The sequence below is a fragment of the Vidua chalybeata genome, chromosome 4 (genome assembly GCF_026979565.1).
Source record: "Vidua chalybeata isolate OUT-0048 chromosome 4, bVidCha1 merged haplotype, whole genome shotgun sequence".
NCBI lineage: Eukaryota > Metazoa > Chordata > Aves > Passeriformes > Viduidae > Vidua > Vidua chalybeata.
Genome location: NC_071533.1, coordinates 15,259,137 through 15,331,225, shown reverse-complemented (window position 1 = coordinate 15,331,225; position 72,089 = coordinate 15,259,137). Strand labels below are relative to the sequence as shown.

The following is a 72,089-nucleotide window of genomic DNA, read 5'->3' as shown; positions in this document are numbered from 1 at the left end:
TTCCCAAAAGTTACTGTTACCACTGGGAACACATTTTTGTGTACAAGGCCATCCTACCACCTTCTCAGTTATCAGCAAAGGAAATAGGGTCAAGTATTTCCATCCTCTGTTCAAAATATCTTTCAGAGAGTATTTTGATTCTGATCCTGCAGAGACTGAACAACTTGATTAATTCTGACCATTACATGTGAGCTGAGAAGTTAATTTGAGGCCTGCTTATTTGGCATGAAAGAAGAAATGTAACAATACATGTAAATGTTTAATTTCCATGTGGACTAATCCAATTAGGTCATATTGGCATCTTTTCATTCATTAAAAAGAGGAGCCCAGCTCAGTTACCTGAGTGCTCAATCAGAATCTTTGTCCTGAAATGAGGATCAGGGGCTTTTGTTTTTTATTATTTCATTTCATTTTGTTTTTCATTCTCTAAGTCATACACGCTATAACAGCTGTAAGAAATTGGGTTTGAATCCTACCATGGCTTGGAGTATTTTTTCTCCATCTCTTCTCTTATGCAGCACTAAATCTTTTGGCCAATGTTCCTCAGAAGATGAGAGGAGAGAGGAATGGGGCAAAAGTTCACATTCAATAAGGTGAAGTACTTGCATGTCCTGTATGGCATGTTCTTCTTCTGTCTTTACTTACCTGGTTATAATAATGGCAAAATTGTTGAGCTCTTCAGATAAAAAACTGTTTCAAGCTCTTGGGAAGCACTGTTTTTATCACTATTAATTGCTTACAGTGGGACTAAGCTTTGGTAAAGGTAAGTCTTCACATCATCACAGATTAATTACGACAAAGTGGAAAGGAAAGAAAAGTAGAATGAAAATTGTTCTTATTATTCTTAATCCTGTATTATCTAAGGAGGAAATATTTTTTTTTCATTTTTTGTTAGCTATCATGTTTACAAATGTAGGTGGACTATCCTGTGTCCAAGCTCTGAGTCAGAAGAAATAGGAAAACACTGCTGTAAAGAACCAGAAAAACAGCATAGTTTTTGTGAGAAATCACAGCCATCTTAACTTTCACTGGAATCATGAAATCTCTCTGTAATTAAGTGACAAGCTTGTAGTGTTCCCATACCCATTTCTGTAGGAATTCCTTACATTAGTGTGCAGAGGCACAGCTTAAGCTGGCCAATAGTAAGAGACCATCCTTGGTTTATTTTTCCTTGGGGACTTCTACACTACACAAGCTTTCTATTTGACCTTTGCATTTTCTTCTGAGGACAAGGGGTTGAAGTCTGCAGGATAACCAGAAGTACCAAACATGGCTCTGGAGAAAACCTACACGGCTTTTGAGCACCAGGAGTAGTAAACATCTGGGGGTCATTTGAAATTGTAGCTGCTCACTCACTATGGAAGACATGAAAGAAGCAGTTAATGTTTCTTTTCTGGGTTGGGAATTGATCTTTATCACCACTTTCCCTAACCTGCATTAATAACAATCACCAGGGACAGGAGAAGCATGCAGACTTTAAAAGGCAGCAGTAGTTGCCCTAGGTCACAGAAGTAAAGGAGAAATTTGGATCTGAGTTTTTCTTGTTTTCTATCCAGAAGTATGAACCTCTTTTTTTGGAAGTAATTTTTGTGTGAAATTTGACTGCAGCTTCTGAGTATAAAGTATATAAAAATAGTATATAAAGATAAATATAAAAAGTATATAAAAATATATATATTAAAATAAATATAAATTGAATATATATAATATATAACTATATATAATTATATAATATATAATTAAAATATAATATATTATATATTATATATATATTATATATAATTAAAAAATAAATCAAGTTAACAAGAAGAAGAAAATAAAAATCCCTCCTGTAAGGCCTCAGAAAGTGATTTCTACCCTATACTTAAAAGAACTGTAATTTTTTTCTGTGTTTCTTGCCAGGCCTTTCAATTTTTAATTTAAGGTAGAAGTATATGAGAAGGTAGTTCTTGTTTCCTATAACATTTGTTTTAATATTTTCTATAACCTTTGTTGAATTATTGCCTTTACCATGAACCAAGTTGTTTGAGGAGCTGTTCCATCTGCTACCCAGAATATTCCACTCCCATCAGTAGAATGAAGCCTTTCTAGCCTTTTCTTTTAATGCAGAGCCACAAGGCTGAAGGGAATGGGAATTTTTTTAGGGGTGTATATGAAAATTAAGGTTCATGTTGTGAAATTATTACTGAGAGAAGTGTGAGGTGTTGGTTTTGCTGATGCAGTGGAATAATGCATCATTAAATTTTACAAGTTCCTCTAGCTGGAACAGGAACTAAAACATTGCCATCTCAACAACCTAGCACTCCTGACAGTTCTCTATGCAAGTTGGAGATGTTGGCTTAGAATAATTTTACTTTTCTTAACTTTGGGAAGGTAGGAATGCACAGATATAAAAAGCAACACAAGATATTCATGATGAGGGAGATTTTTCGAAACTTTTCTTGACTATTTTAATATGAACTTTTTCTGCACAACTATAGCAAGGCAGATTTCCAAAGCAGCATACTTGAGTCTTGCTGCTGTTAGATATTAATGGTTGAATCCCCTGTGATGCTTTGAAAGGGTACACTTGTATGGATAATAAAATAGTTACTTTCCTTGTTCACAGATTGGGTTTTTTTTTTTTTTGAGGAACAGAACTACAAAAGCATTGCTTCCCATAAGACAGAAATAAGGCACACATATCATCTTTCCTTCCTTCCAAACAGGCTATTCCTTTGTTGCACCTGGAAAGAACGCAAGAATCCCAGTTGATAAAAATTTTGTTTCATTGAAGTCAGAGGGAAACATGAAATCATCAAAGGAGCAGACCACATAGAAACCCTACAATACAAATTAAGGAAAGGTTCTTATCTGTCACAGCCTAATTGGCTGGGGACTACTGTTTTCCATGTCAGATGTCTCCCTGCTGCTCAGAGAATCTTCAGTGAAGTAAAATCTGTGCCAGAAATAATTTATCCTTGTATGTGTTTATGTGTCCGTAGATCACGGGGTGGCCTGCTTCCTATCCACTGCAAGCATCACCCTGATTTAAAGAGGGCACTTGTGCATCTCTGCTGAAGGACAAAGTACTTGCAGAATTAGATCCTTACTCCTCTTTACTGGGTCACATGTGGATGAGGGTTCTCTTAAGTGCTCCATTATTGTGGAAGGCAGTTTAATGACTACACACTGTAAAAGTTCAAGCAATTATATGTAATGCACAATGAACAATATGATTTCCACATGTTCACATGAAATGCTTGTCAGATTTCAGTTGGAAAACAAAACAAGCCCCTCAAGGTTGCAGTCTGCTCTTTAGAAGAGCCACATGTTGTAACCTCAGAACCTCAAAATATCAGCTGTTTTCTGTGCATGATGAGAGCAGTGGAATCTCTGCCATGTTCTGTCCTTAGTTTCCTGGAATCTGGCTGAAGAAATGATCAGATGTGTGCTTCTGCCAAGTGCAGCTGGTGTTTGATACACATTCAGACCAGTGAATTGATCTGTGCTTTTTTTTCCCTCATAGCATATCTCATTATGACATAATTTTTGTACGGGGTGCAACAAAGATAAATATGTAAATAAGGAATGTTATTTTCTAAAATTCATCTGTGGTTGTTGCTCTTTTATTACTTTTAGGCAATGTGAATCTACCTATAGACACCAAATGAGGTCAAGGACCATTGTACTGTCCATACTAGTATCCTTTTGTGAAGCATTTAAAATCAAAATACTCTGGACACATAAAGGAAGCAGATTTATCTCTTCCTAGAAAGAAGAGCAGAAGTGACCAGTCACTGTTGCCAGGATCATTCTGTCTTTTTCAGAAGAACTTCTCAAGGAGCCCAGGTACTCTCATTTGGGTCCTTCAGCACAGATTCCATATCCCACACAAATTTCCTATCCTATTTTATTTGTGTCTGTTTCTGCCATTCTTATCCACTGCTGGTTGCCTTCTTTATTATACAGTGTGCTATTTTTTTTTTTTAATAATCAGACTGTGGGTGTAAGTTACCATAGTAAACTGAGCCTGAGCCATTCAGGAAGTGCTTCCCTGTCTCTTCTGGCTCATCTTTTCCTTGCATCCAGGCAATAGGACACAGGAAGCAGGTAGGGCTAAGGCAAGGATAGCAGCTGCCTCAACTGTCAAGCACTGGTCTGTTTGTATTCATGCATTATACACCAGTTCAGTAAAGGAAAAGTTCCAAGTATCATTAAATATTAAAAGGGCAATGGGAAAGCCTGGTTGAACCACTCAGATGTCTCCAGCTGTATGTCTCAGAATTACTCCTTTGCAGGTGAACCTGTTAGTATGAGAAATATATCCTCAGGCCCTCCAGTTTTGAATTTTCTCAAAATGTGTTAACTGTTGAGGATTGCATTATTTCTTGAAAAGCTTATATGAAAGATCTGGATTTGGATTTTTTCTGCACCTACAGAAATGTCATAATCTGTTCTGAAGCAAATCAGCTTCCTGGGAGCTTTACAGCTATTCAGGTTAGTTTTATGTAAGTTCTGTGGAATATTGCCATCAGATAAATAGACCAACAATACTGAAACAAGGCATTTGAATATTTCACTTGAAAACATTTCATATATTGAAATAAAATTGCATGCATGTAATTTTATTTAATAGAACATTATTGTGATTATAGGTAAAGGTTTCCAATAGTGTAAAGCAAAGGCTTGAAAGTGTTTTTATTTAACGGTCATCAAATAAAAAAAAAAACAACAAAACAAAACATAAAAAAACCCAAAAAACAAAAAACAAAAAAACAAAACAAAAAAAAAAAAAAAAAACCAAAAAAAAAAAAAAAAAAACCAAAAAAAAAAAGCCAAAACCAAAACACCAAAAAACCCCCACCATTGTTTGTTTGTTTAGTTATTTTATTTATTTATAAATAGAATGGTTGTTTATTTATGTGTGGTTGGTATAAATTGCTTTTGTTATTTTATTAACAGGGGTGGGAAGAGGCAAAGTACTGGGAGATTAATTTAAATCCAGCTCAGGAGAATTAGACACAGGAGAGCAACTTCAAGGTGTCTGGCACATATTAGCATTTTATTTGATTTTAACAAAAATTTTGCACATGTATTCATAAAACACATTTGTTAGGTTTCCTTTTAAGTTTCAAGGTTTGTTCTTTTTATTAAAACCTTTGATAAGTCAAAATTAGTGCTGTCAGTTTCCTTTGCTAAGGACCTCTTATAAATATTCTCTTTTTAAACCCAAGTATAGGCCGGTTTAAAAAGGGGCTTGAGGCTCTTCTAAGCAGCATTAAGATGACACACAGATGACCCAAGTGACACTTCAAATTCTGTATCCACATTTGTAGAACTGCAATAAGCCTCAAAAGAATTATTTTTAAAGTACTGCAAAATTTCTTTATAGAATTTCTTTATTCATTGCCAAAACATGACATATTTATATGGAGGTAGTCCTTGTACATCCATCTCAGTGTTATATGTGAGATTAAAAAAAAAAAAATGCAGTGATTACCGGAATGTAACCTAAAGTGATATTTAGTATCACTCAGCGTTTTCTGGTCAATCTTCCTCCATTTGGACAGAGAGGAAGGACAATCCCTTCTTTTAAGTATGATTTTGGAGTTTATAAGCTGGTTGTGTGCTTTCTGTATTTAATGGTGGCCAACAGGGTGGTAGAAGGATTTGTTAGTGATCTTGGCATGAACCTCAGGGATCTGTGCATCAGGGACATCTCTGTGTAAAGCATTTGTGTTCTCAGACAGCTTGAAGGCTTTTTCATGCTAGAGTTATGTTACTGGAGATCTTCTAGCCACTTATGTCAGTTCATCATAATCTATAGAGAAGTCTTAAGCTTTTATTTCTGAATTATTTTCCTTAATAAGAAAAAATCTTGGGCGGTAGCAGCATAGGAACAAGCTCTGAGGTTTTCTCCCTGGTGATGGACACAGGGCTGTATTTTTCATCCCATGCTCCTGAGCCCCAGTGAATGTTCATTTGTGTCCCACAAAGGCCCCCAGACTCAGAGCAAAGCAGGGACTAAAGGCATCAAAGGCCTTTTTATCAGAATAAGGACAATGCTATAAACTAACCTTGTGTTAACCTACCAAAGAACAGAGGACAAGAATCCTGAATGCCAAAATAGAGAGAGATGTATGAAAGGGAAATCTTTTACAAAAGTAGGCAGGCTGAATAAAATTATTTATCTTTAAGCCACACACAAGTCATGGTAATTAAATTAGGTCAGGCTGGCTATAAAGCTACAAAAAGCAGGCTGTAACTAATTTAGAAAGAGACAGAGAAGACTTGAAAATAAAACAGATTGACAGCGTCCTATTATTTTTTATCTAATCAAGACAACAAAATGTAAGAAAGAGAAAAAGAAAAAAAAAGGAAAATGAAAAGAAATCTCATGTTGATTTATTAAGATTTTCTCTCAAACCATTAGGCTAGGCAAAAGCACGTAGTCGCATCTTTGATATGTGAAGGTTTGCACATTGTTCTTAATGCTAACTGAGGGTTACATGCATATTTTACCCTTGAGAAAAACAAAATAATTGAAGACCTTAAAGTTCAGAAAGTGATGGAAACCCCAACAAAGAATAACATAATAAGATCTTTATCAGTACAGTATCATTGCACTAATTCTTTCTGGGCATCCATATTATCTGCTGCTATGTGAAGAGAAATCCTAAATATCTGTGAAGAGACACAAATAGACTTCTATTTAAAACCATTTCTACATAAATCCCTCCTGCCAGTTGGTATAAACATCCTTTTTTGAAAATGGTTACAAGTATTTGCTTTGAATTTGAAAGTGACAAGTTGTATAGGGTGTGGGAAATAACATTTTTGAACGTTAAGAAGGGAAGGATCAGGATTTTATTTGTAGTGTAGATCTAGTCTCATTAAACAAGGTTTAAAATAATATTTTGGTTGGTTTCTAAAATGGTTTTCATTCTCCAAGTGATTAGAAAAATTAGCATTCTAAGGCTGTCTGGAGGGTGAAGGGGAGTGTGTGAACAAAAAGCGGGAAGGGCACAGACAAAGACCCCAGCTTGGTTTGTGTTGGTGTTTAATAGCAAACAACCCTTTCCCACCCTGCTTCTCTTTTATGCCTGTTTTAGTTCTAAGTCACTTCCAAAGAATTTCCAGCAGCAGATGATGCTCAGCCACTACATTCATCTGAAATAAGAGACGAACTTTGCCCCATGAAGAAAATATTTGAGGTTTCCACACAATTAAGGGTTGCAAATTCTCTGTGAAAATAGAAATTCCTTCCCATTTCTCCAATAGGTCCCCAAGGGTGAAGTTTTGACCCTGGTGAAGTCAAGAGGACCTTCACTCTCTTTCATTAAGACAAGAGCCATCTCTCATCACATCTTGCACTTGCAACAGTGAAATGTGGAAAGGAAAGGAGAAACTGTTTCCTTGGTTATTGCTGTGAGGTAACACCTTGTCCTGACCATGAGAGAGCCTTTGAGAGACAATCAGAAAAGATACACAAAAATGCAGGAAGTCAGAAACAGGGAGCAGGCAGGCAAACAGCAACACTGAGAATTTCTCCTCTGCTGCAGGAAAATGTAGTAGACAGATCATAAGTAGAGTGGGGTTGTCATTTTCAGAGCTGAACTGGCAGGTTTGTTTTTGTTTGAGAGAAGATGGAACTCTTCTCTTTGACTTGAAGAACACTCAAAGCTCCTCATCAATTGAAAGTCAGAATTGAACAAAAAGTTACACAACTAATTAATAGAACTTGAGAGCATTGGCCCAGAATTAGGCCCAAACACAAGCTCCCTTACTTGAGATCTTACTTAAATAACCTTTTTGTGTGCTTAATGTTCAAGGGAACATGGTCCAGCTTGGAATATATCTGAGAAGGGCTGAAGAACAGGTGCCAGGTACACTGCTAAAAATCAATAGCCAGAGCATAATATTGAATCAGACTTTGAAAGATAAACCACACAACCAGGTCTGAACTCCCAAGATTTCAGCACAGCAATTTATTGCTCTGTGCATGGTTAGATGCAGCCAGTATGAACCAAGGGACTGCATTAAACCTGCTGAGTTTTGACAGATTTGCTTTTACTTAATTTTTATTGTATATAGGTAAAAGGAGAGGTGCCAGCCTATTATAGATACAGGATCTATGGGATTTGGACTATAGTATCTTATGTTCTACTGTGTTTCTTTAAAAACATCACTCCTATTTAACAAGAAGCTTTTGTTTCAAATTTTTTTTTCTAGTTGAGGTTAAAGAAAAATTGAAGGTGGCACAGAGCAGTGGAAAAGCAACAGTCTTTAGAAGCCCTCTTCAAAAGTAGAGTTTGTGAAATAGTTTCCAAACATCTGCAGGAACAGTGCTACATCAACCTTCCAGCGGACTGGAAGAAAAGACTGTCCTTTAATTTAAACCATACCCCCTGGGATTTCTTAATGCAGTTAATTCTTCTTCTTTTTTTTTTTTTTTTAATATTTTGCCAGTGAGAAACTGCCTAGTGGTCTTCACCTCTGAGTCCTTTCCATTAACTCTTAGTCCTGGCACGTTGCTGTACATTTTAATTGCACGTAGATCTCCTCAAACAAAGGAAAATTATTAGACTGTCAGATCAGATTTCATATATTTCTTTTGGCATTGCACTTACTAGACCTGGTACACAGTGAGTTTTGAAAGCCTCTGATCTTTTATAACCATTTCCACCCTTAAACATACATTTAAAAGTTCCTCATCTGCAGTTGCTGGGAATATGACTATGAAAGCTGAGGTAATTTGGATATTTTCTTTCTGTAAAGACATAGAGAGTGATCCATTGCAACCATAAATAATTTCCAATGTTTCATTATTCTTTCTACTTCTGATTGTTTTATTAAGACTCTGAATTTATTTCTTTCACTTTTGGTTTTTTTTTTTTTCCCTCTTTCCTGGTAGGGATATATGTTGCTTTAGAATTTAAAATCAAGGTGCTTAGATGTGCCTGTGGGAATGAACACTGACAGCACGTTCAGAGTGGTGAGCTCTGCTGGGTCTGATGGTACCATAAAACAGACACATCAAGGACACAAAGTCCTTTCTCTCCTGCCAAGCTGCTGTGTCAGTCTGGAAGCCTAATGAGGTGCATTAGCACCTCAGATATTAGCCAGCCTGTGGGCTGGGAGAAGTAGGATTTTTCTTCACTCTTGTGTTCTTTCTCAGTTCAGAGAAATCAACCAAACTGAAGATGTGCTGACCTTTTGAGACTGAACTAGAAGATCCCTTGACAGAAAATCCTGTAAGTGTATTTATACAGGGAGTCCCTTGGCCAATTCAAAGGGCCAGACTGAGGATTACTAGACCTGAAAGCATGAGCCATGTCAACTACAATCTAAATTAAGTGAAAATGCTGACTGTGCCAGAGAACAAGAACAGACAGCAATTCCATGTTACTTGTGGCATTGTAATTCAGCAGTTGCTTCAGAGACCAATCACACACAGCTTCCTTGGGAAAGAGGAATAAGTTTGCTGGAACAACTGGTGGAGATGACAGGTTATTCAGATGTCTCTTCTGAATGCCAACAAAACAAAAGCATACTATCTTTAATGCTTGAATTATAAACGACTTGCATCCACTTCCAAATACCCTCCACCTTTCCTTCACCATATGAACACTTTAAACGGAGAGCTACTTTGTAAATCTCTCAAAAACTTGATTGCACTTTTCTTATCTGTTCAATTCACAGCCAAGTCACAGTAGAATATCTGTGTACCTTTTTAACAATTACACCAGACTGTTTGATTTCTGCTGCCACTGTTTCCAAACCCATTCCTTAGTAGCCTTTCCATCCTGACTAGGAGATGAGTAACTTTCTTAGAAGGATTATTTTTATTCTTTCTATTTTTCAGTTCCTTTCCATTTTTCTTGGCTATCTACTTGACTGCACAGCCTACTGCTCTGTTCCCTCTGCTTTCCAGAGCTCAGATGCAAGTCCTTCCTTGTCTGCATAACAAGAGCTGGTTTCCTACCCCAGTGTTTCTTTCAACTGATCCTGTTATCAGCTCATAGCTTCATATTTTTCAATTTCAGGTAGAATATTCAGGTGACATACTGTATTTCAGTGCAGCTACTTTCATTAGTGTTCAGAACTTCGTACACAATCCTGAAATGGTGAGTAGCGTTTCATTCATTTATTGTCTTCGTCATGATGAGCTTTCCTACCTCTGTTCACTGTTTGGTTTATTTTAAATCGGATGGCTGTTTCTTCTCTCCACACTGAAATACCACTGGTGTATTGATGTTAAGTCCTGTAAGTTCAAGATCTTCTCCAGCCCAATGGTATACCAAAAGTATGGCTGCATTCAGTTGGGACATTATATATTGGGAATAAATCAGGGAATAAATCCTCATGGGTTCTCTTGGGAAGAGACTCTGATAGTCTCTTTCTTATTTTAGAAAAATTCTAAATTTAGCTCAGTTGTTTTTCCTCCTACACTGGAAAGTTATGTGTAATGTCTCTGAGAAAAGGACATTAAAACATTTTTCCTTAATAAGGTTTGTGGATAATACTGCATATGCTGGTTTAAACAACAAGCATAAAGAGGACATTGCCTAGAGAAACTCTGCAACTCATTAGCTAGTTTTATCTTTCCTTCAAAGAAGGAAAAGCAGAAGTCTTACTGATATACCCATCCAATGCTTTCTGAAAAAAAACCAGCTCTGCAGCCAGACCATTCCTTCCCTCACAACAAAGCCAAACAAAGAGAAGTCATGCATTAATTTTTTTCAAAGAAGAAAGCCTGTCATTTAAGTAAGAAATTATTTAGATCTGGAAAATTGAATACTTTTTGCTTTTGGAAGCAACAAATCAGAGCACCAAAGAAAGGACAGTGCACAGAAATATGGCAAGTTTATCAGTGAGTGTAGTGTGGATGAAAGTAGTCATTAATTAATGAAAAGCAAGGGTTTCAGGGGAGGATTCAGGTGTTTAACAGAACCCCAGCTTTGATTGAAGTGGTGTAGGCAAAAAAATCTGTGGGGTTTGCTCAGAGTGGTTCACCTGGTGATGAAGCACATCAGGGAAGCTGCTGCACAGCACCAAGGTCAGGATGGAGATTATTGTACCCTTTCACCTTATCCCCAGGTCAGCCCCTCCTTGATCCATTAGCTGTCATTTGGTTTTCTCGCACTCTCAGAAGCCCTTGAGATTATCTGAAAAGGGCCTGTTGTGCTTCAAATCCATCAGCATGGCTGGAGCTTTGATCTCCTGACATTGAGCAAAGCAGGGCAGCCCAAAAACAGAGGCATTGCTGTGGGATGGCATGGGCAGCCCTGGGATCTGAGACTCCACCTCTTACTGTCAGGATTTCTGTCATGGTATTGGCTGGTAAAGGCAGAACATAACCCCCAGAGAAATAAGATTCTCACCAAATAATCAGTGAGCTGAATTCTATTTCCTTTTTTAACATCTTTAGGAAGTGCTCCACCACAGTTTAGGAAAAGGAGAAGGGAAAGAGTTACCTGGAAGAAAAGCTGAAAACAAGGCACAAGGGGACAAGTGGCCAACACACGTTGCACTTGAGCTTTTTTCAGCTGGAGCACGGGCCTCAGGAGTTTGGCATAGATTCCAGCGTGCTGGCAGTGTCTTGCTTGACTTTGGGATGCTCATATAGAATTCTCTTAAGTGGACAATGAAAGGAAAAAAAGCTTCTGTTTAAGTAAAATACTGCTTTGCCTTGCTTTCATGTTTTAAGACATTTTATCACTAGAGGTGGTCTTTAATATGGTCCTTAAGCCATAACTCTTGGGATCACCTCATTCCTTATACCTCTTCCACTGAGCAGGAATGTTGGAGCAGAGCACAGCTCAGCACTACATGCTCCATTAAAGGAACTTATATAGCATCCTATCAGCCTAGAGGTCCAGCGGGAACCTTTGGCAGACACAAAAATACTTTAGAAAACTGGGAATGCTGATGACCTGACAGTGATTTATATTATTGCATTAGAAAAATAAATAGTATGGCAGGACCTGTCAGGATGGATAAAGCAAGGATTTGCCAGTAACTGTGCTGTGCAGCTTTCCAAACCACTAACCTGCTGGTTAGCCCAGGCCTCTGTTTCATCCAAACCCTCATAAAAATTTATTGCAGATGGGTACTATGAACCTTCAGGAAAATCCTTTGCTGTTTCAACAGCATCTCTGCTTTATGATGTTCTTGCAGTAACTTCTTCCCCCCCTCCCCCAGCAGAAGAGGTTTTCTCCTGTCCAACATGGTTCAATCCTCTCTTACAAATGGCAAAGAAAAGAATTTATCAGTCTATCTGGGGTAGCCAAGGAATGAAGTACCAGAAGGCTGTGCATGAACAACAGAGACTTAAATCACACTTGGAATTGCAGGCACTGCTTCAGGTGCTGTGTGAAGAACCCTGTTCCCAGCCCAGGTATTATTTTGCTCTGAGGGCTGATGGTAGCTAACTGTCCCATAGATCAGAACAAGACAGTTTTGTGTGATTTGGCTTCTTCTCTGCTGTGTATTCATCAATAGATCAGAAAGCACACCTGGGCAGCAGCGTGATTCAGAGCTGAAGGCTGGAGCAGTGGGGCAGTGCAGTGGCACACTGGGGACCAGGACTGGTCACATGCCACATCCTTTTGTACCCCTCACAGAGCAGAAAGGCTCAGCTCCCAGCTCCAGCTGGACTTGCCATGCCAATAAATCTCTTGCAGAGACAAGCCCAGCATAGGTCTGGCACTGGGAGCCGTGCTCTTGTTCCCCATTAATGTGTTCACAGGCAGCCAGGGAGCTGAGGTCACCACCATCCAGGGGCAGCCTGCCCGCCCCACTCCTGAGCAGGAGCTGAGCAGAGGGAGCGGTGCCAGTCCCCCAAGAGCTGCAGGGAAGGAACAGAGAGAGCTGGTGAGTGCCTGCGCTGGGCTGCGCCCGGTGCCATGGCCTGGCTTGACACGAAGGCAGCCCTGGCTGGGAACAAACGCCAGCCCGGGCTCCGAGGGAAATCAGCCGTGCCCTACGCCCAGGTGATAGCTTAGAGACACGTGGTCCCAAAACCCCATATCCCTTTGAGCCTGACACAGGTACCTGCCGATGTTAACACTTAAAGATGACCAGTCAAATCTCACTGACCTTAAAAGGCCTGCACAGACTCAGGGTGTGCACCTGAGCAGTTCATGTGCAGAACCATGCTCATGCCTAGCCAGATATTTATCATCTGTCATCACAGAGCTAGGAGGTAGAGATTGACAGGGTAATTTAGTCTGGGATAACATGGAAAATAAACATGGAAAAAATATGACAAGCAAGCACAAGTGTTTCGAAAACTGATTGGCATCCCATAATGAATAGCATGAGAATATTTTTTTTTTACTAAAAAATATTGAAAAGTATAAAATCTCCTTGTTTAAAACCAAACTATAAGACAAGGGCAAGAGTTAACCAAGTATCTTACTCAGTTATATGTGTCCTGAATCAAGATTCAATATATAGAGACATATTAGTATGACTTTAATATTATAACAGTTTTAATTCATGAAGAGATTACAGACACAAGTAGATAATCTCTTATAAGAGAATGCTTTTTGCTGTGTTACTAAGGTACAAATGAAGTAAGTTTTATGTGGCCTGTGAAGGGTGTTTTGTGCCTTGCTGGTGACAGTAAGTTAAAGCCTAAGATAACCACTTCAGACTGGCTGCATACTTCAGTATTTTCCCCCTTCACAGTTGTTAAAACTTTACAGTGCCTCAAAACATATCCAGATGGACAGAAACTGTGACTGCCACTTATGAAACCAGTATAATCTAGCACAATACACAAAGTAGGGTAAGTGGGAAGGAAAACAAGTTCTGTATAGAGGACCTCCTTGGAACACTGTATCAGCCATCAGACACACCAATTCTGTTTAGACAGGCCTGTTATGCACACCCAAATGTTCTGCAAAACAAAGCTCCCCCATCCTTGCACCACTGCAGCTCCAAAACACTTCTGCCCAAGGGTGGTCTTCACCCTGCTTGAGCAGTGTTTGTGCCTACATCTTTATTCACAGACTGAAGCACTGGTTTCCAGAGTTTTTTGGCAAAGCTGAGACACATAAACCATGTTCTTCTTCTCAAGGAAAATCATACCTTGACAGTTTTGTTTGGGTTTCACTTTTTCAAATATGCAATAGAAAAATATGAACAAATGGCACGCACTGGTGACACACACTTATCACTGTGCTGCCACCAGTAGATTGCCCTGCATAATGCTGCTTGTGTGACACCAGGATAGATAACATCACTGTAGCAGAGAACCTGGTCAAGAGAAAACTATTGTTATTAGAAGTTGTTTACTTGTGGGATAATGTCTGCTAAACACAATGTAAAGCAATATATAGTGACTTTCTGGATTTTTGTGCTGTACATTTTTTTTTGCATACAGTATGCATGAATCCCAACAGGGTGGTTAGATAATGAAGCCATGATGTAAGAAAAAAACCCCAAATCCTGACAGATTTATATGTCTTTGTTCCTCACTCCCACTGGCATGTTACCTAATGTAACTGAAGTTAATTACAGTGCTGATTCACATACACTTATGCACGTGTTGGCAGAGACAGATCTCAGTGCAGTGGGCATTCTCAATCACTTCTTTATTTTACACATTTCACAAATTTCCAAACAATAAAAAAAATGCTTGGGAAATTTGAATTTGTGATATTTCATCCCCTCTCCTGCCTTCGTCCCTTTTGTTTCAGTTCATGATAGTCAAATTCCCTGTTTGACTGGTGCAGCTGCTCAGTTACACGTCTGCTGCTCATGGTGAGAGTGTGCTTTGAAAATGCATCGTGCTTCCTACCACGTGGGAGTAATGATGTGTTTTAGTTTGCTGTTTTGCAGAAAACATTGTTTGCCATATGTCTCAACAGAGCCTGCTCTTTTTTTTTTTCTTTTTCCCCAAGAAATTGGCCAAGGGAGCTATGATTATTTAATTTCTCTTTTGGTCTTTTTGCATCACGACTAGAGATTGGCATGTGAATTATTTAATTAAGCTGTGAATTTTCCTGGATATTGCTAAGTTACACAAATACTGTGTCATTTAGCTATTTATGACTAAAAAAGTCAAATACAAAAAAGTACAAAAAAGCTAATTAAAAGCTAAATAATCTTGGAGTCTTTTGACCAGCTGTAATATATCCATACAACACCATTCTATTGAAGAAGGAAGCTATTGTTAAGGCTTTTGTCACAGAAAAAAAAAAAAAAGAAAGAAAAAAATGTTGTGATATTTTTCTTTGGTTTTCTTCATGTCACAAAGAAAGCTGCAGCCTCTGGCATTTCAGCTGGGCTCCATTCTGTGCCTGGGGTGATGGAGCCACTCGCAGTTGCTCACATGGAAATGTGCTGAACAAGAAACGCACTATTAACAAAAGCATGCCAGGGCTTCAGTGGGCAAAGCACAAGAGCAGAATATTAACCACAGATCCAGCCTAGGTAGAAATTCCTTTTGCTTGGTCATGGCACATAACAAGGTTTCATGCCTCTCTTTTTGGCATGTGTGGTGCCACAGACTCCCCAGGAACCTTATTTCATTCAGATGTCTGTTTCTTAATGAGCTGATCTTCAGAGGAGCAGCTATTTACTGATTCATTGCTGGCTTACACCTTCAGCACGTGATTTTCTCTCACCACAGTCCAGGAAACTCACTCCACCTCAAACCACAAGCAATGGCCAGAATGCTCATTGTGGGATTTTGATGCCGTTGAGCAGGACGGGAACAGAGAACTCTAGATTAGAAGGCAAAGAGAATGAACTCTCCTTTATTTCAAATGTACTCCTCTATATATAGAGAACATTGTGTGGATTAATTTCATTGGTCTTAGAGTAAAAACATCTCACGGCATTGGTCTGCAGTGAATGACACACACTGGCAGAATATATCTATAAAGAATGTGAATAACAGATTAGAGAATTATTTACATTCTTTCCCAACTGCTGGTTAGAAAACCTTTCTCCTTCTCTCTGACTGAGCTGAGAATATCCACAGGATTTTCTCAGTGTGCTGCAGAAATGATGTAAAAATGGAGTAATCCCTTCAAATGGCTTCAGCAGTAATGAGGGACTTGGGTACCTGAGAAAAAATACAGTGTCATTAAACAATACTGTTTTAAACATCCGTACATGCAAAAAGTGATAGAAGTGATTTAAATGCCTGTCTCTTGTTTACGCCTTGGACTGTATGTACTTCACACCTCTTCATTTTTCAGGCTTACATCTTTGACTAGGAGGAGACCACCATGTATGGGCTAAATGGTAAAATGCCTTTCTTTCCCCATTCCTTCTGTCCAAACTCTTGGAGTCATAGAAATGTTCAAACACTCCCTAAGTGAATTATGGCTGTATGAGAAAGAGACTTCGTGACTTGGCTCCTCCCTGTAGTTTGTGTCCTAATTTTTCAAGTCTTGATTTAAGTTTGACTGTTTTTTTATCCAGAAATGCCCCATTTAAGGTCAGCTACCTCCTAAATTTACCATGTTGCCAAAATAACCCAAAGATGGCTTTGTTAGATAGATATCAGCAATTAAGTGATCAATTTTAAAATACTTGGTTTTCCTTGTTATTTTTCAGTAAATTTTCTTCTTGAATCAAAAAGTAGCAAGAGATGAAGAACAGTTGGAAGTATTGAGCTAACCAAGCATGCTCAATGAGGAGACCTTACTATTTGTAACACCATTAAAAGGTAACATAAGAAAAGCTTTGCTTGACACAGAATATAGGCACAGACCAGTGAAAACAACAAATTTGCATATGCAAGTACTGTTCTCTAACAAGATTTTGAATAAGTAAAGGATGAAGCTAAAGTGTCAGTTTTCCGGATGAAGGAGAAGAATTCAGGATTAATGAAAAGATTGGTTAATTTTGTCTTCATCATCAGACGATAAAGATAAAAAATCAGGACAGAGAAGAGAGGTTTTAAGGAACCACAGCTACTCCTGTCCTCTCTCTTTCCCAGCCTTTTCTCTTCCTTTCAGGCCCATTTGGACAAACATCAGTCAGTCTCCTTTAGTCTATTTTGGTGATGTTCTGTGGGCTTCCAGCTTATTTCTGCATAACCTGAAATGTCTGTATTTGCATCTCTAGCTGCCAAAATTGTCCTGTAATTATATCCCAGGAATTTACCTTTGTTTTTTTGAGGGGGCAGTACTGCATTGCTACACCAAAGGTCTTGTCAACGTTCCTTACAGATGTCTAATCTCACAGGATACTGTAACCCATTGGGCTTATTACAGAGAGCTACAATTTGTTACACAAGACTTGAGAACAGATGCCAGTTATTTAAGGTGCTTACGGCTGAAATAACTTGATGCTCTTCCTTTTGGTTCTTTTTTTTTTCTTGGTAATGTCTGTCTCACTTTTAATCCTCCTGTGACTTTGAGAAAAGTATTTTCATACTTGTGAGGCCTCTAGAAATTTTCAGAGCATTCAGATTATGTTCTGATAAAACTCTGACTTCGTGAGTACATATGTATGCAAAACCTTATTGAGATTTATTATCTCATTTTAAAATTGTCAGTAATATCTTCTGCATTTGTTCAGTCCAAAGCGATTTCAAAAAATCATATCAAAGCAGCTGTGGGTGAGAAACGTTCATTCCTTATCAGTCATCCAAACTTGCCAAGTCAGTTTTATGAAAGCAGTGAAATGAATGCAGAAACGAAACCCAGCTTGATAAGACTAAGCCAAAAGCATAACAGAAAAAAGAGCAGTGTTGCTACTTTAGCTTTCCTCATCTGTAACTGAAATGGAAGGGAATGGGATGGATCGAAGGCATGTCAGCAGGGCAGGCAGACCCACAGCATTGAAAATAGACAAAACTTTCTTCCAAACTGGAATGCCGGGAATTGTCAGCCAGTCCTCATCCATGTAGAATGAGTATAAATGTGATTGTGAGGGGCCCGGTGCTAATCCTGGCACAAACGCTGTTCCCCATCAGCCTGGCATCAGCTCAGAGCCTTCTGGCTGTGCTGGGGCTGCTCTGTGTTGCTGTCCCGTGGAGCTGGAGCAGCTTCAGCCCTGTCAGAGCACACTGATCGTCACGGAGAACGTGTGCATCTGGACTTGGGTTCAGGCAGCTCTACAGCTCCTTGCTGGCAGCCTCAGGAATATTTCAGTAGGATCAACTCCTTTACCTACAGGGCCATAAAAAGAGAAGGGTTAACAAGGGGCTGTGAAGTGTCAGGGCAGAGGTGATGAGGTGCCTCTATGGGACCACTGCAGAGTGCCTGACACCAGAGGTCTTGAGGCACCGTCTGCAGCATGTTCAGCGCTCTGTGCTCAGCCAAGGCTCCCAATCCCCGGCTGGAGGCACGTGGAAATTCACCGCTGCCACACCTGAGACTGTCAAGCATTTTGGCCATTACCCTCAGTCATATTTACCCTATTCATGGTAACTCACACTTAGGAAGGACAAGTTCTGCCACCAGTCTTCCAGTCTGTGCTGTAACAACCCACAGTGCCCAAGAAGTGTCTCACCAGTAGGAGAGCATGGACAAATTCCTCACAGCCACCTTTTGTAACAGGTGGATGTACTGGCCTCCCTTCTTGCCAAAGGGTTCTTAGGAACCTGGCTTCCAGAACCCTTGGAATTTGTCTTGCCCAAACCATGCAGCACCAAAATCCTGGGGAGCAGAACCAGTGCCGATTCATGTTTAATCATCACCCCAGCCCCACTCCAGGGTCTGGTCACAGCTCCTGTTTGGCACCTCTTCAGGGAGAAAGATCTGGCAGCACCAGCCACTTGCTCCCCATGAGGAAATGGCAGGAGGAGATGGGCCAACACCATTCTGTCTGTGCTTCACTTTTTAGGATTACTCAGAAAATGTTTCTACATTAAAGAGTATTTCAATATTTCTGAAGGTCAAATGGAAAATACTGAGTTTCTTGTGTTCAAATCAGTAATGTGAAAAAATAAATATATTCAGAAGAATTATTAAATACTTCAGAAGTATAGACATATAAGCTGCATTTTCTGTGTAGATTTTTAAGTAAAAAAAAAAAATCTGTTAAAGCAAAACCTGCTAGATCGTCCCTCCTGCTTTAGCAGTTAGAGGAATATTTATATAAAAATAATGAATTGCAATTCAGGCACTGGGTTTGAGGGGCTCAGAACACGACTCAGTGCTGGGTTTGGGGCCTCAACTGAGACCTAATCAGGCAGTTTTGGGCTTTCACAGGTCCAAACCACTGCTATGTTTCAGTGGCTCAGAACCAGACTCACTTGATCCATTTTTGGGGTCACAAAGACAGACCAAGGGCTGCATTTAGGGGTCTCAAAATTCAGGTTCAGCACTTAAAATCAGAGACTAAATCCTGCATTTTGGACACTGAAATCAGAGTCATATGGCTGGATTTGGAGCTCAGGAACAGTGACTAAGCCCTGTGCTTTTTCAGGGCTTAAGTCAGAGACCAAATGTCTATTTGAAGGCCTCAAAAACAGAGACAAAGTCCTGTGTTTTGAGACCTTGAAACCACTCAACCTGGCTTGAGGATCACTCAGCCTGATTTGGGCTCACACAAGAGAGACCAAGTCCTGCATTTTGGGGGCGTGCCTTGGGCCGAGCTCACCCGGCCCCGTGGAGAGCTCAGAAGCAGCAACTCGGAGCTGCCTCTGGGGCTCGGCTCGGGATGGTTTCAGGGCTCAGAGCCGAGCCCGAACCCCGCGTTTGGGGCCACGGGCAGAACCCAGCCCCGCACATCGGCTCAGCACGGGACCCCGGGGGCTGCCCCAGCTCCGGCAAAGCCCCGGCTCCTCGCGGCCGGAGCGGGAGCGGCAGCGCTCGGGGCCCCGAGCCCCGCGCCGGCCACAGCCAGAGCAGGACACCGGCAGGACCCGGGCACCAATCTCCGGCTCCCGGCCCGGCCCCGCCGAGAGCGCCCCCCTCGGGCCAGATCCCGCACAGCGCAGAGCGAGGGTCCCAGCGGGGAAGGGACGGGGCAAGGACGGGGCGGGAACGGCTCAGGTGCGCGGGGCGGGGCCGGGCAGGTGCGCGGGGCACCAGGGCGGCTGCGCGGGGCGGGCCTGAGGCGATTTAAACCCCGGAACTGGCGCCCAGCGCCGTTTGCTCCTTCAGTGGACGGTGGGGCCGGCAGCGGCCGGGCCGGGCTCCCCGGCGGCGCCCAGGTGAGGTTTCCCCCTCTTATCCCTCTTTTCTCCCCCTCCTAGCTCTCACGCCGCTCCCTCTCCGCTCCTGAACACCCCTTCCGTCCTGTCCTTGCCCCCCTACACTCCCTGACCCCCCACTCTGCCCCTTTTTCCTCCCCCTCCTACGCCTTACCCGGCTCCCCTCCCCTCCCTTCAACTGCTCCCTTCCGTCCTCCCTGCACACCCCGACCCTCCTCCACTCTATCCCTCCTTCTTCCTCCTCCTCACCCCGCTCGCTACCCCCCTTCCATCCTCTCCCTGCCTCAACCTATGCACCCCTCCCAGACCCCCCCCCCCATTCCCCCTCTGCCTTTCCTACCTGCATCTCCCTCCCCCGCTTCCCTACCAACACCGACCCCGCTTCTGTTCCTCTTTCTCATTCTCCTTCCACCTTCTCTGCCCCTCCTGACCCGGCTTCTGACCTCTCCTCTCTCTGCCCTCCGCCTCCCTGTACTCTCTGTGTCCCTCTGTCCTCTGTTCCCCTCCCTGTTTTCCCGCAGCCGCGGGGTTCGGGGTGCCGCATAATAAAGCCCCGAGGGCCGGAGCCGGCGGCCCTGGCCTGGTTCCAAAGGGTCGGGATCCGCTCTGCGGTCCCCCCTTGCAGATGCCAACACTGCCCTACACTGTCGGGCTTCCGGCTGTCCATTCATCACATTGGGATCAAGGCGGGCCCCTCCTCAGGAGGGGTCCTGGGCTGGGGTGGGTTAGCGAGGGGTGGGGGAGTGGGGGGTTTAGGATGGGCCCCCTCATTAGGAGAGCGTCCGGGGGGGTTGGGGGTTGGGAGGGAGGGCGCCCTCCGGAGGAGGGGGTTGGGGCGGGCCCCATCCGGAGGAGGGGCTGGGGAGGCCCGCACCCCTTAGCCCCTCCCTCCCCGGACCCTCCCCTCCGGATGGGGTCTGCTCCGGCCCCCTCCTCGGGACCCCTGCCCCGGACGGGGCCGCCCCGGGGGAGGGGTAACAGAAGGGGTCACGTCACACTGAACCGTAATTACACATCTGTGTCGAACAACAGCAGTCTCCCTCCTTCCTTACACCCCCCCGCCGGGGCGCCCCTGTCGGGGCCGGGGAGACCCCGTCCGGAGAGGAGGGTCCGGGAGGGAGGGGCTAAGGGAGGCGAACCCCCAGCCCCTCCCACCCTGGACCCCCTCCTCCGGAGGGGGCCTTCCCTCCCACCCCGCCCTCCCACCTCCTGAACCCCTCCGGACGCCTTCCTAATGAGGAGGTCCATCCTAAACCCCCCACTCCCCCACCCCTCGCTAACCCACCCCAGCCCAGGACACCTCCTGGGAGGGGCCCGCCTTGATCCCAATGTAATGAATGGACAGCCGGAAGCCCGACAGTGTAGGGCAGTGTTGGCATCTGCAAGGGGGGACCGCAGAGCGGATCCCGACCCTTTGGAACCAGGCCAGGGCCGCCGGCTCCGGCCCTCGGGGCTTTATTATGCGGCACCCCGAACCCCGCGGCTGCGGGAAAACAGGGAGGGGAACAGAGGACAGAGGGACACAGAGAGTACAGGGAGGCGGAGGGCAGAGAGAGGAGAGGTCAGGAAGCCGGGTCAGGAGGGGCAGAGAAGGTGGAAGGAGAATGAGAAAGAGGAACAGAAGCGGGGTCGGTGTTGGTAGGGAAGCAGGGGAGGGAGGTGCAGGTAGGAAAGGCAGAGGGGGAATGGGGGGCAGTCGGGCTGGGTGCTCGGGGGAAGGAGAGGGGAGGAAGGAAAACTGGGAGGGGTCAGACTACATAGAACAGGGAGAGGTGGGAAGGGGGGAAAGACCAAGTGCAGGGAGGAAGAGGAGAGAAACGGGGGAAGAGAGAAATGGGGGCTTTGCGGGCGGCAGGGAGGAAAGAGAGGTAAGGCGGAGAAAGGAAGGGAGGAAAAAAGGGAAGAGAGAAGCAGGGGTGGGAAGCCGAGGCTCCCGCGCCTCACCTGGGCGCCGCCGGGGAGCCCGGCCCGGCCACTGCCGGCCCTACTGTGCACTGAAGGAGCAAACGGGGCCGGGCGCCAGTTCTGGGGTTTAAATCGCCTCAGGCCCGCCCCGCGCAGCCGCCCTGGTGCCCCGTGCACCTGCCCGGCTCCGCCCCGCGCACCTGAGCCGTCCCCGCCCGCCCCTGAGGCGGAGCCGCTCCCGGCTGCAGCCCTAGGCCTGGCCAGATGGGACTGGGTCCAAGTGCCAAGGGCAGAGGACTTTGTCCTTGAGCCCTCCCCACCTTCACCACCACCAAAAAAATAACCCCACAGGACTTAAGGCTCCGATTCTGAGACCAGAAAAATGCCCAATTTATTAGTCTCACTTCATAGGGTCGTGGAATTGACTGTGGACATTGACACAGATGGTGACAGGGAATGGATCTCTCACACATTTGATTCTGTTGTGAGAACTGCTTCAGACTAGCAAAAAAAAAACACACGTGGGAAAATGAGGGAAGCAGGGGGAGGGGGAAGCAGAGGTGGGTCTCTGAGCATTTTCCAGATTCCGTGGAACGGGTTGAGTGGCAGCTGAGAGGCATGTGGAGGGATCAGAGGTTCAGGACAAGTCTGTTCTGGAAGCGGCATCCATGAACACTGACACACAGCTTGAGATCCCTAAAAGGCCCAGAAGCCACGTGGTTGCCTTGGATGCTGTGCCTCCAAAGAACGCTGGTCCGAAGCAGCCTCCATCAAGACGCCAGTGCTTCCACTGTGATCAGAGAGGACATTTTGTCATTCAGTGTCCACTTTTGGGCAGGGCACCCCCAGGGACAGTGGGAGGGGGGAGAGGGGGGGAGGGAGACACCATTCCCCCAAAAAAATGAAAAAACAATGCGCATCTGCCTCACATGAAGATAAAAATAAGGCAGGCCACAGCACCTTAAGGGGAGCTGTGATTTATCAAGTAATTGTGCAGGTGGTAGTTCAAGACATCAGGGTGCCTGTCAGTGTAGCAGATGACCCCACCAATCAGGGGGTTGCATCAAACCACAAATGATGCAAAAAGAAAAAGGACCCTACAATCTCTTTAAAAAATACTTTTCCCCAAAGCCCCAGAAAAACCTTCCAGCCACCCCAGTCTGTGTGTGTCCCAAGTCCCCATGTTTGTAATAAAGTTGTCCCAGTTCCCCTATCCCCAAGCACCCAGGGAAGAACCACCATCATCGCAGCAGGCCCTCTCCATCTGCAAAGGGCAGCCGTTGCAGCAGCTGAAACACCAAGAGCAGAAGCTGAGCGGAGAAGCAGTCAGATGAGCAGCGAAGAATATCAAGCACCTGTTTTTCTTTTTTATATTTTGAAAAAGAGGGAATTGTTGCATCCTGGAATTGGGTTTTAGGGGTTCTTATGTGTGTTAGCTAGCCAAGTCCTGCGTACCCCCATGCTTCTCCCGTGTCGTTGTCGTCCCCCCCCCCCCCCCCCCCCCCCCCCCCCCCGCGGTTTCTGGCCCCATGCTGCCTGCCGTTGGGCTATACCCTCTGCCGCTCCTGTAACCACTCCCCCGTCCGGCCCCAGGAACCCCCGTGTCTGCTGCCCCATCCCCACGATCCCACTCAGCCCGAGGCTCGGTGTCCGCCCCTGCAGTTCCCTGGTTGGTCACTGTCCTATGTCATCATTGTGTCACCTGCACGGATTGGGGGGGGGGGCGGCGTCTGCCCTCCCTATCACATCCCCTATATCATCCCGCTCCCTTCCGGGTCCTGGCGCCATTTCCCCCGTGTGGAGTGGGAAGCGCGGGTCGTTACCCCCCCCACCACAGCTCTCAGTGACAATAAAGTCTTCCTGCCTTCCTTGTGGGTGATGTGGACATTCCTTCGCTCTTTACCTCGGACCCGTAGCATGGGCGACCGAACCCGGCAGACCCCGACCCGCGTGCCAGTGCCAGCAGCACACGGGAGAGAAGCGGCAGACCCGGAAGTCCGGGGGGAGGCGGCGCCAGAGGGTGTCGGAGCTGCCCTGGACCCGGAAGAAAGAGAGAACGCCGCAGGAGAAGAAGGTAGGAAGCCTCCCCTGAGACGAAGCCATAAAATGTAGCCTATCTGCAATACCCTGTTATCCCAGCAATGTGATATCCTTTTATCCCCACGTCAGGTTTGTTGTGCCACCTCCCGCTCACTGAGCGATGCCGCTCGTGGCTCCAGGTGCTCCCACAGCGCAGGGAACACCCACGGATCTGCTCGGCCCGACGGAACTAAAGGGCTGCTGGGTGCCTAGGCCGGAGCAGGCAGCAGCAGGTGATAATCCGGGCGCTCCTCCCCAGGTCCTGAGCTCAGAGTGAGGGAGCTCCCACCTGCCGCTGCCAGGAAGGAGCAGCTCCCCAAGGATGACCACGCTCCCATGCCATGGCAGCCGCCCTGCCTCTCTCAGGGACAGCGTGTGCTTTGCAAGAGGAACTGGAGCCCCAGCAGTTGGGGCTTGGCAGCAGCCGGTGAGCACCTGGCACTGAGCAGGAGCAGAGGGACGTGCCCGAACCCAGGACTCACTTCCCGCACAGGGACTCGGTGACACGGGGTCTCTGCTCAGGCTCTGCCAGGAGGAGGAGACAGATGGGAGTGCCTGGCTGGAGCCTGGCACTGGCAGCCAATAGGGCTGGTCCTGAGGGGAGAACTTGCTATGTGTTCCTTGAGCAGGATTAAGGGATGGCCAGAAGCTTTTAATATTAATTTTATAGACTATCACACATCAGCTGATACCAAAGTGCATTATGCAAAACAGCCACAATGTCTGCAGGCTTCAAAACCAAGATAAAAAACGCTGCTTTCCTTTCCTTCTTTTATGCAATTACACGTAGCTAAGATTAAGAATACCTGATGCCATTCTCTTTTTAAAACTCTGGCCAATGCCATGCCATTGACTAGGTTTCAAAAGCAGAAAGATGACAGTCATCAATTAAACCCGATGCCAGATCTTTGCATATTTAGGTTCCCGTTACAGAAATCCCTGGATGGATCCATGTGCACCTCTGCTCCTATTACCTTGGATTTTTTCTCACTCTAATCTCATTAGGATGCCCTAAATCCAACCTGTTCTGCTTCTCAGACCAAAGCCTGCTGCCATCTCTGCTCCTGACATTTGCATGGCACACGTTATCATCACACAGATAATGGCAAAACAAATTTAATCTTGTTCTTTTTGCAATAAATAGCACAGGTTTTGGGGAGCTGGAGCTGTGAAACGGGGTGATACTGTGTCAGCTACTCATGAGTAGCTCTCAACATGATGAATACTGACTCAGAGGTTACCTGTGGCTCCAAACTCATGAGTTTTCAGAATTCATAGTCACTAAATGGCTGTCTTGTTTAAGAACATTTATTTTGTCAGCACTTCTGTTTTTGTGAGCCAACATTATAGCTAGTGAGCATCAAAAACACAGACCTCATGTTTGATGTGCTTTCTGAGATATTCATTCGATGGGAGTCTGACTGCTCTTGTTAAGGGAAAGCCCCAGTATAGCAGGGGAATGAGGGGAAAAACAGCCTTTGTCCATGTAAAGATCAGTTGATGATTAAGTATTTTTTTCAATTTCTAGAGCTTTCTCCATCCATAAATGACTAGTAACCCTCACATGGAATATGATATTCTGCACAATCGCTTCTGGGTCACTCTGAGGAATTCCAGAAGCTGGAAAAGCCACAGAGTTTCCCCAGTGTCCATACTGATCCTGACCAGTTGTTTCAGCCTTGAACACTTCCCTGAGTCCATAAGGAAAACCAGCTGAGCGCCTGCCCCGAGCCTTGTGAAGTCAGTGGAAGGCTCTGGTTGTGCCTGCTTGGGATCAGGAGCCTGCTCCTGCCTAGCTGTGGAGCTCCAGCTGACTCCTGTGGCACTGAGGAACAGCTCCTCTGGCAGTCCGGGTGTGGTTCCCAAACCTCCACCAGACCTGCAACATTCCCCCTTCATTCTACATCCAGTGTTGATGAATGGGCTGTGTTCAGAGCAACGCAGATTGTAAAGTGAGGGATGTTCCAGCCTGGCTGCTGGGCATGTCAGGCAGATTACCTCCATCTCTAAGGAATTACCTACATCCCAACCATTACAGTGAGCAGGAATAATGACCTGGAGGATCTGAGGACAGAAACACCGTTCGGACACCATTTCACTGGGTGCCGGCATTGTAACGATCCCATCTCATGAGAACAAACAGTTCTGATTTAAGGGGAGATTTTTGGTGTGACAGGAAGAACTGCCTGAATCCCAGCATCCCTGGCCACCCTCGCCTCACCCACTGTGGCCCCTCCAGAGCAAGGGCTGTGGACACTTCCCAAGCCCCATTAGCTCATCTAACCTGAGGTGCTGCTCCTGGCAGCTCAAACATTGCTCTGCTTTGGCCCAAGACCTTTCAAATATTCCAGGATGAGGACAGAGAAGCCCAGGGATACACAAAGGCCTCCTGGAAGGCAAAGCAGTTATTTCACGCGCCTTCAGGAGAAGGCAAACGCGATGATCGTGGCTCTCGGTTTTGAGGCTGGGATCGAGATCCATTTTCAGTAATTTTAAACAATTATTTCACCTCACTGCCTCATTCTTTCTACAGCTGGGGCTCCAATTAGAGGAGAAAGGAGGCACTTTACTGGAGCCTGTTTCCTGCCAAACTCTGAGGCTTGTTCAGGTCCTGAGAGAAAGCACAGCCAGGGAGAGCTGCCCCTGCTCTGCTGGGACTGCACCCTGCACTCAGGAGGGAGAGGTATCCTTGTGAAAATCGGTCTCATTATTTTTATGCCTCATAGTTCCCACTGAAATTATTTTGACCAGAACTGAAACTTCTGAGCATCACTGAGCAGCAAAGGAGACATTCAGCAATCCCCATAACCTGGCAGAAATTATTGCTGGTGATGGCCTGAGCCCTGGGCTGAGTCACAATGATAACAGCAGTAACAGCCACCTTGATATTCCCTAGAAATACAAGAAACTGCCTCTTCCCTTTGTTGGGTGAATGTCTGCTGTGCATCTCCCAGTTACACCCTCAGCACTCACCTGGCTTCTACAGATATTAATTCCTTATACCTTCCTCAAAAGGCATCTCCACCAGTTCCATCCTCTGACTGTTGGGCAATGCCCCCCTCCTTATTCCAAGGGTGAGAGCGAGGAACTTTGCAATTGCCCTTCACTGAGCTCCTCTCACATCATCTCCTTCTCCTTTCATTTCCTTACCAGCAAGGAAAAAGATTAAAGGGGGGGGGGGGGAAGAAAGTGTGTTACGATCTAGGCAAGGCCAGAAAGTGGCCTGAAGAGACAGATTTTGGATTAACTCTGGCCGTATAGAACCAAAGTCAATTAGGATTTCTTCCAAAAAAGAAATTCAGTGAGGAGATACTGAAGTTACTTAAATAGACTGATGAGGGTCTGCTCTTTGTGCTCAAGATTTTACTTTTGGCACTTCTGTAAGCAACACGAAACAGACTGTGGGCAACTGTGACAGACTGCACAGAGGAGGACTTGGAGGAGGAATTCATCTCCCCATCCAAATCAACTGAATTGACTTGGACAAGGACAGGAATTCCCTTTGGACTGTCAGTCCTGCCCAGTCACTGGCAGGGTGACTTGCACTGCCACCATTGGCACATCTGATGCCCAGTGGGCACGGCTGAGGGACTATTGGGCCTCTCTGAGCTCGCTCTTTTGAAGGGAAACTTTGTGGAATTGCTGAGAGGATGCCCTTCTCTATTTTCCATGTGTCTCATTTCCCAGAGAAGCCCCTGCTGTTCCCACAGGGCCCCTGCTTGTTGCTCTGAGCCAGCAGAGCAGAGGCCTCACTCCCCCCAGCAGTTCCCGTTCCCCTGCTAGGATGTTGCATCCCACAGGCTGAGCGGGGAGTGGCATGGCGGGAATGACCTGCTCAGTGTCCCTGCAGCTCCAGCACAGCTCTGCTGCCAGGGGAGCAGAGCCCGGTCCCAGGTGGCTCTGACACTGCTGGAATTCCTTGGCACGGGACTGTGTGGGTGTCACCTCAGCACCAGAGGGACTCTACAAACCGCAGCCAGTACTTCCAGAGCCTCTGCGCTGAGGGCTTTGGCAGCAGCGGGGCTCGGCTCTGGCTGGAACTCCTTGGAACGCTCTTGTACAGGAAGTCATTTCAATGCATGGTTTGTTTGCTTTAGCCTTATCTATCAAGTGGCCCAGTTAAGTTTTTCTGTGTTATCAGTTTTAGATTGAACCTCCATAGAATTAGAATATTTTTTTTGCAGGATGATGTGTCATATCACTCCTGAGCTGGGCTCAACTTTGAACAGCCTCAAGTGCATGGCGCTGCCAAGAGCCAAGGCAATAATTTCTTTGGAGGCAGCCCAAAGCCCATTTAGTATTTCACCATTGGACTCAGTGATCATAAGGGTATTTTTCCAACCTAAATGATTCTATGATTCCATATTCCCAAACATCCATATTAATTTTACTATGCCAAACACTCCAGCTAAACCTGCAGTGCCACTGTGGACATACATGGCATAAACTGAGTTGGTTCAGGGGTTTTCAAAATATTTAAAAATTCCTTTGTCTATTTTCCAGCTCCAGAAACAAATATTAGAACAACACAAAGTACCTCTTTTGGAGCTCTTTTGACAGTGAGGTCCTGCAAAACCTGTTCTGTTCTTAAAAACCTGTTCTCTCCACCTGTGCAGACTTAGTTATGCAATCAGGTTCATTGACAGAGTAATCCTAAGTGATGGGGAAAACTTGGCATCTGCCTTGATCCCCCAATATTTCTCAGCTATGACATCGATCACTTTTAGTCTGTTTCAGCAGAAGCTCAGGCTGAGCTTTTGACAGCCTCAGAAGTGCTTATGGTGAATCTCCCCAGTCACTTTCCAAGAGCATCCTCTCAGGCTCAGTTGGTAAAGAGCAGATTAACCTATCACGGATATTCTCATTTGTCAGATGTCGCTGCCAAAGAGCAGCTCTGACCTTTAAGGCAGGAATGTGTCAGGTGTTGTCAAAATGAATCAGAAACTCAAAACAGATGTGACACAGCGTTTCCAAGACTGGAGAGAGAGTTCACTCCTCATGTCCCCCAGAAGACCCTGTTCTCTAGAAATATCAGTGGCAAACACCAAGAAATCCCTGCTTTACTCCAATATATTTGGTGAACTTTACTGTGCTTGCAAGGAGAGGTGACAATAAAACAATGAGTGGTGCAGACAAAGCTCTCTCCCCTGGCAAAGGGACCTGACCTTGTGCAGCTCTGGCACCTCAGCCCTGGAAGATTCCAGCCTTGGCACTGAGGATTGCTGTGTGCCTCGGGGAGTTTGTAAGGTGAGTTACAGGAACTGACATGGAAAAACTCTGCTTGCTCAGCTATCACCGAGTTCCACACACTCTCAAGTTCCTGAGGACAGAATTTGTTTCTGGAACTGAAATGGCCCCTTTTAAAACACCCCCACTCACTGAGCCCAGCAGTGCCCTGCTGAACAATAATCCTGCCCAGAGTGGTGAATATTCCCGCAGGCCCAAGACACAGCACGTGGCCATTGCATCTCCAGCCTTCAATAGCCCCTGGGGAGCAGGGGAGAATTCCTGTTTCTGTCTAGGAAATGTTCTCTCCTGGAAAGGGAAAAGCAGCATTTCCTTGCCCATCACCGACCATGGCAGCCCCGCCCCTCTGCCTCCAGCACTGACAACGGCGCTGCTGTGGCTCGGGAGGGAGCAGAGGAGAGGAGAGGATGAAAGGTGCTGCTCCAATGTGGAGCCCACAGCTCCTGCACTGCCTCTGGCCCTTCTCAGAAGAAGTGATGGGATCTGAATTCAGTGCCTGATGCAGCCCTGCCTGACTTCCCGGCACTGGAGCTCACTGAGCGAACGGAGGGGAAATCGCTGCAGTGGCTGCCAGGTTGATACCAGCAGGAAGGAAAGAACTGAATGGAACTGAATAATTACACATTTAACCAGCAGCTGGAGGGCAATAACTGCTTTAGGCCAGCACTGAATTCTGTCCGGGGCCGTTAATTACCTGAGTTAAGCTGCTGATCTGAGTGGGAGGGAGGGGTTTGCAAACCACAGCACGGAAAGGATCCCTCCCACCAGCAGCCTGTTCAGTGCCCTTATAAGGACTTTGCACAGAAAATCCATTACAGAACAAGGCTGGAGGCAGCAGGGAATCATCCAGCTTTTATCCAGGGAGTCTCCTCTATTTCCTATGCTGTGGAGCACAAGGCAGCATTGTTTTATGTTAAAAGACAAAAAGGAGCAACCTAAGGACAGGTGGTTGCAGGAACACAAGGAAACTCACACTTCTAAAGGCAAACTTACCTTGTTTTCACTCTCCAGGATAAAAGGGCAAATCTGTGTTTGCTTCATTCCCCTCGGAAGTGCCAACCCTGGCTCTGCTGAACAGGCTCCAGCCAGTATCGACTCTGCTCTGAGAATAACATGGCTGAACATCAGATGAGTGCCACAAACCCCAAAACAAGGCATGCCAATGAAGCTGGAAGAGCAAAGCTGAACCCAAACGAGGTTCAATTCCCACCATGAAATCACCAGGGTCTGTGAGCTCAGAGGCTCAGAGCTCTCAGTTATCTGACAGAAGAGGTCACACAAAGCCCCAGAGCTGAAGGAGCCATGGAGCTACCTCAGCTCCAGGTGGACGCACTGCAGGCTGTTCATGCTGGGGCACTTTGGTGCCAGAGAGGAGTTTGGGAAGGGCTCCAACACTTCCTGCCATTACCAACGCCACAGCAAGAGCATCCCTGCTTTTCCTGGAACACACATAATCCCTTTCCCAGAGCTCCATGGGAACTTACTGTGGATCACTCCCAGTGCAAGGCACTCAGGAAGGCTCTGCAGCTCCAGCCTGTCCTCACTGCCGTGCCCTGGTTTGCTCCTGGAATTCCCAGCCCAGAAATGTCTCTGTGCCACTCCACTGCCATCCCACTGCCAGGGCAGGCTTGGGAGGGTATCCCTGCCTGGGATTTTCACTGCCTCTCATATTCCAGGTTTCCTGGTCCTTCCTTTCTCACACTTCTGTGTGCTGACCAGTTCCTCAGTATTTACCAAAAAAAAAAAAAAAAACAAAACAAAAAAAAAAAAAAAAAACCAAAAAAAAAAAAAAAAAAAAAAAAAAAAAACAAAAACCAAAAAAAAAAAAACAAAAACAAAAAAAACCACCAAAAAACAAAAAAACACCCAAAGAAACCCCAGTCCCTTTCCCTGTTGCTAGATGCAGCTTGACACCATTCAGTGACCCTGTCAGCCCAGCTCAGTCTCTGCAAACACATCCCTCAGTAACGCTGCAGAAAAATCACAGCCAGCAGAGGCAGCTTTGAACTCTGCAGCTGCCGTAATCCACAGCCATCATGATGTGAGATGAATGAATGGAGCTGGATTGATGATGATGCCAGAGAGTGGCACCAACAGTTATCAAAAGGAATCAGAAATGAGGTTGAGGAAAATACTGGGTATATTGTGTTCCTTGTAGTTTTGTGATACAGAGATTATTAATTGTTCATTTACTGTTATGTTGATGAGTGCCTCCAAACTGCACATGAACTTTACACCACGATTTCCATGGTGCAGCTTTGGTATCTGTTTCACGCCTCTCCATCCTACAATCCTCTTCAAGCACAAAACTCTTTCTTCCAAACTGGAATGCCGGGAATTGTCAGCCAGTCCTCATCCATGTAGAATGAGTATAAATGTGATTGTGAGGGGCCCGGTGCTAATCCTGGCACAAACGCTGTTCCCCATCAGCCTGGCATCAGCTCAGAGCCTTCTGACTGTGCTGGGGCTGCTCTGTGTTGCTGTCCCGTGGAGTTGGAGCAGCTTCAGCCCTGTCAGAGCACACTGATCGTCACGGAGAACGTGTGCATCTGGACTTGGGTTCAGGCAGCTCTACAGCTCCTTGCTGGCAGCCTCAGGAATATTTCAGTAGGATCAACTCCTTTACCTACAGGGCCATAAAAAGAGAAGGGTTAACAAGGGGCTGTGAAGTGTCAGGGCAGAGGTGATGAGGTGCCTCTATGGGACCACTGCAGAGTGCCTGACACCAGAGGTCTTGAGGCACCGTCTGCAGCATGTTCAGCGCTCTGTGCTCAGCCAAGGCTCCCAATCCCCGGCTGGAGGCACGTGGAAATTCACCGCTGCCACACCTGAGACTGTCAAGCATTTTGGCCGTTACCCTCAGTCATATTTACCCTATTCATGGTAACTCATACTTAGGAAGGACAAGTTCTGCCACCAGTTTCGATTCCAGTCTGTGCTGAGAGAGGGGCTTTGCAGTGTGCAGAAATTAATTCTGTGTTTTCAAGAGAAAAGATCTGTGTTTCCCAATTTGATTTGTAAAAATCTGTTGATTTTATTTTATTAATCCTAATTTTAATACAAGGTAAAACTATAAAAGGCAATACATAATAGATTCAGATGGAAATATCAAAAAAGATTAACAGCCTGTGAATGAATCAGCATTTTGGCCTGGCAATACAGGTACTGAGGGTGCCAGCTTGAGGTAAAAAGTGTCCTTGGAGACACAGAGTCCCCCAGGCAGTGCCCAAGGCATGTTGTGTGTGCAGGAGTTTTCTTACTCACGTGGCTGGAGTTTTGCTCTCCTGGTCAGGACTGGAGTCTCCATCGCTGCTCCAAGGCCGGTACGTGAAACCAAACAGGAATTATTCGTGACTCCAACACTGAGGCAACAAAAGCATAATGGAGAAGTGTTGTTCCTTGTCCTTGAAGCAACTGTAAACACAGCTTCAAACCAGGCATTTGTATGATGGTGTTGGAAGCTGTGTAAAAGATAATGCAACAGTTAATTTTCTGTGTAGTTGGGCTTTTCCTCACCATCAGTTGCTACTAAATAAGCCCCTAATATTTTTCAAGGGCATAACTTGCAACAAGACGACAGCAATAACCATTACATATTGTTTTCAATAAGATGCCATTTTCCTCTCTGGCAGGTAGTGATGGGCTTTTAATGGGTAACATTTGTTTCATAAAACTCCCAGATGCTGCCTTGACAATTGCAAAGGAAGAAAAGATAAGAAAACAAACCCAAAGCAAGGGCAGAAAATAAAAAGAGCAAATGAAGGATTCAGTTTCCATTGCAATGATCTATTTTGTGTCCCAGGCTGATGTAGAGTTTTGCTGGATCAGACATCTCTGGTGAACCAGTGCTGCAGAGCTCCACTGCGATCCTGGCTTTCCCACCTGGTGCAGCCCCCCAGCCAATCTGAGACATGATGGGAAATATTGGAAGGGAGTTACCATGCAAGTGGAGCTACTCAAGTAAAACCAAAAATTAGAGGGGATAAGCTTTCCAGACTATAAAGAATCCCAACAAATATAGAAAAAATACAGATGACAAATGAATGGCACCAACCTCATTCCAGGAGATGAAGTGCACTGTGAAGTAGCAGCAGTTTAACCTGAGGAATGGGAAAGCCAACATCTGTGAAGAGCCAGGACAGTAGCCATGGCCATTGCTTTTCCATGTCTATTTTTTGAGCCCTACAGTATATCTGGTGAGTGGCAAAAGACACTTTTTTCCCCCTAAACAGACCCAAACCACAAGAGTTTGAAGAGTCTGTCAGCACTGCCTCATGACTGGTGCCAGGGAGCTAAAGACAGGCCTGCCTCGGTCTGAGTGGCTGGACAAAATCCAGGGGCTCCACATACTCTGTGTTACAAAGGAAAACTGGAATTGCCACCGCACATCTTTGAAGTAATCCTGCTTACCTGCAGAAGTTCTGTTCCCCAGGTTCATGGGGAGGCAAGCCACAGGACATGGATTTGTTTGCACACCCTAGGTCAGGTTCAGCCAGCCCTGCTCCCCTCGGCTTCCCACACTTAGTCCAAACAGACTGGAGAGGGAGCATTTCCTCACTTGCTGCTTCTCTGCTCCTGTTTCTTCTTTTATGCAGAAACAAAAATTTCCAGAGAAGAGCTAAAAGGGTCATGACTAGCATGTGTCCACACCTTTATTTTGGATGGTAAAATCTCTCACACTGTGTGAGGTGTCCGAGTGTTACACAAAGCAATTTTATGAATTTCCCCCATCTAATCCCACTGTTTTTACTCTGAATGACTGTCTATGCAATCCAGTATTTACTCATCACAGCAGGTCCAAGAAATACTGCACCAAGAAATATTATTTCCTAAATTTGGGTACTCTGCAAAAATTCACAAATTCAATTTAATAATGTGGTAACAGCACATCATAATTTTAAATTAAAAACTGTATCCTCTCATTACATCTGCAAGTCTTTAATACGGATGTCATCCAGAAACAAGGCAATGCAAGCTGATCTCCACAGAGAGACACTGCACCCTGACCTTGGTGCACAGGGATTTTTTTCACTTGTCACATAAATATTTTACTGGCACAAAAAGTAACTGGAGTGGAAAGGGAGCAGTTCCCAACTGACAGAGTAGCCATACTTCCTTGGATCAGCCCATAACTTGGGATAAAAAGAATTGTAAAAGCGAAAGGAAACTTCTTTTTCTTAAAGCAGAAATGCCCAGTAATACCTGTGTTCTACCTCATGTAAGTCTGAAGAATTTTTAAGGCATCACGTGCTGAGGATGGGACAGGGGAGCATCAGCCAGAGTCACTGGTGTCCTCTGAGGGCTTGCTGCCGGATCAGCCTGTAAGATTCCCAATAGTTTAATTGCAGGCAGGATTTAATACTCTGCAGATCACAGCTACCTGAGCAATACAACAAATTTTACAGGAGAAGAACAGGTTCTGTGTAAGGACAATGGACATTTCCACACAGGCACAGTCCCTGCACTGCCACAGCCGGGCCACACTGCCTCTTCAGACACTGATTTCCTGAGGCTTTGCCTGATGGTGTTTTAATTCTTAACACTGAGAGCCTCCATCACTCACTCACCCTGGGAGATCATGCCACAGTTTAGTAGACATTACTATGGCAGTTTTGCCCCTGACATTCATCCAAAAAAATTCTAGTTTTCCTAATTTAATTCCATTCTCTATGGATCTTTTTTTCCTCCACGGGTATTAAGGAGTTCCTTTCTTGTTCCTGATAAAGTCAAGGTAGTAGCAACTAGAAATCAGTCTTACTCCTTAGCTGGGGAGATGTAACCTTGAGCAAGTACAGGTAGGTAATTATGGACTGTACTTAGGGGTCCGCTAAAACTTTCTGCCTGATTTCCTGTCCCTGCAGGGATGATAATTGGTGTTCCACAAGAAAGTATCCCAGCCGCTCTGGCAGCGAGCAAGGCAGCACTGAGAGGCTCTAAAAGCAGCTCTGTGCAGCCCCCCAGGCTGGGAGAGGAGAGGGAAGTGTGTCCCAGTTCTGCAGAACACCAAAGACCAAACAGAGCTGTGAAATTCACTGCCAAAGGGACCACAGTCAGATGAGCTTCTCCCCAGGCTGTGGTGCCCCACTGCAGAAACAGGGCAACGTGACTCTTGGAAGTTAAATTCATAAAGAGAGGAAGGAATGGGTTATGTTCTGATTGCACATTGGCTTGAATCGGGAGCTGCTCTAATAATCTGTGGAACGGGATGAGTCTGAGGGCCAGCTGAAGTGAAAGTCAGCTCAGGCTGAGGCCATGTGTGTCCCAGGTTTGCTTTTACTTTCTACATTATTTTTCCTTAATATAAGTATCAACCACAACAGGTACTAACTGAAGACTCCGGGAGCCTTTCCCAGCTGCTTTGGGCTTCAACCCCCAAAGCTTGCCTCTCATAATTCAGTTTCACCTTCAGGCACTTTAAAGTTAATAGACTCATTTGAGCAAAGGGCTTATTGGAAATCCATGTTGGAAAATAGTGAGCGTAAGTGTGCTGGTGCCAAGCTATAAACACATTTATACAGTGTAGTAAATCAGTGCTGCTGCCTCTCTTTGGAAGGGCCAGGCCAATTAAGCCGAATGTACAGGATATGAGAATGGAACCTGTTCAGCTGTAGGCAGGTAGCAAAGACCGCAGCCACACCACCCTGTTGGGCCTCATTTTGACATTGCCCTGCCTGGCCAAATTTGATACCATTTGCTTCTGGCTTGTCATTCACTGACTGCTGAAAAAGAACAGGGATTTGGAAAGGCATTAGCAGCACTGTGCGGGTGTGGCACGAGGACAGGCAAATGGAAGAGGCAGGAAAGCTGATGCCTGTGGACATCTACTGGTACAAGGTCTACGAATGTGCTTGGGCTCTGAAATGCAGAATGGTGCTGGAGTCACTCTCAGAATTTCTGCATAGGTAGACGCTGTATGATTTGACCAATGACTTCTTACAAACAAGAAAATGTTCTTTGTTATCAGAGCATTTCACTCAACTACTTTAATTACCCCCCTGCCTCTTAAATGTTATCTAAAATACAAAATGAGGCACAATAATAGGATGGGATGTTACAGAGAGCTGGTTGGCTTTTAGTGCATTAAGTTCCTGGATATTATTAATATTTTCTGTTTGTGTAAAACCTGTCATTGATTATTTAATGTAAAGTTACCATTGCCTGAATAGGTGCTCAGATCATAGAAGCTGTAGCTGGAAGCTGGCAGAGCTGTCTTGTAAAACCTCTAAAATGCATTAGAATGCACACAAAAAAAGTAATTTTTTAAATGAGAGAGAAGAGGAAGAAAAAGAGCCCTTTGTCACATTTAAAAGGGGAGAATTCAGACTTTGAGAGAATTTAAAAGGGGGATTTCATATATTCTTTTAAAGGTTTTGTTTTCCTTTTAAGATTCAAAAAAGTCAAGCTCTTGCTGCTGCCCCAGTCCCTCATGCAAGATGGTCTTGTGCTACTCTGCCAATTCCTAAAGTAGGAGGAAGAGATTTCCAAATGAAGCGCCAAAAGCAACTACCAGGTCACCAGCAGTGCCTGCCCAGGTCCTAACCCATGGTGCTAATTATCCATCCGCCTTGTCAGCTGCCTGAACAGATTCTCCATCCTATGGCTGGGCATGGGAACAGGCTGCCTCTACTCTTCTCACACATCTTACTGTGGGTAGGTTTGTTTAGAATGATTTTTGAACTTAGTTCTAGCTATTCTGTTTGCACCTTCACTCCTCTCATTACTTGTTTCACTTACTCATTTACTCATTACTGGAACAAAAATTGTTTGAGACAAGCACTAAAGAAGTGAATGTTTGTGAACAGAAACCAAACTCATTCCCTTCAGAAAATGGCAACCCATACACCATGATAAAACAGAGTTATTCACCTTTAAATCCTGGCTTTTGAAAGCAAGAAGAAACTCACATAAGCACAAAGCCCATAATACAAAACCCCAAATCCACAAATATCTCCTGTGAGCAGGGCAATGCACTCACCATGGTGGGGAGCAGACCATAGCCCTGGAGCAGCATTCATGAGCAGCTTGGTACTTGGCAGTCCTTTGCACAGGAAATGCTGTCACCTGAACAAATAAAGGAGATACCCTGGCAGGTAGCAAAGAAGCCACAGAAGCCCCTCTTTCTGACTTGTATCAGTATAATCTGGTGGAAAAGGGAACCACAAGGAGGTGGAAGAGCAGTGGCCTCTGACTGCAACTTCCCTCTTCCGGCACCCTGGTCACAGGCTGCTGCTGCCTACCTTAAATCCTTTAATTCTTTCACCAAGGAAATGGGATATTTTCCACCTTCACAGCTTCTTCACGGTATGAAACCCTAAAGTACATCCCAGCTCCCATCCTCTCTACACCAAAGCCATCATTACCTGCAGAGCAAACAACAGCACAGAGTGAAGGGTAAAAATCTCTGTTGAGACCTGGCTGCCTATGGGGCTACTCCCCTCAGCATGGCACTGGCTGTGCAATGCATTTTCTTTCACACACAGTACTCTTGGTTTCTTAATATCTTGACTTGTTCTTCCACTACATTTGTCCCATTTGCTTCCACAGCTACATCCCTAACCAGCCTAATTTGTCCTCTTTATCATCTTGAAGAAATTTTGAAAGGCAACTCAGAAATTTTTCTATCTGAGTTTTCCAAGTGTGTTTCACTATTTCAGTGTCTGTTGTATTGAGCTTGGAGCATCCTCATATCTACAAGGTATGGGAGATTTCATTCAGTGCAGATCCTTTATAAAGTCTAAAGGCTCCACTCAAACACCAGACTGGGGTGGCTCCACATTTGCTTTTTCACACTCACATTAAACAGATTTTAAACAGTTGACTTATTTGTGGCACACGATGTTGCATGATCTGGAAATTAAATATCAGGATTGTATTTCACCCCCAAGTCCCAAGGGGTTAATAAAGGAGTCTGTTTGCTGATTGTTTTCCTGAGATATAAACTTATAAAAGTACATTAGTTCCTCATCAATTTGCAGTTTATCTCTACATTTTTCCCTGATGACCTTCCCAATAGCATCCTGGGGAGGAGTGAAAGGGCTACAGGGATTCCAGAACAAATCCTTTGCAGAACAATTTACAATATGTGCATTTGTTTACTTCTGCCATAATCGCTACATCTGCTTTCCTGACAGTAATTAATTAAGTCTCATTTAATTAATTGTGTTCTCTGAGGAAGGTGCTGTTGACATTTTGCAGCTGGTACTTGAACGGGGAGCTGTGTAAGGCAGAGTTCCTGACAGCATCCCTGGTTTGAAGTCCTGCAGCTCCCCACACCCTGCCAGTGCCCGTGGCCTGCGCTGGGCTGTGCAGCTGGAAGGAACCCCCTGGATCTGAGCCTTCAGCCCTCTTGGAACTGCCAAAAAAACCTCAAGTGGAGAAGTAACAGTTCAAAATCTGACTTGAGTATAAATAAACCCCAAACACAGAAACACAGATGTAGATAGCATACCTTGAGTTTCCTCCCAGTGAGGCCTCCTCCTCTATTTATTTACTTATACAGATTTATCTCAACTTCCTTGGGTCACACTCAGATGTGATGGGACAGGACTTGCCCTGGAGCAAGTTAATAACAGCCCCACAGGTCTGCTCTGCACATCATTCCTGTGTGTGACTGCACATCTTGTTTTACACAGATGGGCAATCATGCCTAAAAATCCTCCTATAATTCATCCCAGAGTTGCTGAACTGTTTGTACAGGCAATTTTCCATCTATTCCTAGCACTCCACATGCCACAGAGGTGTTTTCTCTTGTTCCCAAAATATTATTCTCCATTAATTGAATTTTGGTACAACAGCTATACCTTTGAGAGCTGGAGATTCTTAATCTCCTAACAGGCTCTTTGAGGTCAGGGGAAGAAGAAAGTGTAATATTTTCCACAGTGCTATGTAACCTACTAATGTCTTGTCAAAATGGCATGTGTTTACCATCCCTCACTGATACGCTGGATTTTGGCAAGGAAACCTTTGCCAACAACCACTTTACGAGCAAAACCTGCATATTTCTCCCTGAGAGCTATTTTTTAAGAACACTTCCTTTAAGGAAAATTCTTCTCACAAAATTTTGTGGCTGACTGAGGTGTACTGCTCCCAGCATGGCTGCACCGATTTCAGCAGCATCACACCAGAAATAAACGGGATTGTTTTTGGTGGCACAATGTCACATGCATTGACCATATCCCTGGCAACAGCGAGCCTGCCCTGTGGCTGTTTGAGAAGAAAGAAATGGAGTGAATCAGAATAAGCCACAGTCCTGCAAAAAGCGGGGGGGGGGGGGGGGGAGGGGGCGGAAAGAAAAGAAAGGAAGAAAGGAACAGAAAGGAACAGCCACAGAGTGGGGTCTGGGAAGATTAGGTGCTGGTTTGAAAACACTGAGGAAATGGACTGAAACCCAAAAGATTACTTGTCTACTTTTCTAGCTGCAGCATTAATCATTCTCTGCTAATTACCTTCCCGTTTGTGCCATGGGTGCCATTAGCAGTGTCCCAGCAGTGCCCAGGGGTGCGCAGTGCATGTGCTGAGGGACGTGCCATGGCATCAGCCACATTTCAGGAAGGAGTTTCAATGTCTGAGTTTATTTTGTTTTGCTTGCAAACATCTGAGATCTCTGATTTGGCAAAAAGAAAAAAAAAAAACAAAAAAAGCACTGCATGTCATTCTCTTTAGGGCTCCACATAAAAATCCTATCAGTGCTTTATAGATAGCAGTATGGTGGTTTTCCTAGCTTCAAATGCTTTCCTCTTCCTGCTACTCATCCAGATGGAAACATTCTGCAAACAAAAGCAGTACAGTGAAGGCATGTGTGAGTTTGGTCCCAGACACTTCAGATTGCACGTATTTGTCTTATTCTTTGCTGTTGGCAAATCTATAATTGAAGGCCATAACTACAGGTTTACCAGAAATGCAGAAAAGCCCTCTCTTTCTGTCTCTTTCAGTTTGTTTTTCCTGCAAAGCAAGTTGTCAGCAAACACCAGTCAACACTCGATTGCTGTAAGACAAGTGATTACAAAAAGTAAGAAATATTTGATTTTTCTGGATGTTTTCTGTCTCAGTCTGTACCCAGGGTGCTGCTTCCACTTGAAATTGTTTTTCATAGCTGTTATCTGAAGCCCACAGCTTATAACAAAAAGAGCTGATTATGTAAAACCAAAATGCGGTGGGGCCATCAAAGCCCAATCACCTGAGTGCAAAGCCCAGACTGGGCCTGGAGCCTCTGCACTTGCATTTCACAAGGACTTTTGTTCATTTCCAGATCAGAAGGGGGATACAAGGTAAAGAGCACTGGCATCCTTAAATTTTTAATCACTAGGGCATCTTAATCTGATGTTTTGTTAGGTGATTTTGCAGTATTCCTCCCTCCATGTTACAATAAACAGTCTAAAAACATATGAAACTGCTCGCTCTTGCAGGATAAGGTTTGAATTTTAATTTTTAACTCATCACTAACAGGAACTATCTTTTCAGAAAAGCTGCTGTTACTGTTAAATTAGGAAGTCAAAAGTCAGTTTTGTGTAGAGGAGTTTGGTTTTTAGTGGAGCTTATTACTAGAATGAAGGCATGGCTTTGATAAATTTGGAACACAGCCAAACTACAAATCAGAGTTTTTAACTTCCAAAGTTAGCATGCAGTCAGCTTCCTTTATTTTTCTCTCTTTTTTTTTTTTTTTCCAGAGCTTTGGCAACTTCTACTCTAGCTGTGCAAGTTAAGAGTAGTGTTATCTGCAGTATTTGTGCCAGAATTTGAAAAAAAATCATCACTTTAGACTCTTGCATCAGAGAAGCCCTGTCATGTGAAAGGGAGCTGGAGTGATCTTTCCCCTTCAGTAAAGCAAATTACATGAAAAAAAGCTGAGAAATGATGCTCAAAGCCAACATCACACCCTGGGAGAAGATCAAGACTTTGGAAGGTTTCTATGTCTTGGAAGGCTGGGTTCATAGGAGGGGTGGTAAACTCACTTTTAATATAGAGAAAAAGACTGATTGAGTTTAGGTAAGTACATTTTCTTTAGGCTCTCTTCAGGAGCTTGGATGCCTCTCTCATGAAAGCTCCAGATGCTCCTACCTCCTGCTTGCCTCTGGAAATTTCAGTTCTAAATTACGAACATGGTAGTGAACATCAGTGAAAGAAAAACAAATAAGGAATAAAGGGCTTGATTGGGAACCAGGCAGAAGCTCAGGCAAAGCATCTCCCTGGTTACATCCCACTGCTGCCTGACAAAGGCCCCTGTCTGGGGTGAGCTACAGAGGAGGGGCAGCAGAGAGGAAATCCTCTCTTCCTGCCTCAGCACCGTGTTCTACCTCTGCAGACATCTCTGGTATTCCTTGGCAGCACCTCACACTGAGCTGACCTCCAGTTTGTACTGACATGCTGTAAACACCAGCCCATGTCCCAAAGCTGGGCAGGAGAGAGCTTTTCTTTACTCTCTGACCAACCCTTGTCTTTATAGGTAGCTCCAGGGGCACTTAAATTTATATTCCTACTATGCTTGCACAAAATATTTATGCAGGAATAGAGGGAATTGACAAAATATCCCCCAAACAATCCAACCAACCTCAAGCTATACAAAATGATTCTCCTCTCCCTCACTGGCAGTTTGGAGGAGTCCTGACAGTGTCACACAGGTGGCACCTGAGCAGGTCCTGCACTGCCATTCCCAGTTTCCACAGATCAGGCTTTGATTCACATCCAGTATGGCTAAGTCAGGCTCCCGTTGAGCAGAAAATAAACAAGACTTTGCTTCTTGCAAACAGCTCCTTGCTGTTAGAAACTGTTTGTGACATGCCTGGCCCTAGAGGAGTGCCAGGCCCAATTAATATTTTTTTTTTAACAAAGCATTTGGCTCACCTCTGATGAACAGCAGAGGTCAGAGGGCAGGGACCTATGCTGAAAGCTAATTGCTGAAATTATTTGTCTGGCTTGTGTTAGGTGCTGCGATCCTGCTATACAAGTCAGAAGGGCAGAGTGCCCTAAGTGCAGTAGTCTAACTGTTTCTAACACAAGAGAGGAACAATTCACTGATCATCTCATTAGAGGCTTATCTATTTACATCTGGGCAGCTTCTCCTCTTTGATCCTGTAAGAAAAAGGGATGGAACTTTAGGACACATTCACTTGCTTTTGTAAAGGCTTGGATCCAAGCAAAACATGCTTATAATCTGGGAAATAACAATGAGGGGTTGTAAACTTAATCAATACCCTCTGACCAGTTCTAGATACCAAACCAGAGAATTCCAATGTTAAAGAATACAAGAGTGCTGACTACTGCTTTTTATTTGACTCCCATTACAAACCTCATCTGTATGCTACCAAACAAAACAATATCCTTCTCCCTGTGGACACATGAATGAGCTATATTGACATTGTTTGGTTTTACTTTTTGCCCTTCACAGTATACAAAAAACTGCAAGCACTGTAGCCTGAAAATTCCTTGAGTAGAGAAATCTCTGCTCCCATCTATTGGTGAGCAAGAGAAGAATGCCCATAAAACCAGTAAATCTATTTGTTTTTTTCACCCAGGTTCCCTGGATGGACAGATAATCCAGGGGTAGGGGCTCTCTGGTACCATCTGCTTGTTCATAAATGTAGTGGCTTTTCTTTTATTTCACTCCTCATTCTTCCAGTGGCACTTTTGGGGAGATGTCATAGTTACATTTCAGTGACTTCGAAGTCCTACCAGTCTTCTCAGTATCCTATACTGGGATGTTAGAACTGTTAGTTCATGCAGAAGATTTAATGAGGAGACATGATGGGGAAACAGATCCATGATGGGGCTGAACAAAGGAAAGTTTTTTTTTCATGCAAACTATGGTAACAGCAGCAGAAGTGAGACATCTTGGAGGTTGGACTAGGTGGTCTTTAAATATCCCTTCCAACCCAAACCACTCTGTGACACTCACTGACAATTCTTACTCAATCACTAAATAATTAATTTGACTTTAGATGAGGTTTTAGGAAGGAAATTCCAAAAGCAACAGAATATCCATTTGCAGCTGGCTGGCAACAGGCCTGCCCAGGCAGAAATCAGAACTCTGGGGCTGTGGTATCCAAACTGCTAAACTACAGGGAAATTTAGCAAAAGAACAAGGAGAAACAATGCTCATAAGGAATGTGTGCCTACAGAAAACTCATGGCATCAGCTGGAAACCAAATCACTGGACTGTTGCCAAAGATGCTGAATGAAATAGATGGTTCTATTTACTGTGGACTGTTTTCCCAAAGTTAATGGTATCTTTGCCTTACCACTGGCAAAGGCCTTGTGTTTTCAAAGAGTTTCATACTTGCAAGTGATGAACTATTGCCTGAAGGTGCTTGGAAGACATCCCAGGTGGGAAGGGGCACAGTGCTGTACACAGCTTTAAAGAGCTGTCCTTAATTGAACACAGCCTTATTGCTAGCAGTTGAGTTCTGGGTATCCACTGATTAGGGGTGATGGCAAAAGTGGAGCAGAAAGTAGTCAAAAGGAAGTGAATTACTGGATTCATACAGAAGGGCTGAATTTCTGAGCTCACCAGCTTTTTTGCTAGAATTTTCTCAGCATCTGAATCTTAAGTGAAGCCCCACTGCCATTGTTAGGAGCAACATTCAGTTCTTGCCATGCTCTCATTGGTGGTCACTGCTATTCCCAGATCATTAGGAAGAGGAACAAGCACAGTAAGGAATGTGAAAGAGGACTGGAGGGAAAAGATGCTGCTGAATAAATTCATACTGGGGTGAACACAGCGCTGAGACAGAATATAATTCAGCAGGAAGGTTTATCACTACAAACTGGCATGGTGCAGTTGAGTTGGGGTTTTCTAAAGAGAGCTGCACCCACAGACAGCTGACTGATGAGTTCACTGGATAAAAGACTGCTCAGGAGTTCATCCACTGAAAGGCTCTTTACAGGCTCCACTTTCTCACGGTCCCCCTCTGGAAGGAGTTACTGTGCTTGTAAGAGTTCCACAGCCCATGCCTGTCCTCCCATTGTTTCAAGTTAAGGGAACATCAGCTGGTTTTGCTATTGTGAGCAGGGGCCACGACGGAGGGCTAATTGCTTCTGTTCAGCTAAATGTCTGTTTTATGGGGCCAGGCTATTGCAGGCACCCAGCTGGACAATGGGACAGTGGCCTGAGCCTGTGATCTTCCTCAGACAGTCAGCACTTAGGCCACTTCTGAGGGAGCTGGCAAGAAAACTCCTTGTTTCTTTTTCCACACAATAAACAAAACTTCCAAAAGATAATTAGGTAATTCAGAGTGGATAATGATTATCCATGGTTTGGGAGGAATTTCTTTCTGACAAAGACTCCTCTGCATCTGTAGTACAAACTGATTTTACTGGGAATTTGCTATTAGCCAGAGGAAGCAAAGTTCCCAGAGGAAATCTTAAGGTGGGAAGTGTTTATTAATGCTAGATGCACACAAGGATACATAAAGGTTATTCCTTGCAAGCCACACTGCACCCTTGCTACAGAAAACGTGAACATTTCTACCCCTTGGTGAGATCAAGGTACAGAAACACATATTCCGAAAAGAATGCCTTTCTCCGGGGCTTTGGGGTTTTGTTTTGAGAACAGTGCCAGTATCTGTAAGAGGCAGGCTAGAATCATTCTTTATTGCCCCTGTGGCAAAAAATGAATCCTAATAAATTTTAACCAGCCAGTTAATTCTACAGCACCAAGATACAGAGCTTATTCCAGCTGCTCTTCCTTTTTTGGATACTCAGGTGATTGAACACCATGACTGAACACAGAATTTCAGGGATGTTGAGGGGAAGGAATGAGATAAGTATGTGCAGGGTGCTTCTTAATGCTGGCCTATTTGAATGATGAAAATTAAAGGAGCCCTATGGATGTTTACTGGCATCCTGTAATGGGCTCTTCACAGAAAGTCAACCTAAGCAGGCCTGGATATTGACTTGGAACTCAGCTTCATTCATTACTTACAGGTGAGGGTGTAAAGACACTTTTCCAAACAGAGATGGCTTGCCTTGTGGATGACTGGCCTGGTCTCCCAAAATGTCAAGGCTTGTAGACTTCTCCTATTCCCAGATCATTTTTTAATTTGAATTCCAAATATTCCTGTCTTTCTTTTTCAATCCAAAATATCTGGACTACAGAAGGCATTCAGAAAAAATGTGCTTTATCTAACTTGCAATAAAGATATAATTTTCAGGAAACACCATGAGTTTTACAGATTAATCTAAAATGGCAAAATTCAAGCACAACTGTTCTTCACATCTAATTGACCCACTAATAACTACAAGAAAGAAAATTAAAAGCAGATTTTGTCCCATATTATGCCTGTAGCTTAATTACAGAGCTGCATTGTGTGCTTAACTAAAAAGCAGTAAAGGCACTCAAAAAGTACCATTAATGAGTCAGCATCATCCCCTGAAGATCAGCTCCGTTTCTGGAATTTTTCTGGTAGGAACCCCTTTAATTTCTTAGGTTCACCCTTCCCTCCAGCAGCTCCTATCCAAGTACAAACTAGCAAAGGGTGAGGACAGGTAACAAGGAAGATCACAATCAAATCCTACCAGTTCAGCAGTGTGCATCCAGCAGGCAGAGGGTGAACTAGATGAGGAGGTGGGAGCTCAGAGATCCTTGTCCTCACAGGAGATTTGGAAGCTGAGAATGGTCTCGCATGGGATGAAGGCACAGGGTGCAAAAGGAGAAAGCACGTGGTGAAAAAAAATGCAGAATGGGGGTGATGCAGAGAAGCTGAAAGTTGTATTTAAGAAGTTCATTGTGAACACAGAGTGCTGCAGGAAGCAGCAAGCTTATCAGAGATCTTTGCATTGCCTATAGTATCAAATGTTATGTTCACAGGGAGACCAGACAAACAAATTAGCAGGATATTTCAATAGAGTCTAGACTGAAAAAGGTCTCTTGAGAAATTAATTTCCAAATCTTTAATCTACCTCATTTTATATATCTTTATCTACAATAGTGCAGTGTTTCACACATCCCTACTTCAAGATAAATGCAGTTAAATACTGTTGAAAAAAAAAAAAGGAATTAATGTGTTCTTTTCTTTATGTAACTTCACATTTTCCCAAATGAAATTTGAAGCCTCATCCAGGGAAATATTTACATATGTGCTTGTGTCATTCTGACTGCCCCCACACTTCCTGTATTCACTGGAGCCCATCTGATGTTTTAAACTAGGTGTTGAAATGTCCTACTGAACCAAGACCACTAATTCAGATTTTTATTTTCTTTAAGGCAGAGAACAAAGAGATATCTCCCTCCTGGAAGCCTCAAGGGTTGGCAAGAAAGGAGATGATGTGGGAAACCTTGTGCCCCTCTTCTCCCAGGTGAAATGAAGAGCACTGCCAGATGTACCAGTCAGAAGTACTGCAGAAGTATTTTTTTCCTAAGATGTGCAAACCTCAATCCTTAAGTCTTCTCAGGAAAAAAAAAAAAAAAAAACACTTGATCTGAATGCAACAGAGAACAGGTATTAGATTGTTTTGAAATGTGTACACTGTGGTAGCTCATGGACATACTTCTGGTATTTTACTCACAGAGCTGTCACTGTGTGCACATTAAAAGAAGTGGAATAAGCACAGCTCCTGAAGAAATCATCAGTATTTCTTTCCTCCTGATCTGGCTCTTTCTTTAATTCCTTTTCCCTCTCCCTCTGAGAAGTGTACCAGATTGTTCTGAACAGAATGCCTCATCTGTGACTTTAGCACAGGACACGCACCAGTGCAGAGTATCTGCTGATCAAGCTAATGCTGAAATCAGTGTGATTTTATGCCATGATAAAACACACCACAGTGGCAGAGCACACAGGCACTTATTTCCTGTTGCAGACAAACACCCATTGAGCACTGCCCACCACATGTGGGGAACCTGTCTTACCCTATTGCTTTTTTTGTTGCTTTTCAGGAAATTTCACTGCAGGAATGAGAACAAATCAACTACAAACTTGCAGGGAAAAAGCACACAAATTTTAGATGTTAATCTCCAATTACCAGTGACTGAAAGGGCAAAGAACCCAGCTCCAGTGCCACACTCAATATTCCTCACAGGTGAGCCCTTTCTACAGCCCTCATTTTTCTTTGTCAGCTCTTTTCTGATGGCAGCTAGGAGTTTTTTGTTTTATCTGTAAGATTTTTCTGCATTTAGTGTTTTCATCTGTCCATCCCCTCTCTGCTAGAGAGAAATGACGCCTTACCTCTGGTGCTAAATTAGACAGTCCTTCCTGTGATTTTTGGAAAATTACCTTTATGGTTCTTTGAGGGAAGCACTTTTTTCTTAGGGATATCTTTAATGTGGCCAGATTGTTCTTTCATTGCAACACAGAATCCTTACTAAAAAGCAGCAGTTCATTTAGAACATTATGCAAAGGAAAGCACATCAAAATACCTGGAATGATGGATGGTTCATCAAAGACTTGAAATTGCCCACTCCTCTTTTTGGTGATATTCTGGAGTTTTTTCCACCACTGATGTGTTCCTGAAAGGCAAATGTGAGATAGTTAATAGGATCCTACCAGCACTGAGCACCTCTGAGAGCCTACTGCATTTTTAGAATTTGCATTTTTGGTTTGCCATTCCCCAAAAGGTCTTTAGCTTCTGTGCTTTAGCTTCCTGATGCATCACTTCCACAGCACCCCTCTCTTTGAGCTGTCTGTGTCTGAAGGGTGGTGGAACCAAAGCCAGAACCACAGAGAAGTGCTGGTGGAATACTGGTTTAAACATAGCCTAAGCCTGTGTCTGTTTCTTTACTGCATTTAAGGAGAAGAGTTCTTTCAAGAGCTATTTTTGCCATCCCCATGAATCTGAAGCAATCGTGGAGTTTTGCGAGTTTCAACCATGTAATTTCAATATGCAACAATCTCTCCAGCTGAGTAATTTGGAATCCACGCACGCTTTGCAGTTTTAAGATAATTTGATCTCAATAGCAGTTTCATGTAAATGTTTTGGCAGCAGTGAAAATACCCTCAACATTACTACTTGCAACTTGAAACATCAATAACCATTTTACATGCTGGCAATGAAAGAGCTTGATAGGCAGGTTAAAATCATTAATTCCTCCATTTGAAACTGATATTTTCTCACTGAAAGGTTTGAAAACAAATTACTTTCAACAGGTTATTTCTGTATTAATGTGATACCAGCAACATCTGTGCAGCTCTCTCTCTTCTCATTTGGGCAAGCACTGTTAGGGGAGATGGAAGGAACACAGCTCTTGCTTGCTTCACCCCACAGCTGTGGGGAAAACATGGGATACTATGTTTGAAGTGCTAGATAATTGGAGGAAGTGGATGGAGAATGATAACAACAGCAATAGGGAAGTTTCTCAAGTGATTTGAGAAGGTTGTCTGGTGCAGGCTGGCTGTTTGATTATCTGTGCACTGGATACCCACTTCTCTCTACTTGAATAATACATGGGAACCAAGGATTGTTTACTTTAAAATACCAAAATGAAAAATGACCATGTTCTGAAAATAAAACCTGCGAGTTTCAACTCTGCCACCTCTAGGAAAGCCCAGTGGGAGGGATAGTATTGCTAGAACTAGGGGAGGCCTCCTTTTCCTTATTTGTTATCATTTAACAGAATCTGAAGGCATCTTCCTTTGCAGAGAGCAGGAACTCATTCCTGCGCAGCTCCAGGCCACACAGAGGTTATGGTGCCCATTTCGCTTGTGGTGTTAAACAGGGTTTCAGAACTGTAGTTGGGCTGTACCAAGTCACCAACAGAAAACAGAAGAGAGCATGCATAGTGGAGACTTTCTGACTTAGCAAGAGATGAAGACATGGTGGCCTTTAGCTGCTTTCTCCCTCCGGTGTTCTCAAATACCACTGGTTGTGTTCCACTACAGGGGAGATTTCTCAGGGTTACATTTGGAAGCACGTGGTCAGCACAGAAAAAAATCCCAGCCAAAACATTCATGTTAATTGGTGATTGTTTTTTGAAACCATTATGAATCCATGTTATGCTCTCAGCCTTTGCTCTAAGTCTGCTTGGAAAATTGAAGTTTTGTGGCAATGAACTGTGGTATCCTGTTGAGCAGGACTAATGTACATATTATGTACATGCTAACAAACACAACCTGACTGCTGCATGTCACTGGGAAATTAAAAGGACTGTAATTATGCACATTATATGTCTATAATGCCTGCATCTGAGACAAAGAATATAGCTGCCACTTCAGGATGAGGCAGCCCAAGCACTGTCAAGACCTGCCAGGTGCTTGCCTTATTCAGAATGAAATGTGGTGTCACTGACTCCAGCAGCGAAATTCTCAAGGAGCCTTGTGTTCTGTCCAAGATTCATTGATATTCCCCATACATGGAAGCAAGTGTTTTACCAGAACAAGCATCAGTTGTGCTAATCAGAGAATATGTAATCACTGAAGCAACTTGCAATGATATTTATGAAATGTGAATCTTGGATTTATTTTGAAAAGACCATCTTATTTTTCTATCCAAAGCTGCTTGTTATGCAAACTCTGAGGACTGTTAACTATCGCATGACATTCGAAAACCAGAACTTTCCAAAGCCCCTTTTTATTGGCTTTTTTCCCCTCTCTTTGGCTAAACCTATTCTGGGTTAATATTCTTTTCAAAGTTAACCTTTCTTGATCAGTGCTTTTAAAGCAGCTGTTTGAGTCTGCCAAGAAAGATATTATGAAATCTTCTCTCCCATTGCTGCCTGACCAAGGATGTTTCAATGGAAACATGGTCCTTTTGATCTGATTTATTTGGGAGTTCTTCTTGTGCAGCTTGTATCTCAGCAGAAAACCTAACAATCTGTTTGCTCTTACTGGGAAAAAAGAGATTGTCGCCCTGCCAACATAATTACATTGGTGAGTTAGGGAATAATGAGTGAGAACAGATGAAATATTTAGATATAAATAGTCTGTTTTCATGTGCTGTGATTGTCGCTAATAAGGAAGGGATGTGTGGTTTGTGGTTCAGGGACAGGATGAGGAACCAGGACATCTGGATTCCTTTCCAAGCTTTACCACAGTGTATTGAAGAAGCCATCAAATCTCTTTGTGCCCCATCAGTTGGAAGTGGATAATAATGCTCTGGGGACTAATTCTTTAACGCTGTCATCTTCAGATGTTCAGGAAGAGCAATACAAGTGTACACTTCTTGCACACTAGAAGTCGGTCCAACTAGAACTTTAAATCCAGATACCTAAAAAGTTTGTGAATTAATTTCTCCTATCCTAACTTGAGTAATTTGACACACTTGCAATGAGAGAAAAACAAGAGGAAGATTAAAACCAGTACAGAGTGTTTGAACACAGTCCTGTAAGTTTGTGATCTTAAGCTTTCTGGGACAAGTTTTTTGGGCTTTACACTCTTTACACTTTCTTGAAAGAGTTGCCAATTACGTCCTTGACTGAAATGTCCTCATTGTTCAAATCCTGAAAACTACTTAGGCCTTAACTCATGAGGTTTGGTGTAATTTAGAAGAAGCCTACAGTGGCCACCTACACAAGGGATGTGTTTCCCCCAGCCTGTGTGTATTTTGTTCACTGCAGCTGTAAGTAATAGATCACTAAACCAGATTAAAAGCCTGTAATTCCTATAAAAGTAATTAAAGACAAGATTAATCTACCTAGGAGTAAATAAGCAAATTTGGCATGTAAATCATAGTGAAAAAGAGTTGGTTTTTTTTTTTAACATGCATATGGTAATGCAGAGTCTTAAAAGCAGAATTGCTTCTTCAGCTGAGGAGGGGAAGAAAGAAACTGTGCTAGAGAGTTGAAAGCCTTGAGTTTAAATCACTTGGGACGAGTACTGTATTATTATAAGGTTTCTACTACTTATTTAAATTTCCAATTTACTCAAAATGAGAGTCTGTAATGCACTAGTGTTTTACCTGGGTGTCAGATGGCTCTGCCTACACCGGAAAGCTAAACAGGAGCAGATCCACAGCTGGTAGTGGGGACCCCACATCCACACTATACATGTGGCTGAATTTTCCAGTCTAACCCCTTGTCTGAACTGGCTGCAGCTTAGGAAGTGTGCTCCTGGAGTACTTTTCTGATGTTGGTTTCATCCAAAAGCCCAGTTCCTATGCTCTGACCTGAGGTGCAAGGAAAAACATGGTAAATGGGAGAAATCAGGAAATTTGCTTTAGAAGTGCCCTTCTGATCTGACCTAAAATGCCAACCTACCCTTACCTATTTGTACTGCTACCCCTGAATAAGGGCAGTACAAGGACTTAATTTGCACTTGGAATCCAGCTGGCCAGGCAAGGCCGAGGACAAATTTCCCTTTGTTTTCACGGAGGCTTTGCTCTAAATCACTGCAGTTGGACACCGCTGAAGCAGCAGCTGGAATACTTATCCTGCAGTATAATTTCAGATTTCTTTGAAAAAAAAGGCTTAAGGCTATGTGTAAGAGAAATTGGCTTCAGTTTGTTGATTTTAATCTCATTTGAGACCATTTTTGGGAACACTGCAATATTGGCACAGGAGGCACAATTATAGGGAGAATTAGCTCTTCACCATCACTCTAAGCTAATTCTGTGTGTTCTGTGATGCTGAGGGAAAAGCCAACCTCCTGATGCACAAGAAATGCTCCAGAAATCTCTAGTCATTCATTTATTTCCCAACTGACTGGTACATTAAAACAGAGAATTAAAAGTCTATTGTTAACCAAGTCCTTCCCCCTTCCTATATCCAATCCTTGCTTTCACCAGGAAAAATGTGGGCACATGGCCTGCCAGGAAATCCTTAGCATGGTCTGCCTGGGTCTGCAATAAGGAGATGCAAGGAGCAGCATCCCAAAGCTTACTGCTGAGATCCCTAATCCACCTCCAGTACCTTAAAAAATGAGTGCACTCAGAGAGACAGGGAATAGGTACCCGGAGGCTCATATTCTACTCCATAAAAGTTGCACTTACAATGATTCACATCACACTAATTTTCCTAAAAAGACATCCCAAACCAACACACACACACAAGCTCTAGCTGTGCATCTGTGTATGCATGGCCATTTAAATAACTTTATGTGGTGACACAAAGCAGCTACAACTACCAAAAGATTTAGCAACACGTTCTTTTCCTACAGCACAAATCTTTTCCTATGCCACAAATCCCACTAGCAGTAATTTCATCTCAAAATGGAAAGCACAGCATTGCATTATGTGAGCACAAAGGCCAAATTTCCCTGGTTGGCAGTTAGACCCCAAGCTCATACAAACACAGCAGGAGAAACCTGAAATGATTTTGTTTCCTGGTGGCACTAATTCCACTGCTGGAGAAAACGTAATTATATTTGTGTTGATGTTATAATGGTAACTTTGCAGGCCAGACTCCATCCTGTCTGTTAGGCCAGATAGAGCTGAAACAGCAGCAGAGAACTAAGGAATGCCTGTTCCTTGGTGGCAGTGTGCATGGAGCCCAGGCAATCATTTCAACAGTAAAAGTTCATTCTGTGTATAAGATAGTTAAGATTTAATTGTGTCTCAACTACAAAACCTCTCCTTTTCAATGAGGTGGGAATTGCAGTCATTCATTGGTGATACCTTATTGATATATGGTGGCATTTTTAGGTATTTATTCTGGTTATTTTAATTTACTATGTTACAGGAGATGTGCCAGCCTATCCTATTGTTCTCTCAAGGCACTGTGTCAGTGTGAGATGTCACTAGTCCTGAAGGATCACATTTTCATTCATCACTTCTCTTGCACAAATGGTACCAGTGCCCACAAGAGAAGCAGCACTGAGGGAGGGTGTTTCAATTCAGGGCTGAAAGATTTCTTTTTCCTTTTATAATTCATAAAGAACTCTTAGAGCTGCAACTGAACTAAATTAAGCAATTAGAAGATAGAAAGAGCTAAACAACTTATGATTTTTAAAAATTTAGACTTTGGTTGAGAATAACATTCCAGGACAAGTAGAACACATTGCTTTTAACACAGGTTAAAAAAAAACAACCAAGCACAAAAAAACACTCCCATATTGTTTGTGTCTGCTGAGCCTAATTTTCTTTGTCTTTTCCTTCCCTAGTCATACAGCAGGCCAAAAGCCATGGTTACATGGTATCTGTAATTAGGACCAGCAGATGGAATAGTTAATCATGCCCCAGCTAAGCATTGTGCATGTTGCTGGGGAAGTCAGCTAAGGTAGATTAATTTTTCCTAATTTAAGCATATAAAAAAGAAGCACCTGGTTTAACCTCCCATCCCACCTCCCTCTGCCTTCAGTGGGGAGGGAAAGGAACAGACAGGGCTGGGGCTGTGGGTGGAATCACTTGCTCCTTGGTGGTGCCTCCTCCACCACTGGGGAGGGAAGTGCTGGTCTAAGCTGAAACTCAGTTACCTCTGTTAAACTGCAATTTTATCCTTTCTTATCACACAGAAGAGGCAGGAAGATGACTGCCAGACATGAGGGCAGCCAGGGGCACACAGGAGCCACTGACAACCTGTACACTTCTTGACCTCCCCATCCTTCACTGCTGGATGTAGCCAAGAGAGGTGGTCAGTGTTCACATTCCAAGCCTGGGGTACAAATTTGGCTGAGCTTGGTTTTTCCATTTTCATCAATATTAAAAATATGTCCTGTACAAGGTGGTACTTCTGGCATTTACCACACAAAGGCCTGTGCAGGCACCACATTTTCATAAATGCTTCATGCCTGCAGATTTCACAAGATTACATTGGCTTTTGCAGGAGGAATTTTATGGGCCTTACCAATGTTACCTGAGGAAATACAGCTCCCAAATGGTGATTTAGGTTTTTTTTTTTTTCTCCTCAAAATACAGTTATAATAGGGGGGCTAATGTATGTGAACACCAGAACAAAGTTTCTTAAAGGACACTTGAACCATTTTAGATATGGAGCTTTCAACAGCCTGTTTGTTCTTAAGTTTTGCTTTTGCTGAACTTTTTCAACTCGGTTAGTATTTTGTTCAATTTTTTAAGGACAATAATACTAATGATATAATTCTGAAAGCAACATAATTAAATTGCCAGAAAACTCTGCTATTGAAATCACCTTTAGTTGCTCTCAGTTTGTTTTGGTTAGTTGATTTTTACCTGGGAAGGTTTAGGAGGTCAGTTTTACTATATAATACATTGAGTTCATAATAGATGGGAAAAAAAAGTGATTTTTTTTAAATTTTTTTAGTCAAAATAAATAAATCTTAAGTTTGAGGGAGTAACTCTTAAGTATGAACATAAAGACGCTGGCACTGTTAAATTCTAAAATTACTACATGAAATCTAATAAGGAGCCAGTATATGAAAGCACTAGAGTATTATGGGTCACCTCTTTCTAACTTCACTTGGAATTATTTATCTACTTGCAAATTTAATTAGATCCATACTATGCAAAATATATAACATACAAGTTAGAAATGTATATATTAATTTGAACAGAATAGATAATGTAAACTTCTTATTTTAATACCCAAATTATGCCACTTGGAAACAAAAAAAAAAAATTGCAGACTGCTATCATACATTTTCTGCCTCTTTTGCACTCCTTGCCAGAGCTACTTCTGCAGTGCAAGGAAGAGCATTTTTACATGGATCCTGCCCTGTCCAGAGTACTGGAAATGATACAGTAGCAGAATCATGGAGTCCCACTTCCTTTACTAGAGGAGATTAGAACAAGCATCTTTGCATTTGGATGATCATCTAAATGAATCAGAGTGTGGCAGAGGCCTCCTTTAGCAGTGTCCCTGTCACTAAAGGAAATGAGGGTGTAATTTCACATGTCCGATTACAGGAGAGCTGTTCAGCAGCCAAGCAGCAGGTCCAATGTAAAAGGCAAATCAGATGTATCTCACATCTGTGGACTGGTTTTGTTGCACCTCAGCACTTCAGTAGTGTATCACATAGAAAGCCTTGTGTTCCTCAAGTGAAGAATTCCTAATCTGTTTATGTGACATAGGAGAGAAAAAAGGAAATAGCCTTTTAAAAAGTTTTATTCATTCTAAACCAGTCATCATGTGAAGTAGAAAATGTGCTTTTCTTCTTGTTCCCTTGATTTTTTTTTTTTGTTATATTTCCTGGTGTGCCATCTCACTCTTTCAAACTGCAACATTATCAAGATATGTAATAAGATTACACAGAAAAGATGAAATATTAAACTAATGTATAGGTGCTTCAGGCTTTGTCAGAGCTGGGATGGATCATTCCTTCCTTCCTCCTGAGCACTGATGTCTTTAACAAAGGTTTGCTGGACAAAGATTCACCTTCTACCAAGTCTGTATCACCTTCACACACTGTCACTTGTTTCCCTGCTCTAAGCTGCTACACAGATACTGAATACTGCATGTGAACTGTTTATTGAGATGCTCCTTGTGTAAATATACAGGTTTGATTTAGCTGGCTCTCAGAAAAGCAAACAGGAATAATGGAAAATATCTTCAGCTATTGCTTGCTGTGATCAGCCATCTCACAGCAAACTCTCATCATATAAAACCTGAGCTGTTCACAAAATTCTTACTTTTTTACCTCAGGCACCTTAGGAAATTGTTTTGCAAGGACTGAGGGCCAGATGACCAAAAGGACTGTGGCTAATAAAGATAGCCTTCCAAGGAGCCACAAGGTAGCCATTCAAAACCCTATCTGCTGTGTCCCTGTTCACCTTTGCCAGATCCCCTCCAAAGGTATAAATCAGGTGGCCCCATTACTTCAGGAGAGCTGAGTCACATTGTGCCAATAATGACTTTGCAAATATTTGAGTATTTATGAAGTGCTAACTCTTGTCTCTATGTGTTCAGCTTAGCCTGGATTCAGCTGTGATACCCAAAGTATCACAAGTACTTAGTGGTTAAGCCTGATTTTGCACACACAGGATGCACAGGAGTGTCCCGGCTTTGCATCCAAAATCCATGTTTGACATCTACCCATGCAACTCACCCCTGCAGGACACTGCTGAGTCATTTCCCACTGATCAGAGCCACATAAAAGCTCTGTACATAAAATCTAAGTGCACAAAGCAGACAGGAGAGTAACAGTGTGGTCACTCTGCACGAATGGGCATGGCTACAATAACTACAGGCAAGGGGAATTAGGTCCTATGAGTATAATGTTGAGCTAAAGAATTAATTTTTTTGTTTCTCTGGAAGAGCTCACTGAGGCATAAAAATGTTCAGGAATGTTTAATCCTAAAGGGAATGAGATTTATCAAAGCAATTTAAAAGGATGATATTGTTCACCTCTGGTTGTACAAGCAAAGAAAAGCCAAGAAAGTCCAAGGTGCTAACAGCTTGGAAACTATTTTTCATTCTGCCAAGATGTTTTTCATGCTGCTTTCATTGCCTCAAGTTTGATGCTACAGTGCAAGGCATATCTGGTTCTGGCAAGCAATCACTAACTTGTGATAAGCATTAGGTTTACATTTAAAGATCAAAGCAAACATACATAAACCATTTTGAGTACATACATATCCTCTGCTTTACGTCCTGGCCCTTGGGTTTATAGCCCCTCATCACTGTGTTTCCCTCTCACATTCTTAGTGAGTCCAGGGACAACAGGAATCTGTACTGAAAAGAAAGTGTAGTTAATTTATTATAATATGTAGTGGGCTAGACATTTCAGGCAGAAATTTTATGCATTGGTCAGATTAGGCCAGAGGAACTACAAGACCTGTTACTGTCACACTCACTGGAGGGACAATAAAGTGTTGTTTTTCTCCCCTCTGACAACAGCTGAATGATCAAACCATTAACAATGCACACATACTTAGACAAAATTCCTATTTATCTGACACATCCCAATGCTAGAGCTGCCCATAACTAAAACTGATGTTCAAAGATCATTGTGCCAGGATATGACATGGAAGGTTGGCAATTTTTCCATTTCAGGGTAGATTCCACCTGCTCTTCCCAGAAGTGAACCTGGTCCATGGCTAAGCAACCCACAGGTCATCCCTATGACCAAATCCTGAAACCCTTGCTCATGACTGGACTCCACCTGGGATCCATTTGTACAGGTTTTTACACTTCAATAAATATGACCCTTTACTTCTGTTTTGTCTAACCTTTTCCACTGGATAAAAATGAAGGCATCATTTTGAAAACCTGTATTGAAAACTCAGTTTTTCTGAGCATTTTATGAAGAGTTTAAGAGTACAGATTTCAGCTCAGGCTCTAAATAAAACTCTCAAGACTTTGGTCTGAAAAAAACTCAGTCTACTGTAAGGTGGAGTATTGAAAGTATGCTTCATTTCATGTCTTAGGAGAAACTGCCAGAGATTATTTCTGCACAGTGATTTGCACATGTTAGGAGCTATTTATTAATCTCTATTCTATTTATTAATTGTAACAGGTTCTTCTAAAGTCACATGTATAAACAAGAAAATTGATGGCAGATTTACAATCATTTTGCAAAAGGTATTAAAAGTACGCTTGTAAAAAAGTATCTGAGCCTGTTCTATGTGTAGTAAACCACTGGGAAAAAAAGGACACCTGACAGCTTGAAGAAGTCAAGTTCATCTCCCTCAATTCTTGGGAACCATCTAATCCATAAATAAAGCAACACCTTGTGAGATCACCTACCACACACATTTAGGCAGGCTGAAAACTGTATCTGTGTCTGGATTTACAGCAGACTTCCAGCAAAACTTCAAGTTAGTATCAGTCCACTCTTGCCAGTTCTCCTGGCTGCTCAGTGTGTGCAGAAATCTCATCCTGACCCCTGAGTTTCCTTTTAATTGAGTTGGGGTTTTTCTAAATTGCAAATTGTAAGATGAAAGTGTAAATAATTATTTTTCTTTTCCAAGTACCTGAAGAGTTTTAGTTTTGGTTTCTAATAATTGTCCCTTACCTAGTCCAAATGATTGTTTTTTGATGGTCTGAAGTGCACTATTAGTTTTACATGCTTTTATACACTAGTCTGACTTAGAACCAGTCTGTTTTGTTACAAATGGTTTTAGTTTCCAAGTAAACCAAGTGGCAAAGCAATTCAAAACACATTGAATTCATTTAATATATTAATAACCACAACTGTCTCTAAATCAAAAAGAATTACTCTAGAGAGTTTTATTTCTGACAATTCTTTTAAAATAAAGTAAAACATATTGGATATATTCACTTACTTTAAAATAGCAGATCAGTAACACAGGGATTAACATATTCCTTTTCTTCCTAATGTCCAAGACATTTCTTTATACAGAAGAAAATGCTTGATTTCTCTTCAATGCAAAAAATAATCCTGTAAATGCACTTTTCATGTCCCAATGTGCAGCCACTTTGCTGAACTTTTAGATTCTACAATTAGATAAATCAGATTTCCTAGTGAAGATCTAAAGTTGTAAATACAATTTATTTTCACTTCATAAGGGATGTGGGTAATTCCTGCCTTGGGAGCAGATCCTGTCCATGAACAGCTTCACCAGAGCAGCTGGTCCAGCCATCATCACTACACAGTTCGTGGAAGCACGAGATGCCTTTGTACCTCCTTTTTTTCCCTGTTATATTAAAGATGTCCCATGGTGACAAGCACAACCTTAGAGCTCTAATCTCCCAACATCAACGGAGGGCACTTGGCAACTGATGCCAGCAGCAGGGTGATGCAGAACAGCACAAGGGCACTTTCTGCAACAGTGGCTCTGCAAACAACATCTGCTGAGCTGGAGGCCTTGGGTGAAGGCAGCAATGGAGAACAAGCCAAGACAGCCCAGACAAGGCTTCTGGGGACTCGTCAGCAACTCACAAACTGCTGCAGGGAAGGTACCAAACCCCAGGTCCCAGTGCTTGTGAGGTGTCTGCACTCACAATTCCAAGAAGCCATGCTCCCGGCATGGCCTGCCAGGTGAGATGGAGCACCTCCACCACCCTCTGCCATTTCAAGAGCTCCTGCTCCATCCCACCTGGCCAGGAGCACACCAGCTGGCACTGGGTCACCAAGGTCCCATTTCTGTCACCTTGGCATAGAGGAACAGCACCCTCCTCACATGCCATTTGCACTGGGATGATTTGGTGTTGGAGAGGCCACCAAGGAGTCAAGAAGAACCATTTCTGATTGTAACTGTGCTGGGAGGCTGGATAGCAGAACTCTGCAGTGGTGCCCTTGCCAGACCTCCATGTTTTCCCAACCCATCCCTACATTTTCCTGGATTTTGCTGTAGTGCTCTTGCACATCACGCCTCCAGGACTTGACCCACACAGAGGCTGCTCCCACAACTTGCCCCTGTGACTTTCCCAGGAATGGGAATGATTTAATGTTAATGGCTACCCCTCTTCAGAATGGGTTGTGGAGAGTGGGGCATAAGAGGTCATTATTGTTTAAACACTTTTGTTTTGCCTTTCTTCTCAAACTTTAAATCATGAGCTTCCTTACACAGAACACCCAAACTGAGAGCTTGAGGACTTGTGAGAAAGACACAATTAATTTAGTGCAAAAGATAAGACATTTCCTTGGGGAAGCACTAACACCAGGCCTATTACCCCTCAGTGTCATTGCAGATTAGTGTTCTGCAGAGAAAGAGATTCTAAATCTTTTTAATTGAAAAATGTTTCTCTTTTCCTTACCATTATAAATTTCTGCCCAGAGGTTAAAGAGTTTTTAAATTATTTCTGAATTACATCCAATTTCTGGACAGTTTGTCAAAAAAAGGAGGATGCAGTTTGTCTCTTGCTTTATTAATTTATGTCAGACCAGAGAAAGGAGAAATATATTCCCCCAGTGACCAAATGAAATAGTTACATAAAGAGATGCTTAGAAATACAAAGCCAAGACATCTATAACATTTTAAGATTGGGAGCTGTCACCAACACATCCACATGTAGGAATACATGCCATAATTATGCAAAGTGGAAGGATAATTAACCAAACACAGCAGTGGAAACAAGAGTTAAGAGAAGAATTTTACTCAGCTTCTCTCTCCTTTTCTGGCTTCAAGTTTGAAAAACATCAAAACCAATGATTTTAATCAATGTAGGTTGTCTGACTCATAAGTCACAAAATTACCTCAAGAAAAGAAGATGCAAATATCCTTTTACCTTTAGCATATCCTGAGTAGGAACATTCAAAACTGTGACCTGGACTTGCTCAGTCCTTGATCCATGGCCTTGGAGCAGCCCTCTTTTTATCCCCAAAGTGATGGATGAGATTTGAAGCAAGGTCCTGGCTTTGAGTGGTGTAGGCACTAACCCCAGGAGCCTCCTGGAAAGCACAGCTCCCTTGGGTGTCAATAGCCTGCTGGAAGACAGGAGTTAGTTAATTCTCTATTTAAATGTTCATTTAGCTACAAGGCTGCCTGGCTATCTTTTCTAGAGCTCTAAACAGAAAAGCACTGCAATTTAGGGGGCAGCATATTTAAAAAGGTACTCTGCAGGTGAATATTTCTGTAGAGAGTAGTCTGCCATAGTCTTTGGGCAGATGCACAGACCACAGATCATTTATTTTGGGTTTTTTTGTCTATGAAAATCCTTCCAAACAACTTTATTCTCCACACTTCTCCTGATTGTATAATGGTTGTGTTTCCTCTGATCTATACTGAAGAAAAAATATTTTCCTTTTCTAATTCAATCCTTAGCCCTTGTTTTCCCAACCTCTAGTTCTCAAGAAATGTGATTTCTTAAAAAAAAAAAAAAAAAGAAAAAAAAAGAAAAAATCTAATTAAGCCATTTATCAAACTTTTCCAAGTGGGTAGAGTGACAAATTAGCCCTATCTTCCACCAACAATCTGATGGATGGGAAGATAAAGACACAGAGGCTGTTATTTTAGCTGGAAGTTCTCCACTATATCAATTGTTTGGCCCCATGCCAAAAGACCCTAAGAGTTGACAAGTACTAATGACAGGTTCATGAAGTTTATGCAGCGTGAGGCCTGACATCAAAGGAATGCAGCCTTATTAGCAATATCTCTATGCCTTCTCCTTGTAAAAAATACTATTTTGTTTTTTCAAAAGATTTTACTTAATCATTCTACTCTTTCAGAAAATGGAAAGAAAATTAAAACTGTAAATAAATTTGCATATTAATATATGACTGACAAGTTCTGCTCTTCTCTATAAATATGAAGTGATTGTTATGACTTTTAAGTAATGTCCATCAAGAGAGGCTAAGACAGGTAGACTACAAATAAGTTTCCCTAAAAGTCTTTCCTTTTACCACTATTTGCTTGGGAATACTTGTACTCTTCCCAAGTATTAACTCTTGGTGTTTTTAGGATGAGGTTAGGGCTGAGGTGGACATTGGGCCTGACTCTGCGACAGCATCACCTTCAATGTTTGTAACTTAGACCTTTCTCCCTTCCTCCAGTGCTTTTATTTTAATGTGCACCATTTTGACATGAAATGGAAACCCTGTGTAGAAGGTAGAATGCAATTACTACCTAATTGGAATGCAGGAAGAGAGGATATAACAGCCAGGATGACTCCTAAGAAAAATAAAATCAAGAACTCAACAACACAAACCTCTTTTAATATCTTTCTTTGACAAAACAAGCTATTTCTGCACATATTACATGTTACTCTGGACTAGAAGTAAAATCCATGTATTTTTTACTGGAAAACTATTTAAAGACTGCCCTTGATGTCCCATTCTTTATAACCTTTTTTTTGTCTTGTGAAAATAGGACAGTCTTTAACTTGCTGCCACAATGAGAAACTTTGGTATTGCTTTATCAAATCCAAATGCAGTAGTCCTGCATATTATATACCTGATTAACGTGATTTATCTTTTCAATACAACATTTTTACAGGACGGAATTAAAAACAATACTGCAATGAAATGATGACAGCACTGGAAGTCAGCGCAAAACCACATTCAGCACATCCTACAGTATTTTACCTTACTTTCCAGTCTGGATTTAATAGTATATGTGGAAGGAGCACTGTGAAAAACTAGGGATGTCATCCATCTTCAACCTTCCTGTTTCTCAACAAACTGCCCTGGATTATCCCTCCTCTGTTGCTCCCAATCCATCACCAACTTGCTCTGAGTGGCTGGGTACTCCTGCAGCTTTTCTTTCTTGTTGCTTTTCCAAAGGGAATGTGCCATTACATCTGCAATGCTGCTTTTGACCCTGGGACATCAAGGCAATTTACATCCCACTGGGATATCCACAAGCTCTGATGGTTTTTGGGGAAATACAAAAAAGCTTGGAGTCTGTGAGGTCCAACACAAACAATCATGAAAAGAACAAAAGAGAACTTTAAAATACTACAACCTTACCTGGTAATGTCAAAACCAGGAATAAAAATTCCGGTTGAAAAGACCATAGTAATTCAATTTTTTTCTTCTTCCTGATGCATTTAATATCTCTAAGTTCCTAATGTACTTTCTTAGCTGCTTAGGAACCATATTCTTTCCATGACATCACCTTGCAACACTTGGAATGAAAACCTAAGTAAAGCAAAATGCACTGGTTGAATTTTTCTACTTAGAATTGTTTTTTTTTCAATGAAAATGAAGCATTATGGCACTATGCAATTAAGAGTTTAAATGCCATTGCTTCTAACTTAGGAAGAGGACTCCTTGAACAAAGAAGCTTAAATGTAAATTGGCTGGAAATGGGAAAAAAAAAAAAAAGGTCAGTGCTGAAATGGCCAATGAACCAAACTGTTTGCTTACTTATAATGAGCAGCATGGTCATTGTCTGGCTGCCATGGCACTTTGTAAATATGCCTGGGCAGACTGTGATTTAAGATTATTTAGAAGATTTACTTATTATTTAAGATTTATTAATTGCCTCAAGAGACAGATAAAACAACAACTCTCTCAGTCACTCAGCTTGGCTGGGGGGTAGTGGCTACAATACAATCCTATTTATACTTTCTTCAGTAAAATAAAGGATTTTCCTTTTCTTTAAACATGTCTCCAATTACTGAATAGACCAAACTCATTCAGAATTACAAGCTTCAGATTTTTCAAAGGTTCCTGAATCTCTCACACATTTTAGCAAACAAGGTTAAGAAATTTCTTTCTGTAATTTACAATTTATTACACAATTCAATGAAAGACCTTAAAAATGCTTAGCTACAAAATAAATAATAATTATAATAAACTTACTCCACCCTGCATTTGTCTTTTATTTGCCAGATAACCAGTTTGTTTTACTTCCTTAACAGAATTTTAGAAAATAAAGCAAGTCTGTACATGTACAGTTCCCACCTGGAAGCCCAAGCTTTAGCAGCCAACCCCAAGTTAAAACATAAACTCACCTTTCATTTCTGTTCAAAGGTAATGTATAATTCAGCTAGAGCTGAGGGATACTCACATAATTTGCCTTTAAATGTTGCCCAATAGATTCTGTGGTAAGCCAGGTAGAAGGAAAGTGAAAAACAGACAAGTAAACCACCACACTGCTACTACAGCTACAGAGGGAAGTGCACAGGTTTACAGATCAGATGGAATTTGGGCTGTTCCATTGTGCCTGTGAAAGTGAAGTGGAAAGATGGCAAATGAATCCGAGTGCAGAAATACTGCTCAGCTATGGAAGTGGTAATACACATTTCAGCCATCAAAGGGATCTGGTTTGCACTTCTCTTGATTTTTTTCTTCCTCTAAATCATACTAATATTATGTCTTTTCTCAACTTCATTTCAGTCTCTTGCATTGGGAACAGCTTCTGATTTTAAGATGGCTTCACATGAGTATTAGGACAGAGATTTTGCTCACTAAATGATACATGAAGAGAATAATGATTTCAGATCTGTATGTCCTATTTTAGCTATTTCCACTACCAGGAAGTGATGGGCTGACCTACTTGTGTGTTACAAAAATAGCCAAGGATCTTTAAGCAAAATCAATGCTGCTGAGCTGAACAGAAATGGAGACGTGTAGTGTGCTCACAGCATGAGCCCTTTGGTGCCCATCCTGGCACTGCTGTCAGAGAACACCCTCCATGCATGGCCCAAAACAACCTGGGCATTGCTGAAAAACTCAAAAATTTCTTTTTAAAAAGTGACATTCAAGTTCTAGGCTAAAAATCCACTAAGGATTTTGGTGGGCATCACTCTGCAGGCCTGAAGATACCGACTGGAAGCAGCAGATCTGGACCCCCAGGGAACCTGTGTTCTTTCTATCAAAAATGCTTGATTTTACACCATTCCACCAGCCTGCAGAGGTTTTGGTGCTTGCTTTCTTTACAACTCGAATCTAGGTGCTGCCAATCACTTCTGCAATGCTGATAACATGCACAAATCCTTTCACTGCCTCTATCATCATAGCCACTACAGAATTCTGTTTGCTGTTATCCCAGGGATGAATACCAGACTCTCTGCAGGCAACTGGATTTTCTGTGCTACCAAGATACAGTTCCCTATCAGAATGCTCAGCTGAATCTCAAAGCCTTTACAGAGCATAATGACTTCACTAGATGGCAGTGGAGAGAAATATTACTTCATATCTCTATATTTTTTAATAGGAGAGGGACACATCCCAGCAAGTCCTGCAGTTTATGAGTGCTGTCTGTGTTAACACTACGTCACAAGACAGCAATTCTCTCACCCACACAAAAGTCCAGGGGCTCCTGCCCAGCTAAATCTCCATGTTTGGGACAGCACAGACACTCTTCCAGCACTAATGCAGAGAGGCAAGGAGCAACATGCACTCCTCTTTGAAGGGTTTTTCTCATAAGCTCAACTGTACCATGGTCTTTCCTGAAATCCCAGGAAAAGACAAGTTCCAAGAAGAAAAAGTTTCCAACAGAAAACTTTCCTGAGAAGTCAGAGACACCGTCCTTCAAAGCATCTTAACACTCATGCCATAAACATGATGAAGAAAATGAGTGAAGAGTAAAAATGAGAAAGCAAATTGTTCAAGGAGCTCTGTGAGGACTACTCTGCATTCAATAAAATCCATTTCATTCACAAGAAATCCTTACAAATACATGTTTCTTGGGAGAACTCTATGGTCTCTTACAGGTAACTCAAGAAACAAAGCATAATTTTTCAGACTTCTGAAAAAACTTCAAGATTAAATACTTGAAGCAGCAAGTTCTATAACTTCTAAGGTTCAAAACCCTCAAAAATCCTATCTTTTGAACACAGAGATGTGATGCCTGCCAGTCTTTAGAAATTGATACACCTGGACAAAAGTAAAGAACTAAAATAGAGTGGATGATTTCAGCCAAGTGCATTACTTCAATTAAGAGATTAGCAGTAAAGTTCTCTAGAAACAATGGAGTTGTCTGGCTTTATTTAGAATGCTCAGAAAACACAAACTATCATTTAGTACAATAAGGAAACAAAAAAGTTTGGTTTCTTCTAGTATCAGATGTAAAAAAAAAAAAAATCCTAAAGCTTGTTTCTTGCTGTGGGAGAAATATTAAAAAAACAATTCACTGCCTAAATCACACTTCTCTAAGTTATTCTTGCCTTTATCTTAACGATTTCCAAGACTTTTCCCTCAGAGAGCAATGCATTGTCCTCTGGCATCTCAGCTGCTCCCTCACCAAACTGTTTGCAATAGCAAGCAGAGATTCAGGATATTGAAAGTGCTGATAAAAAACAAACCCAGTTGTGTTGCAAGTGACTTCTTGACTTATGCCTGCTAAGCACAATTCAAAGGCTTGAACTTTTAAAGGCATAATTCTCTCTATTTATTTTTGTGTAAATACGAGCAGATGAGAAACAATTCCTTATGGCATTTCAATCTGTGAGACTTCTCTTACTTTTCCTCCTCACTGGCCATTGAGAAACAGAAATATCTGGAGGTGCAAAGCCCCAGGGTTTTGTTAGTGACACAGGGAGTGGTATTCTCTGCAACTCTGGTCAAACAAAAACACACAATACACAAGGCTGTCACATAAAGAACAACTTGTTGCCTAAATCACCTTGATAGAATAAAGAAATAAATTACTGCTCCCCAAGCATCGAGAGATGGAGATTTCTAGAAAAAAACCCACATTTCAGATTCCCCCAGACGTAGATACCGTAAATAAACACTATAATTTGATGTATTTGTGGAACTAAATACATTTGGTAGAAATACAAAAGACCAACCTGACAGAACAGTGATGCCACTTCTGCTCACTCCAACCCCAGTCACAGGGAAGTAATTTTCTTTTATCATTAACATTAGAGAGATTCATGTTGGATGCCCTGGATGATACTAGTATGCAATAAGACAGGTACCCTGGAAAAAAGCCAGAAGTCCTCTCCAACAGCCTAGATAATGACAAAACAACCCTTTTAGTTTATTTATTGCACTCATTCAGCTCCTCTTTTTAAACTCTTTAATTTCATGTTACACAAAAAGATCTCAATTGCAGAGTAAAGAGAACTGTTACACTGTGTCCTTCCCACTTTCTCCCCAGCACACTCATAAATCACAGCACTGTGGGCTTGCCTGGAAGCTGTGCCATCCTGTTAGGTTTAATTAAGTAGCCTTAAAGTAAGTGGCCAATCAATATTGATTCATGTGAGTCTCACTGCAATAAGTCATCACAGTGTCTGAAGATATTGCTGATGTGAATATAATACTCTGGTTCGGCCTGTCCACATTCATGGCAAATGAAGATTAAGAGTGAAAAGAAAACACTCACTGAACTATTTTCTCCTCTGTAACATGCATCTGACTGAACACAGAGCAGAATCCCTTCCTTTTCAAAACTCTACAAATATTTCCCAGCCTATTTAGTTTGCACTTAATTCCTCTGCACAGAACTTGAGTTTTGTACTGCCACAAGAAATGTCTTGAACTGCATTTCCTGAAGTTTGGATTTGAAGCTGATAGATACTGATTAAATCTGACCATAACCTGCACAACACACAGCTTGCAGTGAGGCCTGGAAATTGCTGTATAATAGTTATGATAAAATATCATTACAGTAAGATCTTCCATATCAACTCCAAAATATAACTGTGTAGCAATCAATTAAAGGTATTATTAAGTTGACTGGCACTTGTATATCAATATCTAAATTAAATTGATCTGACTCTGAGGAACTTGCTCTGATTTCCTAGCACTTCAAGCAAGTTTCTCTCTTCTCTAAAGGGAAGTAAGGGTTTAATTGTCCCATGTCTATAGGTGATTTTTTTGCCACAGCCTAACTAGCTGACATGGGCCATGAAGACTATAATCTATTTTAAAGCCTCTCAGTTATCACCTGATAGGTGCACAATATATTTTTATTCCCCACCAGGCCACCCTAAAGATTGCTGAAGTCTGAAGCTCTACTTTAAAATTACTGCCTACTTTTACAGCAAGTTATACTACACCTTGATGGGGTCCTGCAGCTTCAGTAACAGTGAAACGGAGCTGAAGACAGAGTGCCAATTTACAAACTAAACTCAAGTTTTATACACCAGTAAACCTATGATCAAAGTGGATTATAGCACAAACCCCTGACAAGTAAGTATTTACAACATAAGCAGTGAAATAATGCATTTTTATTATCAATCCCAAATCAGGTCTCTCCTAGAAACTTATTTAATCTCACAGCCTCTGATTGTATTTGCATTACCTTTTCTAGCTAATATTTAAAAAGAAATATTTGACTTAGGGATGTATAGAGATGTATATATTTAGTTCTTCTGCCACACCTTTCTTTCACCAGCAATGAAAATCTGCAGTGCTGTGCTGCTTACTGCAGGTTGTAGATGCGAGTTTTCAGCTTGGAGAGTCACACTCATTGTGTTTACTATGCAAAACAGTTGTAACAGTATGTGGGAATGAAAAACCCTAATTTTTGTGGAATCTAATGATTTGTATAAATTTTACTTCTGAATTGCTCTGGAAACTTGAAATTGTCACATAATTAAGAAAGTCATTCAGATGTCTTTCCAGTCTTTCATTTTCTGGCTTTGATGCATTTGCCACTGGGGTTTTCACAGAATATTCAGATTTCCAGATGGTTTTGTTTACATTTCTAAGTTTGCCATCGTGTGGAGCTTGGGTCTCAACTGCAGGTCACACCTAACGAGGGGACATCTAGAAAATGAAAAATTCCTAGCACCTCTGTGGGTAGCCCTGCTGAATAATTGCTGCAGTAGCTGAATTTTGCTGTACAGATGTTGGTAATTTGCTATTGAAAACCACCAGTATCAAACTGTCAGAGTCAAGAAATGGCTTTAATTATTTCCTCCCTGGAGCAGTAATAGCCATTACTTGAGCACTGCCAAAGCTGGAGTGTGTTTGTGTGGGTGATTTCTTAGCACATGGAGTGCAGGCAGCTTTATCTGCACTTGCCAGCCCTTTGCTCCCTCCTTGTGGAAGGAGATTGCTTCAGTCAGGGCCAGATCATCTGAAGACCACCACGAGCTTGCCTCCTTTTCCCTGGCCACCAAAGACTAACATTGTTTTTCTGCTTCATTAAGTCCTGAAAATAGAAGGTAAATCAGACAGAAACCCCTTGGAACTAAGGGTAAGAGGAAAAATCTTCTCTGGGAGGGAATAATTAAACAAAAAATATCAGAAGCTATGGGATATTTGATGAGAAATTGTACTGAGAAAGAAGGTGAGGTCAGCAGGGCTACTGCAGGAGTCTCCTCCTCACTCTGCATAAGCACTGACTGTCTCCCTTCTTGCAGCACTGGGCACAAATAAAATCACAGTCAAAACCACACAGCTTAAAAAAATATAGTAAAGTTTAGGAGCAGGTCAAAATATTTTTACCCTTTTCCAGCAATTTCAACATTATTCTTGCCCCTTCATCAAATAGATTCAAACCTCAGAAAAATTAAAAACTGATGTTAATGTGAACATTTCCACAGGAGCCTGCAAAGGGCTTTGGCTTGTGCTTCAAAAGAACTAAAACCCCTCCAAAATAACTTTTGCGCTAGGATGTTATATTCCTCATTCCCATGCTGTATTGATTTGGGAAGACAATCTAACCTCTGTACCTCCAAAAGCTGTCTTGTCTCTGAAGTGGGATAAGGTTCTTGTCTCTAAATAATTTGAGGACTTTTTGTGCCTCTGACAGAGAAGTGCTGAAGCAAAGTTTTCCTGAAGTCTGGGGGAATTTGTCTCCTAGAAGAGCAGGGAACACTGAGGGTGTTCCTGCAATATCCATGTGCTTGGCCAGCAAGGAGCTGCTGTTCCTTTGAAGTGCTCACTTTGGATATTTGTGGATATTTGTGCATATGGAGACAGGGTGTGTTTTCCCACATGCAGTAACCTTTCCTTCTGCTGACTGCACAGCCCAGCCCAATGTCACAAGTGGGGCATCGATGCTCTCTGGGTTGCTCCAGAAGGGAGAAGCAAACATGGCTTATAAAAAAAGAAGGAACATGATAAGGAAAATCAGTCTAATGAAATATACTAGCAATAATTGCCAGCTTAAAAGCTTTTAAGTTATTAAGAGCTCACCTTTAAGTCATGAGCACGTTTGCTATTAATTTATCTAATGTTTTTAAGTACTAGCAAGGAAGGGGTCAAGAATGTTTTAACTACAGACAGATTTTCCTAGAATTTTTTTTTATTTCCTTCCTTTTTAGGTCAGCAATAAAATTTTAAAATCTGGGGGAAGAAAAAGAGAAACAGTCCCTACTTTAAAACAAGCAGCTCAGAAGGGAGGAAAAATGGGATTTCTTCGCATCCCAGTGAAGTCAAGATTAGCAGTGTTTGCTGAGTTTGAGAGGCATTAAGATGTTTTTTCAACCTGATCTGTGCAGTGAATATTTCTGTGAGGTGATCACTTGTAATTGCTGCTGCTGGTATCACAGCACAGCAAAGATAACCAACACCATCTCTCAGCAGCAAAGGCTGACTTACCATCAATGAAAGAGATTCCAATAATGCTCAGTAGAGACTGATGATCAATAACTATTAAAGTTCTGCTGCTCTCCCTCCATTACAGCCAAGAGCATAAATAATAATGAGTTCTGAAAAGCACAGGGACCTGTTGACATCAGGAAGATGGATCCTTATTTACACTTCCACAGGAAAGCTGTTGTGAAAATTAATTGTTTTCCTTACCTACAGACAACACTTATTTACAAGGCAATTACTCCATTACAAACACTTCCGTTTTGAATTTGAATAGAAATTAAACCTGGACAATGCCAGAGGAACATTTGAGAAGTCACAATGACAGAAGCAAAGCTTTTGTAAAGCACATTATAAGCCACATTTAAAAAATCACTTTGAAACACTCATCAAAGACTTAATTATGGACTCTATAGTGATCTGTATTACCAGTCCTTGATTATTTCTGCAAAATATGCTACATTAACTTACACATGATGGAAATGTAGATTTAAATATCTTTAAAGTATTAAAATTAAATCACCATAAACAAAATTAATGAATAACATTTTCTGGTTCATAGCCCTAGTTTTTAGGGAATTTGTTCACTAGCTGATTAGAATGCCAAAAGTGGTCATTTTCTATCATGTTATCGAAATCTAACTATGCAAAATTCCAGTACAGCCTTGAAATCAAAAAAATCTTACAATCTATTTTACTTTGATAGAAGATAAATACATCAATAATTTTTAGGAGGCAAAAAAGATCCTTGCTAAGTCTGGCATCTTTCTAAAATTTCTAAAAATTATTTAAGACAGTTTCCTAGATTTCTTGTTTAATTTGGTTTTAATTCTGTAGCAAGATATTCTGGGGGATATTGTTCACATTAAATATTAAATGCATCTGCCTTAAAAAACCTAATCTTATTCCTATTTCAGGTGGTGATAAAATACAATTAATCAACAAAAGAAATAGCTACAATTCCCCTTGAAATTTCATCTTTTTTAGAACGTCACATCTAATTGCCACGTGATAAAACCTGGTGTGACGACAATAATGAATTATCATTCCCCTGTCTGGACATGTTTTAGTGCTATGCACGTTTTTTGTTAGTTATTTTCAGTGAGCATCATGCTATCTTGCCTCAGCCCCATACAGCAATTTGACACAAAACAATTCAAATTCTACTTTGACTTTTTTGCTTCCCCAGAAATACAGATTATTTGGGATGTCTGACTGACTGTACAAAGAATAATTTGCTTGTACAGTGCCAGCAATTTCCAAGCACCCATCACATTTTAAAGGCAGAAATATTCAATGGTTTTGGATTTAAAAAAATGCCAATAGTGACAATTTTGAAGCCATTAGGTCTGTGTCACTGTGCCAGAAATCAGACTGCTGGCAGCCTGCATGTTCACAGGGCAAGAGCAACTGAGGGAATATGGAGAAACTTCAGCTCTGAAGGCAGGTGAGATCAATGTGTTAAGAACTGCCTGAGCAAAATAATAGAGAATAAAAAAGTTATTCCTATGCAAGAGGGAAGATACTTTAAATGAAACCCACTCATTAAAAATGCTACTGCTCATTTCCATGGAATAAGTTTAATACCTCAAAGCACTCTGTGCACTTCCAATATATTTACAATAAAGGGATATACCAGGAGAGAAAATGACTGCTCCCGTTTCTCCAGGGACAATGCTGAACCAAGGTTTCTCCCTAAAAATGTCTTATAATCTGGCACAGTTCTTTCCTGTGTATTTCTTGATACAACAGTCAGGGAACCTCTCTTCCTAGCTGGGAGTGAAGTTGTCACCTTCTCAAGAAACCGACACACAAGGCTGCTCAAATTGATCCTCCCTCCTCTGCAAAGTCTCGACTTCCACAAGAATGAAAACCAAGAAAAATCTCACGCATCTGGGGATGGAAAAATGGGGGAGCTTTTTTTTTCCCCCTATGGGTGACTCATTGCTCCAAGTTCCAGCAACTGCTGGCCTTCAGGTGGCTTTTCCCCTCAAGTAGAAGTAGATGTAGATAATGATGAATTTAATTACCACCTGAAGCTCTTACAGGATCAGGTCTGGAGGGAAGTAGATTTCAGTGTTTCCTCAGCTGTGGAACGAGAGACAGGTGCAGGCTAAAAAAAAAAAAAAAAAGCCTGATCTAAACACTCCTCTTCAATGCAGCTGGTTTAACAAGAGCACAGACAT

At 42.6% G+C, this 72,089-nt stretch overlaps 3 long non-coding RNA genes across 8 annotated transcripts; 2 read left to right on the top strand and 1 right to left on the bottom strand.

Annotated features, from left to right (window-relative positions):
- The first annotated feature begins 3,629 nt into the window (after window positions 1-3,629).
- Window positions 3,630-7,409, top strand: LOC128787018 (uncharacterized). Its single transcript, XR_008430537.1, has 3 exons — window positions 3,630-3,831; window positions 4,422-4,479; window positions 7,264-7,409. It is a non-coding gene; the product is annotated as an uncharacterized LOC128787018 (long non-coding RNA).
- A 1,745-nt stretch (window positions 7,410-9,154) lies between these two features.
- Window positions 9,155-11,633, top strand: LOC128787017 (uncharacterized). The gene is made up of 3 exons (XR_008430536.1): window positions 9,155-9,236; window positions 10,029-10,109; window positions 11,414-11,633. It is a non-coding gene; the product is annotated as an uncharacterized LOC128787017 (long non-coding RNA).
- A 19,828-nt stretch (window positions 11,634-31,461) lies between these two features.
- Window positions 31,462-70,008, bottom strand: LOC128787288 (uncharacterized). Of its 6 annotated transcripts, none has more exons than XR_008430646.1 (16): window positions 69,910-70,008; window positions 66,198-66,362; window positions 63,470-63,625; window positions 62,425-62,595; window positions 60,246-60,444; window positions 58,340-58,511; window positions 56,687-56,786; window positions 47,691-47,780; window positions 45,854-45,944; window positions 39,790-39,947; window positions 37,582-37,704; window positions 37,320-37,405; window positions 34,547-34,663; window positions 33,399-33,444; window positions 32,609-32,805; window positions 31,462-31,970 (listed from the first exon to the last, which is right to left on the bottom strand). It is a non-coding gene; the product is annotated as an uncharacterized LOC128787288 (long non-coding RNA). The 6 variants fall into 6 exon arrangements; XR_008430651.1 differs by having other exon boundaries at window positions 34,558-34,663; XR_008430648.1 differs by having other exon boundaries at window positions 56,687-56,781.
- Between the last annotated feature and the right edge of the window lie 2,081 nt (window positions 70,009-72,089).